Below are 72,089 nucleotides of genomic sequence, written 5' to 3'. Positions count from 1 at the left end.
TTGCAGCAACTACTGCCTCAATGTGGTGTGGCATAGAAGCTATCAGCCTGTGGCACTGCTGAGGTGTTATGGAAGACCAGGATGCTTCAATAGCGGCCTTCAGCTCTTCTGCATTGTTCGGTCTCATGTCTCTCATTTTTCTCTTGGCAATGTCCCATATTTTCTCTATGGGGTTCAGGTCAGGTGAGTTTGCTGGCCAATCAAGCACAGTAATCCCACAGACATTGAACCAGGTTTTGGTGCTGTTGGAAGTGTGGGCAGGTGCCAAGTCCTGCTGGAAAATGAAGTCAGTATCCCCATAAAGCTCATCTGCGGAAGGAAGCATGAAGTGCTCCAAAATCTCCTGGTAGATGGCTGTGTTGACCCTGGACTTAATGAAGCACCATGGACCAACACCAGCAGATGACATGGCTCCACAAATCAACACAGACTGTGGAAACTTCACACTGGACTTCAAGCTTCTTGCAGTGTGTGCCTCTTCATTCTTCCTCCAAACTCTGGGTCCTTGGTTTCCAAATGAGATACAAAAGTTGCTTTTATCAGAAAAGAGGACTTTGGATCACTGAGCAACAGACCAGGTCTGTTTTTCTTTAGCCTAGGTAAGACGCTTCTGACGTTGTTTGTTGTTCAGGAGCAGCTTGACAAGAGGAATACGACATTTGAAGCCCATGTCCAGGATCCGTCTGTGTGTGGTGGCTCTTGATGCACTGACTCCAGCCTCAGTCCACTCCTTGTGAAAGTCCCCAACACTTTTGAATAGCCTTTTCCTGACACTCCTCTCCTGGCTGCGGTCATCCCTGCTGCTTGTGCACCTTTGTCTTCCACACTTTTCCCTTCCACATAACTTTCTATTAATGTGCTTTGATACAGCACTTTGGGAACATCCAACTTCATTTGCAATTACCTTTTGAGGCTTTCCCACATTATGGAGGGTATCAGTGATGGTTTTCTGCACAACTGTCAGATCAGCAGTCTTTCCCATGATTGTGATTCCTACTGAACCAGACTGAGAGACCATTTAAAGGCCCAGGAACCCTTTGCAGGTGTTATGACTTAATTAGCTGATTAGAGTGGGACACTTTGAGCCTAGAATATTGAACCTTTTCGCAATATTCTAATTTTCTGAGATTGTGGATTTGGGGTTTTCATGAGCTGTAAGCCATCATCATCTCAATTATGACACATCACGGCTTGAACTATCTTGCTTTGCATGTAATGAGTCTATCTCATATATTAGTTTCACCTTTTAAGTTGCATTACTGAAATAAATGAACTCTTGCACAATATTCTAATTTTTCAAGTTTCACCTGTGGGACTTGTATAGCTCGAATCCAACCCCAGATTGATTTGTGTGTTATGTGGTTGAGGGTAAGAAATCAGGAGCAAATGAACCATCCCATCATGAAGTGAGCTCTTTAATTCTATTTGTCCACATCTATGGAGGTATAGTTTTGCCCTTTCATCTGACACTGAGATTTTAGCAACTAGCTGAAGTCATGCTGCTCTAGTTCCTCTTATTTTCTACAGAGTTTCCCTAAGGCAGGGTTGTCAAACTCAAGGCCCAGGGACCGGATCCGGCTTGCAGGGTGCTTAGATCTGGCCTGCAGGGCCACCATGGAAACAGCAAAAGACTGGCCCGCGGTGCCTCTGCCAGCAAAAATGGAGTTGTTGCATCAAAAAATGGGGCCTGGAGTGGCATGTGTGGCCCACCCGAGCTCCATTTTCACTGGCAGAGGGCTCCAGGGGTGCATCACAGCCAAAAATGGAGCTCAGGAGCCCATTTTTCCTGGCAGAGCACCTGGGTCACCACAGGCACCACTGATATAAGTGATGTCAAGCTGGCCATGCCCCAAGGTCAAACACAATTCTGATGTGGCCTTCATTGAAATTGAATTTGACACCCTGCCCTAAGGAGTTGTGGCAACTCCTTTTGCCTTTTCTCTAACTACTAAGAAATCAGATACAATCTAAAGGTGGTGGGGGAGAAATTATTCACATTTCTTAATGCAATCTTATAAAACAGGAGTAGCAAAACAGAGGGTTGGACAGGACCAAATGGTCCCACCATACCTTAAAACATTAAAACATAGATCATATAATGTCTCCTGCCTTGAACAAAGGGTTGGATTAGAAGACCTCAGAAGTCCCTTCCTAGCCCTATGATTCTAGGTTCTAGGTTCATTTTGGTGGTGTGTATTTTATTTCTGTCAATGATTCAGCCCAAATTTGTACTGAATAAATAGGGATAGGGATTCAATGCGCTTGCTGCAAGCGGGAGTTGCGTCACTGGTGGAGGAATCAACAGGAAGGTATTTTTGCATTTCCCTGCTCCTGTTTAACAAATATGCCTGCTCAAGTTTTTTTTTTCATTGAAAGTGATGTTTGCTTAGACTGAATGTGGCAATGTGATAGGAGCTATGATGAGATATGTTAGGCTTTCTTCCACTTTTATATATGACATGACGTAGGTGCTTGGGGCCTCTAGTACTCATTATTTTATTTATTTATTTGATGTATTTGACTTAACGCAGCTTCCGCCAGCCTGATTTTCTATTGACGTTTATTTTTCATTCGGTATATTACATTAAGGTTGCGATCTGCAGGCTGTTTTTTATTTCTGAGTTTCTGCTTCTCCTTTAGTTTCATTCTTCAGAAGTTTATTTTATGGATCAAAAATGGGATGAGAAACTCTCACCCCATGTCTACAGATCTACAACTATATTTTTTCACTTTCTGGGGTAGTCCAGGGAACATAAAGGATCCAAGTAATCTTGAATTTTAATATAATTGTCATTTCATGAAAATTTATGGAAAAATAAATGGCCAGGTACCAGGGGCCATTAATATCAGAGTCTATGGATGTGTATAGACTTTGATAAGAAAGCATGACAATTTGGGACAGAAACAGTATTGGCTACCCTGGAGATGACATTCTTTAGGATCTAGACAAGGGACAATGCACATCTTGATTTTTATTAGAACTCTAGATAGCAGTCAGTATAATCAGCTATAGTATAAGAACTTTGTACTTGTGATGAAGGGGAAGACATTTTGTTATATATTACTCAATTCTTATTTTTCTTTCTTTTCTGCACCTTCTATTTTTATTCTTTCATGTTTTAGTTTGTATTATGTTTTATTGTTGTAATTGTAATTATTAGTTAATTATATATGTTGGAAGTTCAAATCTATTTTAAACAGAGAGAGAGAGAGAGAGAGAGCTATAGATATACATATAGACAGACAGACAGACAGACACAGAGAGAGAAAATAGATTTAAACATCCAACAGAATGAACAAAATATAGACATAAAGAAAGGAGATGAAAGAAAGTAGTTAGAACAGAAAGAATTGTATTGGGAGTTTATGGAGTTATACTAATTGGAAATCTGAAAAACGATGCTTGCTATGGAATAATAAAGAAAATTTGGATGAGAAAATATATAAGAGTAGGTGCTGCAAAAACACAAAAAAATGCTATATAATATGTGTGACAAGAAAAATTATAAATGTAATTAAAGTGCAAGGAAAATTAAGATTGAAAGAGAGAATGCAGAGCTATTTTGATAGAAATAAATATGTTTTGGAAATGGATTAAATAAGAAACTTTTAATGATTGGAATTACAAATAAAAGTGATGACATGATTTGAGATAAAACTGAAGTGAGGAAATGCTAGAAGCTGTATTTTGGAGATGTGTATAAGAATGACAGTAATCCTTTGAAGGGTAAAAGATAAAGTCTTTTTAAACATTAAAGTCTCAGGGAAAAATGAGGGAAAAGAAGTCATGTATCCTGTGAGATTATTGAAGAAATGATGAGGCTGAAGCTATAGGTGGTATAACTATAGAGCAGGGGTGTCAAACTCGCATTGTCAGGGTGGAATCACATGGCATATCCCAACTTTTTTCCCCTTTACTAAACCAGGCATGGGCATGGCCAGCATGGGATGCATCTGGCCCGTGGGCCTCAAGTTTGACGCCCCTGCTGTAGAGGAATAGTATTTAATGGGATAAGCTCAGTTTTTCTCAACTGGCTAAGGAATTCTGGGAGTTAAAGTCCACACATTTTAGAACTGACAAGAAACACTAGTATAAAACATATGTGAAGTATGTAACTATCCTATTATTATTCCCATATATAGAAGAAAAGGTAACAAGGATGAATATAAGTCTACAGGAACATTAATTGAAGTTTGTCTCCGAAGCTGTTTGGCTTCACTGTGACTAAAGCATAGAAGAAATGACAATGAATAAAATTTGGGAAGTACAGTATAGTTTTTATGTTGGACCAGAGATATCTAGATCTGTTTTTGCTCTACTTTAGATCACTGTGAAATATACAGAGATACAAAAAGAGAATTTCTCTATGTTGGTTCATTTAGAGAAAACACATATTCATGTGAAAGGATTTGACTTATGCAACATTTTGTGTTAATACTAAATCAAAGGTTGGTTGCTGAATGTGATAAAAATATTGTACGGTGGCAATACAGCATGCATAAGAATAAACTGAATGCTTAGTGGATGATTCAACATTAAGCAGGGAATAAGAAGGAAAGTTCTTTTCTTTTAAAAAAGTTCTGTTTTAAAAGGTAACTTTAAAAAGGCTATGATTATCAATGTTGATGTTTCATTGTATTTTTAAAACCAGTGTATGCACATATACATTTTTATTACTTAGTTTAATATAGTAAAGTAATACCTTTTTTAAAAAAAGATCAAAGAAAAAATACTTTAGGATTTGAATATTCATGGACAAAAATATTCATAAATATTAATATTTAATATTCAGTCCTTCATTCACTATCTGTTCTCCCTCCCTCCCTTTTTCATGGTACTATTATTGATATGCTTTTTGTTTAGGTATAGTCATCCCTGAATTTCTATGACAGAAATTGGAGAATTTCCTTTATGCATACCTATTTCTTAATTTTCTTTGGAAATCAAAACTGGAGACACTTACATTGAAACAATTACGTTGAACACATGCTAGCACTTTACTTTTCAATAGGTGCTACAATATTATTTCATTGATCATTTTAGAAATAGATCTTTCATAAGTGACTATGTCTAATGATTGTTTTCTATGCATAGAAGAACACTATATTGAGCACATTGTAATTTTATATTGTGAGGCACAAATGGTTGCTTTTGCATCATTATTTTTGCTGCCTTCAAAACTTGCTCTAATTTCCTTACCAGAATATGTATTTAGCCATTTGGTCACTAACTTTTAAGAACATTTGCCTTTATTCAAGCTTCTTTGAAAATTCCATTAATTAAATACTATTTATTTTTTTATATTTGTTCGTACAATGAAATCATGGATTGTTCATTAAAAGAAAATTTCTCTAAATCTGTTCCAGATCAACATGAGATAACAGATGATTCAAATATCCATGTTTCAGAAAATCAGATGATGGGTCCTATGTTAGGTTATGCATTTGACCTGTTTGTAAACATATGGATCCAAACAAGCCACATGATGTTTATGGCCTCATAATCCAGATCCCTCCTATGTAAATTATTACAGATACAAAGAAGAGCATCTTCGATTGCACTACGGCCTGTCATCTTGCCTATTTTGATCAAGCCCCACCTCTGAGATGGCTTGGTATTCAGCCACATTATGATAAGGGATAGATGTCAATGAAGGCTAAAAAATATTAACCCTACCATTCTAAAAATATTAACCCTACCAGCTATTGTATCTAAAAATGGTTCCCACAGGTTTAAACAAATAAAATAAATATTCCATTATATAAAAATATAACATTTTAGGAACCAGGTTTATTAATAAAGGTATAATTAAGCCATTGCCAAGGGAGAATTAGCTAAGTAATCCAGAAATGTTCTGCTGAATCCCTACATCACAGCAGAGAGAAGTTCTGTTGCAAATAGGCTAAAATGAATATGGTATGTTATCTGCAAAAACAAAGGCAACATGCCACTGGACACCAGCTGTTGGGAAATAGGACTGTGATAGGGCTTATTTTTCTCAAATCTGACTGGTGAACTCCCAAAAAGGTATTTGCTTGGCCACCGAAGAAGACAAGTTGGTGCATTCTATGGTCCTTTAACCCTATCCCTGACCCAAAGATTCTTCTTAGGTTCTTAAACACTTGATATTGAAAAATTATACTATTATATCTTGGGTATGTTCCAAAACATATATTCAAACAATGTTATTATTTAATATATGATTACATAACTACATCTAGAGAACTAATGGAAGATCCTATCACATATCTTTGTTCAGAAAATCCAAATATAATCAGCACAGAGGTTTATCTCTTGAGTCACTCAGTTCTTTCTCAGGTTCTCTCTCTCTGTCTCTCTCTGTTTCTCCCTCTGTCCCTGTCTCTGTCTCTCTGTCTCTGTCTCTCTCTCTGTTTTTTCTTTTTTCCACTTTCAATTTATATTAATTTTAGTGATATTTAGGATCTGGCTAAAGTGACATTTGCCAAGTTTCTACAAAAAGTATGAAACAATAATATTCTACTAAACCTTTTGCTAGCCTCATCTAATCCTCATGCCTTGCTAGTTCTCTCAAGGATTAAAAAATTCATTTCATGTTTAAGGTAAGTCCGTTGTTCTTTTTATAAAAATGATAAAAGCCAACCCTACAGGCATTCAGTTCAGTTTCTCACCTAGACTAGATAAACATTTAAAGATATCACGAAACCCATTGCACCAAAGTAAGGACATATTTCCTCTATGGAGTTGTGGATATATTTGCTCTCTGATACCATTGCTTTTTTATTTTTCAACTCTAAGCAAAGAGTATTTTAGATTGTTTTTTCAAGATCTCTAAATTGTCAAAGATATTTTAGGATGCTTTTCATAAATTCAGAGAGCCATTTTGCTCCTGAAAAAGAGAGGAAATTATTTACAAAAAGGTAAAATCTATACAAAAAGCCTGGATACCTGATTCTGGAATTCCAGTGTTTGAAAAATAATACCATATTATAACATATAATAGCATTACAATAATGTAGAGTTGTAATTGCAGGAATGTTCCAATCTCGGATGGCAAACCTCAGATAAAGAATGTTTCCAAGCAAATACAACTCAGGCAAACAAAGTCACTAATCTATGGATAAAGGAGGATTAGAGAGGGGAAGTAGACATATGTTAGACTTTAACTAGAGATAATTAATTGTATGGATTACTGTACTCAACAGTAACGAAAGTTAAGCAGTAACCAAAGTTAACCAATGATGGAGGATAACTAAAAATGTATATAAATGCAAGACTATACTCCAATAAAGATCATCATGATTCAGTTGTTCATGATCAAACAACTCGACTGCCTTGTCATTACAACAAGTGACGCATGAACCCTCTTACTTCGTCTGGCAAGGATTTGGTGCACCTTCAACCCTTTGTGGTTTCTTCAACCTTTTGGTTTCTGTAAGTATGGGGTCTTCGCTTTCTGAGGAACAAAGGAAGCATGTAGATGAATTAGGCTATTTGTTGAAGAAAAATAATACTGAGGTACTACAGAGAAATCTCTTAAGGCTGGTCCAGGAGATTGCAGTTCAGTGCCTATGGTACCCAGAAAAGGGGTCTTTAAAATTAACTGATTGGGAACGTATTGGGAAAACATTGCATACTGAACCTTGAGCAAAAATAGTTTTGCATGTGTGGCATTTATGTAGGCATGCAATTGAAAAATTTGGTCACAATGAACTTTCTCTTTTAACACTTCCACCTTCACGTTATACTAATGCTGTCATTTGTCTCCCTTCTTCACCTGAATATATGTCTTCAATTCCCTCAGCTCCTGCAGATACAGGGCAAAAGCCTCCTGACTCTATTGTTCAGTCTTCTTTTCAGAAAATGGTAGAGACTTGTAAAAGGGATGCCTCTGTCTCAGGAACAGAACTTGCAGAATTACTGTCTGTTTGTCCAGTACAATATCATCCTGGCCAGGGGCCACAGCTTGGACTGCAAGTAGCAGAATGGGAGGGTCTGCCTTATCAGATCTTAAGAGAGTTAAAAAAGTCAGGTACAGACTATGGGATTAGTGGTAATTTTACAAGATGATTTGTAGAAGGAATAAAAAATGGTTATACAATGATCCCTGAAGATTGGAAGCAAATATTTCGCATGATTTTAACATCCATGCAATATGTGGTTTGGGAGAGTGAATATATGAGACATGCTCAAGCTGCTGCTTTAGGAGGAGGAGGAGCATATACAGTTGAGCAGCTATTTGGTTCTGGACCATTCGGTACAATTCCTACTCAAGTTGTTCTTCCTCCAGCTATGTTAACTATTGTTTCTGAATGTGCCTTTCATGCTTTTCTTAAGGTACCCCAAGCTGGAGAACCTAGAGCAAATTTTTCAAACATTTGACAGAATGCCTTATGTTGACTTTGTTGAGCGTCTGTCCATAGCAATTAGACAGCAGTTTGATCATCAGGAAGCTGCTGGTGAACTTCTTCACCAGTTAGCTATTGAAAATGCTAATGCAGATTGTAAAAGAGCTTTACAGCCGTTAAAGGCTACTGCTCATTACATTCTGGCAGATATGCTGTGAGTCTGCCAGGATATTGGATCACAAACTTATAAAATGCATATGTTAGCAGCTGCTATTCAGAAAGGACAGCAACCAATTGGTAACTTTTTTAAGTGTAAGAAGCCTGGCCACTTTCAGAAGGACTGTCGTTCTACACCTTCTATGCCTCAGAATTGTCCTTCTAAGAAGTGCCCTATTTGCAAAAAGGGATTTCATTGGGCCAATCAATGTCGGTTTTGGTTGGGTAACTTGCCAATGGGTGTGGCACCCAACCAGAATCCAAAGCGTGCCTTTCCCATCACTCTGACTCCTCCAGCAGTCTCTCTCACTCCTCCCCAGCCATAGCCGGTAGCGCTGGGATCGATTTAATCACGCAAGAGGAAATTGAGTTTAAATTTCCCATGGAATTTAAAATAGTTCCATCTCAATTTAAAGGTCCTCTTCCTTCAGGATTAGTTGGCTTAATTTTGCCTCATTCTTCTGCACACAAAAAGGGCTATTTTGTTGTGCCTGGGGTAATAGATTCAGATTACACTGGTATCCTCATGATTCAGATTTGGGTGAATCTTCCTCAATTTCTTCCTTGTAATTCTTCTGTTGCTCAATTGCTTCTTCTTCCACATGAAATTCCATCTCCTGGTATAGGTAATCGTGGGGATGCAGGATTTGGATCAACTTCTTTATCTGTAGGCTTACTTCATCAGCTGAACTCTCATCCTTTGTTAATGCTCTTCCTTAATAAACAACCATTTCAAGGGTTATTGGATACTGGAGCTGATGTTACTGTCATCTCCTCTTTACAGTGGCCAGTACAGTGGCCAAAAATGACAGTTTCTTCACTGTGGGGAATAGGAGGTTCTACAGCTGCTTGGCAGAGTGTTCAAGAAATTAATGTTACAACATCTGCTGGTAAGTCCTTTTTCCTACAACCATACATTCTAGAATTCATACTAATATTTGGGGCCATGATATCTTTCTCTTCTTAATGCCCATTTGATTCTTGATGATGGCTCTTCCTCTTAAATGGCTCTGTTCTATGCCGGTTTGGGTGGAACAATGGCCATTATCAAGGGAAAAACTCGCTGCTTTACAACAATTGGTTCAAGAACAATTGGCTGCTGGTCATATAGAACCTTCTACTAGTCCTTGGAATACTCCTGTTTTTGTTATAAAAAAGAAAAATGGGAAACATAGAATCTTGCACAATTCCTCCATTCCAATTCTTCCTGAATTACAAGTACAGAAATCATATACATTAGTACAATGGCAAAAATTACTTGGCATTATTAATTGGGCATGCCCATTCTTCTACATTAAAACTGGTGATATGTTGCCCTTATTTCAGTCTTTGAAGGGAGCACAATCACCAGGAGATCTAGTTGTATTAACTGATCCTCAATGAACATGCCTTCAAGAAATATTGAATAAGTTTAAGCATCAATATGTGGACAGGATAACATCCTTAACAATAGGTCTTTGCTTAGCTATTCTTCCCACTACACCCTTACCCATGGGATGTCTTTATTCTAATGCGTCCCCGCAAGCGGTCAACATTCATGAATGGATTAATTTGTCAGCTACTCCGCCTAGAAACATTTATCCTTATCAATCAGCATTAGAGGATTTGATTATTAAAGGTCGTAAATGAGCTTTACATCTTACAGGACAGGATCTCATTAGCATAGCTTTCACTTGTACAAAAGTTGAACATGAGCATTTGATGATGATTTCAGAATCATATCAGATAGCCTTTTCTCAATATGTGGGAAACTTGTTGTATTCTTTACCCAAGGATCCTAGAATAGTGGTTACTACTACTTTAAATCCGGCCTTTTCTTCCATTTTTGTGCGAAATCCTATTTCTAAAGCTCTTACAGTCTTTACTGATGGATCACCTACAAGGGGTGTGGTTGTCTGGCAGATTCAACAATAATGGTATTCTAAATTTACTGCCTGCAGACTTCAGCTCAATGTGCTGAGCTGGCTGCTGTGATTTTGGCTTTACGATTGTTCAATGACCAACCTATTAACTTGATCGTTGATACTCAATATGTGTATTTAGCTATGCAATCTCTTCCCTTTTCTTATTGTGCTCTCTCTTTGGATAAGAATTTGTTATCCTTGTTTTTATCTTTAAAGAATAGTTTGGAAACTCGCTTGTATTCTTTGTATGTAGAACACATTCGAAGTCATACTCCCATTACTAATGCCTTGACTGAAGGAAATCGGAAGGCAGATGAATCCTTAAAGGATATTGCGCCTTTGTTTGCTGATCCTGTTGCTAGTCATTCTTATTTTCATCAAAATGCCAAATCGCTTGCAAAGCAATTTAAAATTTCAATATCTCAAGGCCGGGATATTGTCCATGCTTATCCAGCTTGTCAGCAACTGGCAGTTCCCTTTCCATTGGGTGTCAACCCACGAGGAACTCAAGCTAATCAAATTTGGCAAATGGATGTAACTCAATTTTCAACCTTTAAGCCATACTGTTATCTTCATACGTCTATTGACACTCATTCACACTTCCTTTGGGTTACTGCTTCAAAACATGAACGTACTTCAGATGTTATTTCTCATTGCCTATCCTCTTTTGCTGTAATGGGTCGGCCTTCTCAGTTTAAAACTGACAATTGCCCTTCTTATATTAGTAAGGAACTTCAAACCTTTTGTCAGAAATAGAATATTACTTTAGTGCACGGAATTCCTTATAACTCTCAGGGTCAAGCTATAGTTGAGCAAGCTCATCGTACTTTTAAGGCATTGCTTCAGAAACAATTACAAACTGAGTCTGGCCCTTACCATCTGCGAAAGATTCAAAATCTCATTGCTGTAGCATTATATACTTGGAATTATTTAACTTTTTTAGATTCTCTTGCAGACTCACCTGTTAATTTGCATTTTCGAACTACTGAATCTTTAGCAAGGCCTTTGGTAAAGTATTGCCAAGCTCCAGATCCAACCTGGGAAGGCCCTACACAGCTGATTACCTGGGGTTGCAGTTACGCCGCCATGGAAGATCCTTCTACTCAACAAGCAGTGTGGGTTCCAGAGTGCTGTGTTCGTCGTATCATGGCATGGCATCAGGGCCTTCACAACCCAATTCCAGATTTCAATCTTCATCTGAACACGGAAGTCCGTCTTCCAAGGTCAACGCGCCCGCAACCCATCACTTGGGGCCAGGTTAAATCTACTACATATCAAGCTCAACAACAACTGCAACAGGCCTCATTACCTCAGACTCCTGAAAATCTTGTTGCTGCTGTTTTTGCTATTATTACTGCTAACTCTGTTACCATTTTACTTTGTGTTTTCTTGTTTATGGTTAATGGTGTTTCTGCTCAAAATGACACTTCGTGGTTCGTCTTAACCCTAATTTGTGGGTTCCAATACATGTTTATGACCCATGGCACAAATATTACTTTATACTATGAGCCCCCAATGGCATTTGGTCAAATTTCTTTTACCCCTAACTTGATCATGTCTTCTACATTTATTGTCTCACAACTACAATCTATTTCACACTCCTGGCTATTTTCTACACCCCCTATGCAATTGAATTCTGTCCGTTGGTGTTACTTGAAAGTTAGTCATTTACAAGGGGTCTGTGTTTCTTTTTTTTTAATAATTTTTTTTATTAATTTTCAATAAACAAACATACACAAACAAAACACAAAACATAAAAACATAAAACTTCTTTTTGAAAAGTGGCTTAGTCCCGGGTTACATCTTTTTGTACAGACATAAATCAAATTCATGCTCACTTTATATACCATTTCATATCTTATTTACCATTCTACATTTTCTATATAGCTTCTACCCTCTTTTCACTCTCTTAATTCTATTTTATTTATTTCATCTCAATTTAAATCATTATGCTTGTATCTTTTGTCTGTTCTATTTCAATTATCTATTATCTTTTCTCATTAACACAAAATTTCTCCTGTAATCACTGATTGAAGTATGACGCCTTTGTATCTTTCCCCTAAATTTAACACTTAAAATAATATATAATTTTCATTCTGATTCTGCTTAGTACATTCTAAAGCTACGTACTATATTTTAAGATAGGAAGATAATAAGTTTATAATGTAATTAGGACAATAATCCATAGCAAATTAAACTATCGTTAAATCTTAAGCATTTTACACATTCCTTTTAATATTTTATCCCATTTTATAATCATATAATGTTCCAGTTTTCTAACATTATTTCAAATACAAATACAATACAATCTTATGTACTTTTGCAGAGTCTCTTTTTTAATTATATTTTTACCCATTGTCTCTGAATAAATCCTGTTTCTTTACATCTTGTTTCAAACCTTTGTAACTTCTCTTCCCTTTTTTCCTTCCTTTCTTCTCCAATCTAGCCTTTTTACCCCCTTGTCTCTTGATCTCCACCCTCTTAATCTCCACCCTCTTCTGTATTCCTCTTTTCTGTTGCTATCTGACATTGTATCGATTTTTCACCTTATTTTCCCCTTTTTTGGTTGTTTTTTTAAGTCTTAAATTCTCCATTCTCTTTCCTCTCTTTCCCTTTTCTTCCCCAGCTAGAGTTGCTTGTTCATTAAAGATGGCTTCTTCTTCATCCCGATCTTCTTGTAGTTTCTGATAGGTAAAAATCGCCATTTCTAAGAAATGAAAAACAGATCCAGAAGAGCCCTTCCCTTCTTGTTCCTCTTCTTTTAGCTTTTTAAATTCCATTTTCAGTTCATCAACAAGTAATGCCATTGTGAAAGATTTTTTTTAAACAACCCAAATGTTTTTAGTCTTTTAAATAATAATTTCCAAAGGTCCCAAAGTCACCAAGCAATCCAAATACACGCAGTCTGTTTCATTTAGCACTTTCTTCTTTTTATACTTTCTCTTCCTGGGGTTACAGTTCAGTTGCAAAGTTCCAAAATATATCTTTTAGAAGTCTTGTTACAATTTAACTCTAGTCTTATAAGTTCCAAGCAGAAGGGGTCTGTGTTTCTGTTGTCACGCTAAACACACTTGGCTTCATAATTGGTCTGATTATGATGCTGCTCAGCACATATTAAAAAAGCTACAGAATTACAGTTATTGTTCTGACTACTATTGGTTGTCAGGTACCTTTAATAACTCTTTTCATGGAATTAATATAGCTCCTGATATGTATCCTGACAATTTTCCTATTTTTAATGCCTCTGATCAATCTAATACAGGATCGATATGCTCTGGTTGGCAGCTTAAGGATCCTAATATGTGGTTCTTTTTTGATAAATATGCTACTAATGTTCATCCACAGAATTATCAATGTGCAACTATAGGTTATTTTACTCTACCTGTTCAAATAGGTACGCTCCCATCAACTCGACAGCGGCATTCCTCTCTGGGGCCTACATGTAATGATGAAGTCATTATTGACTCACAATTGTCTTCTGGTTCTACATTTGGCCGTGCATTGGCAGGGGCCATTACAGGAGTCCTTACTCTAGGCTCTTATCCTGGCATAATTGCTCAAGAAAACAGACGATCTATTCTTGATCTCACCTGCAGACTTGAAAATCCATCAATGCTACCTCTGCTATTATTCGTGATTTGCAGCATGAAATAGAAGACTTAAATCAAAATGTCTTACAGCAGTGTTTTGCCATAGACTATCTTTTAGCCCGTCAGGGAGGGTTCTGTACGTTAGTTGGATGCCGTGGATGTGCTGTACATTTTCATTCTTTGAATAAAAGTATTGAGGATGAGCTTGCCAATTTACAATCATACATTCAAAATAATATCCATGCTCATTACTCACCTTTTGAGTGGCTAACCAATTGGCTCCCTGATTGGTCTTGGCTCAGACAGTTTTTTTTAATGCTATAATTATTATTATTGTACTAATTGCAACCTGTTGTTTTATTCAATCTATTCCAAATTTATTCGCATTGTTTCGTCCCGCTTCCCCCACTCTTAACCCTCTACAATTGCAATTCATTCATAAATCTTTTAATCCTCCCTTTAAAATAAAAAACGAGGATATGTAGAGTTGTAATTGCAGGAATGTTCCAATCTCGGATGGCAAACCTCAGATAAAGAATGTTTCCAAGCAAATACAACTCAGGCAAACAAAGTCACTAATCTATGGATAAAGGAGGATTAGAGAGGGGAAGTAAACATATGTTAGACTTTAAATAGAGATAATCAATTGTATGGATTACTGTACTAAACAGTAACGAAAGTTAAGCAGTAACCAAAGTTAACCAATGATGGAGGATAACTAAAGATGTATATAAATGCAAGACTATACTCCAATAAAGATCATCATGATTCAGTTGTTCATGATCAAACAACTCGACTGTCTCGTCATTACAACACAATAATATTTTTAAATTATGGTATGTTTTTTATTTTAAAAATAAACCTTATTAAAGATTATATATATATATATATATATATATATATATATATATATATATATATATATATATATATATATATATATATGTGGATCTTTGGTTATTCGGGTTTTCTCCGCGTAAGATTGGAAGTATCTAGGCAACGTTTCGATGAAGTCTCATTCATCATCTTCAGGCTTGTGTCTTCTCAGAGTGATGTGAGCTTGCAGCTGCTTCTTCCTTTTAACTGCTAGTGGGGTGTGACTTGATTGGGTGGGGGCTTGGCTGTGTTCTGATTGGGTGGGGTCTGTTCTCATTGGTTGGGGGTTGGCTGTGTTCTGATTGGTTGGGGGTTGGCTGTGTTCTGATTGGCTGGAGGTGTGTTCTGTTCAGGTGGGGGCTTGGTTGTGCTCAGGTTAGTCTTAGTTGCTGGGGGATTTGAGCTGGTGAGCTGTGATCTTGCTGTTTGGCTTCGAGTTCGTGGTCGTGCTGCATCTTCATGGTGGGGGGTCAGTTCGCTTCATGTATGGCTCGGAGGGGTTTGAAGTGGGTAGTGATGCAGCTGCAGTGCGGCTTCTGGTCCGTGGTCGTGTCTCATCTTCTGTGTGGGTGTGAGTCTGCTTTTTACGTGGAAGTGTGGTGGTGGCATCTTGTGTGGCTCTGGTGGGTATGGGTCTGGTGTCATTCTTCATGTTAGGTACTTGTCTGTTCATGAGGGCGGGTTTCCAAATGGCTGGTAGGCGGGAGGTGTCATCTCTTTTATTCATGCTGTGTGGGTGTTTTTCTATCTCTATGGCTTCTCTGATTATTCTGTTGTTGAAGTGTTCGGTTTTGGCAATAGTTCTGGTATTTTTAAAGTCAATCTCATGTCCTGTGGCTTTGAGGTGTTGGACCAGGGAAGAGGTCGGTTCTTCTTTTTTGATTGAGTTCTTATGTTCTTCAATGCGTGCACTTATTCTTCTGTTAGTTTGTCCAATGTATGTGGTGGGGCAGGCGGTGCAAGGGATTTCGTATACTCCTTGGTTTTCTAACTCGATTTTGTCTTTAGGGTTTCTTAGGATGGTGGATATTTTTCTGTTTGTGCAGAATGCTGTTTTAATGTTGTGTTTTTGGAGGATCTTGCTGATTTTGTCTGTAGTGCCTTTTATATATGGGAGGAGGGCTTTGCCGTTCTCTTGTTCTCTGTCTTGGATTTTGGTTGGGGTTTCTTTTTGGATTAGGTGGGTAATCTTCTTTCTTTGGAATCCATTGGCTGTGAGTACGTTGGTGAGAGTGTTTAGTTCGGTTTTTAGGTGTTGTTCATCAGCTAAGCATTTTGTTCTGGAGATGAGTGTCTCAGCTACGGAATTGATCTGTGCTGGGTGGTGGTGTGAGAGTGCATGTAGATAGCGGTTTGTATGTGTTTTCTTCTGGTAGATGGTGTGTCCTAGGGAGCCATTGGGTTTTTTGTATACCAAGACATCTAGGAAGGGAAGTTGAATGTTAGCTTCTGTTTCCATGGTGAATTGTATTTTGGGGTGTAGGCTGTTGAGGTGTGTGAGGAAGTTGTTCAGTTTTTCTTTCCTGTGTGGCCAGATTATGAAGGTGTCATCTACGTATCTGAGCCAGAGTTTGGGTTTGTGATCATATTTTTCTAGAGCTTGTGTTTCAAAGTGTTCCATGTAGAGGTTTGCGATGACAGGTGAGAGGGGTGATCCCATGGGTGCTCCTTCTATTTGTTTGTATTTTTTTCCGTTGTAGGTGAAGTATGTATTGGATAGACAGTGGTTGGTCAGATCTAGGATGTGCTGGGGAGGGTTGTATTTGTTTTGGATGGCTGTCAAGGCTTCTTTTATTGGCACTTGGGTGAAGAGGGATATGACATCGAAGCTCACTAGTAGGTCGCTGGGTTGTAAGTTTTGTTTCTTTATGATCTCGATGAACTGGAATGAGTTTCTTACATGTGAGTTGATGGATTCTGCATAGGGCTGTAGTTGTTTGGCGAGAAATTTGGCTAGGTTTTGTAGAGGTGAGCCTATGGAGCTGACTATTGGTCTAAGTGGAGTTCCTTCTTTGTGTATCTTGGGGAGACCATAAAGCTTAGGGCATCTGGATGATTTCTCTCTGGGTATGATTCTTTGCTGGATTTCTTCACTGATGGGGGAGGCTTTTATTTTGGATCTGGTGGTTTTTTCTAGGTAGGTGGTGGGGTCTGTCTTTAGGGGTTTGTATGTGGGGTCTAGGAGTAGGTTGGTTAACTTGGTTTGGTAGTCAGATGTGTTCATAACCAACCGCCCAACCAATCAGAACACAGCCAACCCCCCAACCAATGAGAACAGACCCCCACCCAATCAGAACACAGCCAAGCCCCCACCCAATCAAGTCACACCCCCACTAGCAGTTAAAAGGAAGAAGCAGCTGCAAGCTCACATCACTCTGAGAAGCACAGAGCGGAAGACACAAGCCTGAAGATGATGAATGAGACTTCATCGAAACGTTGCCTAGATACTTCCAATCTTACGCGGGAGAAAACCCGAATAACCAAAGATCCACATACAAATACCCACGAGAACCTCAGAAAACAAATATTGCACCTCTACGGGGAGGAAACCCACCATCTGACCAGGACTTATGAAAAACTTGAAGTCCAAAGAGCTTCCATTTTATGTGACCTCGCATTCCTATGCAACTGCCGAGATCAAAATTTAATTCCCACAAGCTTCCAATTGAAATTCCACACCAACACAGCAGCCACCAAACGCATCCTAAAAAGAACAGAATTGGCCCTAATTAGAAATGAACTTCACACAAAAAGATTTCTCCTAGACCAAATCAACAAAGATCTCCTCACACTTCACCTCAGACTCAGCAACAAGATTCACCCCTTACTTTGGGACAAATCCAAACAACTCGCTGTCTGGAGAGCCGAAACACAGACCACCCTCAAGACAGACACACACACCAACAATATATGGCATTCAGCTTTGTTCGGGTATTTTCCCACGTCATTATAGTTGTGCTTTTAAAGTTGTAGCAACGTTTCGGTAGAATCTCATCTGCCATCATCAGGCTTCTGTATTGTGTTCGTCTGTGAGTCAGATTTTCACAGCCGTTTCAGTTTTAAATTTGGGGCAGCCTACTGCTGTGCGAGAATGGTTTTTTCTTCATCCTGATTGGTTGGGAGTTTTGGTCTGTGTTTATTGGTCTTGGAGTTTGCTGTGTTCTGCTTGATTGGTGTTTCTAATATCTTCTGTCTGTTTTGTGGCTCTTTTTGTGTCTTGATTGGCTGGCAACATTATGTTCCTGTATTGGAGGCCTTTAGTGCAGCTTGGCTCTGAGTAAATGGACGGCTATCATTTATTAGGAAGCTAAGTTTCATCTGGATGCCTGGTTGGGGTGTGTTTGAGCTGGAGGTATCAGGGGGGATCTATTTGTGCCCAGGTGTTTGCCTGGCTAGTGGTGTGGAGATTTTTTTGTTGGTGAGTGCAGGCTTCCAAATAATTGACAGTCTGGTGGAAAAGAGCCACTTCTTTTGGCAGTCTGTTTCATCTGGCGTAATTTGTATATACGTGGTAGACTTCATCCATCTCATTAATTATCTCTCTTTTATCTCTTTGGAGAGCCTCTGCAATTATTTCTTCCATTATTACTGCCAGATCTTCTTCTTTTGTCTCCACCACATTCTGGAATCGCAGGTAAAACAAGGCTCTGTCCATCTCCAACTGGATCAAAGATTCTTCGACTTCCCTACTCGGTTCTTTCATTTTCTGGTCCACCAAATCTAATGTTTGTTCTGTTTTTTCTGTTCTTTCCTCAATCATTTGTAGTCTTTGATCATTTTTCTGTAGCACTTCCTGGGTCCGGCCCACCTTCTCATCTAACTTTTGAATATCATTTCTCACTTCTCTCTTCACTTCTTCTATTTCTGTTTTCATTTCTCCATGATTTTTAGTCATATTTTCCAGAAGCTTTGTCATCGTTTCTTGTATTGCTATTAAGGCAGCCTGCACAGTCTGTATGTTCATCGCGGGTTTGGTTTATCTGTTGCAAACATTCCTTCTATTGTTTTTTGTGTGGCTGGGGATGCTATCACTGCAGTTGTCGTTGAAGTCGGTTTCTTCCCAACTTTCACTGTGATGGTTGTAATACTTGTCATTTCTTGTAATATTCTATATTGTTCTCCTAATATTTTCTCTATCTTCTCCTACACCACCATTCACTGTTCCCCTAATTTCTGTGTCTATCTTTATTCTACAGTGTAATCTACAAACTTATATCTCGTACTATATTTGAATTATTCCAGACATTTCAAAACTTAGCTAAACCATGCAGTTTTACAGGTCGATCCCAATATCAGGAAACACACTTATATTGACAGTTAACAAATATCACACATATTAGTTTTTATATATTCTTAATTACTAAGTATATTAACTTATTGGATATTGATTACTTATTTATTTAACTTATACACTCAATTTCCGAGTTTATTCCCCTCTGACTGTCAATATAATTATATAAAGTTACAATTCTATATTCAACTAAACCTTAAATATCAATAATAATTTTCTAAAGTACAAAAGGAGTCTATATCATAAATAAATATCTATCTTTTTTATATTCAGTCAGTGAAGACAAATTTATCTTTAATTTATACTACACAATCACTAGTTCTATAAATCTATATCCTTCTATAAATCTTCTTTAAATCTTAATATATGAGTATATGAACTTAAATATTTGTATTACAAAAAGTAAACTACTAAAAAAAAAGAAAGAGAAGAGAAAAAAGAGAAAAAAAGAGAAAACCAGCCAATATAATTTTCAATATATAGATAAATATAAGTACAGATATTATAGTCAATCACAACAGTTAGTTTTCATTAAGGATATTTTAAGATATTTTAAAAGTTCCAACCAGGTACTTTGAGTCTTATTGTGATACTGAGAGCTGAGTGCTGAAAGAGTTAACTTCTACTTTCCACTTTCAAGATGTCTGACTCTCCGAATTATGCACTGTCACTTTCCTTTCCTTAGTCCTCTTTCTGATTTTTTGTTTCTTCTGCTGCTACAATGTTGCCCCTTTGCTGGCCCCAGGCAATTCAGTTGTTCCGTTCTAATCAGTCCACTCTCTCCTCTTCATGCAGCTCACTTTCAATCTCTTATTTTCACTTCTTCGTTGTTCTTTCCTTCTCTATTGCTGGCACCACCTTTCATCCTCTCCCTTCTCCGCTCTCCTCTCTATTCCACTGTTCGTGTGTCGCTCTGAGCTATCACTTATGCCGTCACTCTCTGGGCTCTCTGAGCTATCACTTACGCCGTCACTTCTTTAGCACTTTAACAGTTCCAATCTTCTTTGCTCCCACCACTTATTCCACATCGTTCTCCTTTTTGCTTCCTTTTCCTTTCTTGTGGGACGTCAGGTCTCTGGTTTGGCCATCAAGACCGAGCTCTTCAGCTCTGGATCAGAGGGCTCCTTTGCTCGCGCCACTGGGGATCGCACCTTCCCACTTCATTCCAAAGTTTCCCCTCTTCTTCACCAATCCCCCCAGGACCAATTTTTCACCTTGGATGACCACCGGACCACTGAAAATCATCTACAGGGGACAGAGCGCTATCTCCTGTGCCACCATGACCACACATCACCACCGGAAAATTATGGTATGTTTTAAAAATATCTTCTCAATTACTGTATTTACAATTGTTCCCAAATAATAATTCCATAATATCTGAGACACAGCATTAGCATCAGTTGTACTCCAAGCTAGGTCTTTCTCTAAGAATTACATGTTTTGATTATTGGAGGCTAACTTTCTAGAAGTGCAAGATTTTAGTGAGAAATCTCTCTTCAAATATGTATTTTAGAATGCAAGGTTGTTGTTATGAGAAAAATGGGAGGAGGAAAGTGTTAAATATGTTTGCTGCGTTGAGTTATTTGTAAAAAATAATAAAGGTGGATACAAACAAACAGATAAGTAAAATTTATATTTATTTAGCATGAATTCCAGGTAGGATATAAATTGGTGATCAAATTCTGTGTTTGATTGGAATTTGGAAGGTTAAGATTAGATGGCAGCCACTCATGTGATCTTCAGTAGTGTTAAATGCACTCATTTAGGCAAGCATCACCTGGCCATGTTGACTCGCTGCACCAAATGCTCTACAGCAGAGGTGGGAATTATGGCCCTTATATGGCTTGTGGATTTCAACTCCAAGAATTCCTGAGCCAGTTGTAAAAGGGCCATAGTTCCCCACCTCTGCTCTGCAGGAAGTCAACTGCTGGTGGCTTTATTGGAGCACTGTGAATAAGTCTTTGAGGTGGGATGGCTTTGGCCACTTGATGCTAAGTGATTGGAGATTAGTGATTTGGTAGGATCTGGTCAGATAAGTGTCCAAAATCAAAGGCAAGAGCATAGGAAAGTTTTAAAAGAACTTTCCCTTAGTATCCATTCTTAACTAAAGAAAAAGGATAACAAACAAGGTAATCCTTCTTTAAATATCAAAATCAGCAGCTGAGTCAGTGGGAGCCTGAGAAAGGAAATGTCACAGAGGAATTTAGATTTTCTGAGAGGTTGCGAGTCTACAATTATTTTTAAATCACTTGTGTGGACCCTTTTGGCCTCCTTTGCCCCAGAACATGGCGGGAGGTGGGAAGAAAGCAAGCAAAGGCAAGTGAAAAAAAAAAAATGGAATGGCTGGTGAAAGAAGTCCAATTGGGAGCTGTCCAAAATATGAAATGGCAATACCCTGCAGGCAAAGGAGAACTGCAACAGTTCCCTTAGGAAAATATGAAATTATCAAGGGGAATTGAAGAGGATAAGAATTCCAAGTATCACAGATGTCCAGGCCTGCAGGCTGAGGCTGATGGAAACTGGAATCAAACAAATCTGGATGGAATGATATTGGTGAGGCTGAAATAAGAATTATAATGATGCCATTTGCATATGGACTGGAAAATAAATCCCCGTATTTCAAGAATGAACAATGGATCAGGAATTATACTTCACAACATATAGTAGTTACATTTGTGCTAACTTTAAACTAAATCATTTTATCCATCTCATGTAGGGTCCCTAGATGTATCTCACCACCCTATGCTTGCAATGATAAGATGCAGGGGTGGGATTCTACCAGTTCGAACTGATTCACTAGAACTGGTTGTTAGCATTCTAAGCAGTTCAGAGAACCAGTTGTTAAAATAAATTATTGGCCTAATCCTGTAAGGAAGGAAGAAGGGAAACATTCTGGTGTTGCTTACAGAAACTGCCTCTCCGTTAACTCTTATTACGTTCTTGGCAGGACTAAACTTCCTGTCTCAGGAATGTCTCTGGAGTTTTTTCCCCATCCTTTTCTGGTACTTTGCTTGTGTGGAGTGACCATTTAAAGTTACAATGACATTGAAAAAAGTGACTTATGACCATTTTTCACACTTACGATTGTTGCAGCATCCCCACAGTCATGAGAGGCCAGGCAAGGAGATGCGTGCCTCGATGTGAGTGATATTGAGTTGGCCAGCCAATAACATGACCACCAAGCCATGTCCACTCAGTCACATGACCACCTAAGCTACGCCCACCACCTAAACCTTGCCCACAGAACCGGTTGTTAAAAAATTTGAATCCCACCCCGATAAGATGGAAGTGCCAATGGCAAAAGGCTAACAAAAGGATGGTTGAAGCAAGAACAGCTACACTAGGAAGACTTCTCCAATAACTTTCTCAAAGAAAGTAAAATCAGACTGCAGTGAGTTCAGTTCACCCTCTTTACTTATACAAAATCCTGAGTTCCTGAAATATTTGGGATTTCCTATTTCAAGCTTTCCGAATCTGGGTCCTTGCAGATATTTTTAAAGAGTTTCTTCTACGTAGTTGATAATTTTTCAGGGAGGTTTGGACCACATTAGGGTAGAAAATCTTGTGGCCTTCAGATGTTTGGTTGACTTCTGTATGTTTTCCAGGTGGCATCGATATTATTGAGGGCTTACAGGAACTGCAGTTCATCTACTCAAAATTATATTAGTATGTATTTTTTTTCTAGACTTCTTATCTAGCTACTAATTTATAGTTCTCATTTTTTTCTGAATTTTTTTTATTCCAAACCATAGCCTAAACAGCTGACAAAAATAAAACTGGCATCAATGACATCATACATCCTTATATATGGTAGCAGATATTACAGCCTGAACACTGAGTGTTCAACAGCTTTTTATATTCTTCTGAGTGAATCCTTATCCTCCATCTCGTAAGAGGCAAGGAAAATTATATTCTATTAACATTTAACATCTTTTTAAAGGGAAATCATGCCATATACACTGACATGAAGAATCTGTGTCTGCTTCTAATTTTATTTGTTTAAACTTGAATCTAGAATTAGGTCTGATTATTGCTGCATTCTATATACTGTATACATTTACTGAAGAAAGTTTTCCCAATCTTGGGGCTGTCCCCATATAACTGGACATTATGACCGAGAGTGAGAGGAGTTATAATCCTCTCTGGATTTCAGAGGAAGCTAAATTAGGGTAGTTGATTTATGACCTATCAATAGTTTTCCCTAATGTATTTCAAAATGGCAACTGTTCTCCATAATTTTATATAGTTTATAATTTAGCAGCCATGACATTGAAAACAAAAAGATACATTACCTGTTGAGAAGCCAACTTTAAAAATAAATTACATGCAAGTGGGGACTTCTGAGAAATTTCCCCTCCATATCCTTTCAGAGGTGAAGAAGCAGCTTCCCAGCATTACTGGAAGTATGGGGTGAGGATGAGAGATTTGGACCCATGGGTGTGTGCCCCATCCTACAACAAATCCCATCTTTCCCTTATGATATCCTGGGCAATAGAAATACATTCCTCTCTTCCTTGGGGAGTGGAGTGGTCTTGTGAGATGCATACAACATAAGAACCTTCATAATTCTGTTCTTTCCCTCTTGCAGTCATAAGAAATAGGTTATTGAAAAGCTCTACTGAAAACTGAAAAGTTTACAGAGTGGCATTAGGCCCCCTTATTACTGATTCTTGGGATATGATGGGCATTCTCCAGACTTATTTCAATTATTGAACCACTTGTTTCTGTATAGCAAATATCATTTGAACAGCTAGCAAGAAGGAAGCCTACTAAGTTCAGTAAGACCTTTAGGAAATGAAGTAATGAATATAGAAGATTAGGTAGATGTGTGCTTATTATATTATTAGAAACCAGATGATTACCTATACTGCTTAACACAGTTTTTGCTGCAGCCTGGATTGTTATTTAAAAGAAACCTGGAAACTATAACCTTAAAAAAAATGCAAGGATTTTTTTAGTCCAGTCTGCTCAGTCAAAAATTAGAAGGCAGCAAAAGCAGTTAAAAGAGGAAGTAGGATGGAATAAGAGAAAAGAGGGAATGAACATGCCAACTATAATCACCCATGCTTCCTTGTCACAATACAGCTGTTGATAGGCTTGCTTGATAAATTGGTCTCTAACAAACCTGGAACATTATTTATTGTCTGACACATTGGTGATTAGTTCAGAAGCGGTCATTTTGTGTCTATCGTGGAGCAGAGAAAATGAATTCTCTATAGAGTTTTGCCTAACTGAAAAATTATATAACTCCTCTGCAAAATAACTTTATCTACTTGAATCTTTGAAATATATGATTTCCAAAAGGTTACATCATCAGTACATCATAATATAAGCAATAGGTTATAAAATGTTGGTTGAAATTTGGCTGCTTGGCTTGGGGATGTAATTTTGAGTGTGCCAGGGCATTCATTGTAGAGGTTTGAGACTAGAGTTCATCAGTCAATAGAACTCCATGTAAGATCCATTCTCTAGTCCTTCTGGGGATCATATTAGCATCAGAATCCTGATTAGCCCCAGAACAAATAGGTTTGCTATGCTAATGAAGGAACCTTGAACTTCCTGGAGAACAAACAATATCCTTAGGAGATCATACCAAAGCCTTGAGAAGAAAGGAATAGACTTTAAAATAATTGGGTACAGCAGTACATGGTAGTCTTTTGATCTTGGCTTTCCGTATTAGACTACAAACTTCTAACTATTTTTCAGGGCAGTGTCGACACAATTTTTCTTTCTATCTCAGTTATAGAATTGCTGCCTTTAGTCTAGTCCTGGGTTCAAACTTTGGCAACAGAGGTCTGTTTTGGCTACTGCAGAAAGTTAATAATGGTGATAGAGCAGAGTGTACAACATGTTGAAGAAACACTGAATATAATGCTAAAAATTAGATGCTGCTCATTCAAAAGGATTTTATGACTTCCTAATCTGATTTGGGATTACAACACACAGGAAGAGATTTGATCTCTTCTTTCTCTTCTGTAGTCCTGAAAACAAGTCATGCTCATTTTGTGGAGCACATTTGTAAGAGAGAGAAAAAAATTATTGGTGCTCAAGTAAATTTGTTTGGATTGAAATTTTTTGTTGTACTTGACAAGGGACTGTCCTCAAGTGTTACAAAACCAAGGAAGGATTCTAGGATTACAAGCCCATTGCTCTTGAAAACTTCATCAAATGGATACAAGATTTGGGGATACAACAGTAGATTCACAGGACAAAAGCAGATAAATGATCCTGTGAGTTTCAGTGGAGAAAAGAAAAAACAACACCTTAAATAGTCAGTGAATTTTATTATAGAAAGTCTGAAGGGAAATGGGACAGGAGGAAGAGCTGCTACTATGAAAATAAGGTGAGAAAATGGCTGCACAAAATATTTTCCCTAGTTCACACAAAGACAAAAGTAAGGAAAGGGGAAGATTCTGTTATTGTAGATGTTACATTAAAAATAGTCCTGACTGTAAAATATTTTAGATTTCAGATTTCATATATTTATCTCTTGTGGGGTTTTTTAATGGAAATGTGATGTGAATGTGTCATACAATAAACAATAACAATAATGTGGACATCACATTTATTGGTTTCGTAGTTTGATCTACTGTACCTTGTTGGATTGACAAAATCCAAGAAAGTTCCGTTTGAACCCGAGGCATATAGAGCCTTGTAGCCACTGCTGAGTAAATGTGGATCATGGAAAGATAGCCACCACATCCCAATGAGCGGTCTGGGGCAGGTGGCTCAACTTTGGAATTGGTTAAGTTTATATAATGATTGATTATTCATTCATTTTGAAAATACATAGTGTTAGTTACAAATATAGCCAAGAATAGTTCTTCCATCATTTTTTTCCCTAACTGCTGTCCTGCTTTCTTGCTGTCAGTGTTTTAAATGTCTGTTTTATACTGAAAAGTTTCTATATTGATTGAAGACAACTTCTGTATTTAGCTCTGTTGTTGAGTCCTTAATATCCCTTTTTAAATGTTTTGTTTACTTCCTGCCCTTTTCTGGGCCTTGTCAATTTTAATTGTTACAACAGCATTTCCATGTGAAAAGTAAGATATGCTTTCTTATTTTGGGACTAAATAACAACAACAAAAAATACATCCCAATATTCTAACAGTGCCAAAACATTGTCTGCATTTTTTTAAAAAAAGAAATGTCATCCAGCACTTCCCATCAGTGGACATCACATTTTCAGGAAACTAAGAAAAGTTTGAGATAAAAAACTCTTAATAACATTTAATCATATAATATTATGGGAGGGTGGGGAACAGCAGTCAGTCCTTTTATCAGAATGTTTATATTTTTTCATACAATATTATTCATACTGCCTAAAGTATCATTATAATCAGTGGTGGGATTCAATTTTTTTTTACTACCGGTTCTGTGGGCGTGGCTTGGTGGGTGTGGCAGGGGAAGGATACTGTAAAATCTCCAGTCAGAGGTGGTATTTGCTGGTTCTCCAACTACTCAAAATTTCTGCTACCAGTTCTCCAGAACTGGTCAGAACCTGCTGAATACCATCTCTGATCATAATGTAATTACCTTTATAAAAGACAGTTGTGTTTGAGGCAGATTACCCTTAGTGGAGACATTCTCTAAGTCTGTGTAAAAGGTGGTGGCTCATTGTAGGTGAAATTATCAACAAAGGACCTTCAGAACAGAAAAAGGATCACTGTAGCTCCTTATAAGCAGTGGAAAACAGATTGAACAATAACATGGGTGGCTTGGTAGTTTTACCCAATGACGAAATGTGATGAAATGTGTTACATTTGTTTTCTAAGGAGTTCCCAATTTTCATCTATGCATAAAAATTAACTCTTGACATAACATGCTCTATAGGATTGTTGTAAGAATAAAAAAAGTGTCACATTGAACAATTTGGATTTTAATGAATAAATAAAATACAGAAATCCTAATGAAAAGTTGAAATTTACTATTAATTGCTGTTTTCTACATTTGTACTTGGATAAACATAGAAAAGTGATATCTTTTGTAAATTCAGTTTAAAAATTTATTCAAATCACTCTTCTGTTTTGATACTTGTATGTTTTTTTTTTATAATATCAAGACATCAACCAGTTTCATTTGTATATGCAATATATCCTCTCTTTCCACAACATTCTTGCAACTTGTAAGGTTTAAATCAACATTCTTGTCAATTTCAGTCTTATCCAGTTATGTTTTGTTCCTCTTCTGCCACAACAGTTGTATACCATCCTCTATGATGTTAAATACTTTTAAAATTAATTTCTGAGTCCATAATTCAGAAATGTTCATAAAAATCACTATTAAAGTGTTTGGCTCCATTTTGTAGTAACGTGTCAAATTAGAGTATTCTTCTCCTTTAATTGTAATCTTTGGTTTCTTTTGGTCCCCTTTATTGTTCACAATTCAAAGACCCGTCTTACCATGTTTTTCCCCCCAAAACAAAATAGATAGAGTTACTCATAGAAAGGACTCTTATAAATAATATCAAATTCTTATTTCAAATCCATCTAGACTTTTAGTTTGGTTTTAGCTTTCCAAAATCAATACTCTAAACACTCTTTTGCTGTTCATTCCAAACATGTAATATTTTTAATCCTTAAATACATATTTTAAACTTCTTTTATGAAGATTTACTTAGTGAATGCAATGAACTACAATACGAACTTCCAAAGTTCTAAAGACGCTTTAAAAGTTTTTTTTAAAAGCAGTAAAAGCTAATTTCAAGGTGATTAAAAAAAATGAGGCACCATTTTAGCTTTTTGTCCACAAAAGATGCATTATGACTGTAAATTTAGAGCTTAATCCCTCAATTTACAGCCACTCAACTCATAAATTGACCACAAAACCCTCAGTTCCTGTGATGAAACCACAAGGAATGGTTGCCTAGTGAGCACATGGGCAATCTTCTCCTTTTTTCCAGAGAAATTTTGCTGGCCAGACCTCCACATCCATCATCAATCTTGGCTGTAAGGCTGTCCTGTTTTGTCAGGATGTCTAGCTGGCCATGGTCTCACCAGAGGTCCCTAACATAATTTGTCCTGATTATTATTGAAGGTATGATTTACTTCCATAAGACACAGCCAGATCACTTTACCTTGAAGTGAATGAAACCTTTTGTCTGTCATTTTGTTGTTTTTTTAATACTAATACTAATACTAATACTACTACTAATAATAATAATAGAAACCTTCTTGGTTTCCCCCTATAGGAATTCTTGAATTGCTAATTATACAATGTGAGAAATATACAGTATATGGTTGCCCAGCTCAAGCAGTTGTGATTCTGGGTGGGCTTCAATCAACAAGCAAGAAAAAAATCAACAAGCAAGAAAAAAATAGCAATAGCACTTAGACTTATACGCTGCTTCACAGCCCTCTCTAAGCGGTTTATAGAGTCAGCATATTGCCCCCCCCACACACACAATCTAGGTCCTCATTTTACCTACCTCAGAAGGATGGAAGGCTGAGTCAACCTTGAGCCTGGTGAGATTTGAACTGCTAAATTGCAGGCAGCTGGCAGGCAGCAGAAGTAGCCTGCAGTACTGCACTCTAACCATTGCACCACCGTGCCTCATTCTATTAAAAACAACAAGGATTAATTAACAGGCAAACAGGTGGCAACTCCAGTCAACCTGGCCTCAACACTCAACACATGTTTTTAGAATGCCATAAAAGGCCAGCAGGATTGGGTCCAAATGTATATAGGAGACCCTTTGCAAAAGGCAAGTTCTTCTGTTCTACCATTGAATTCAGTTCCTGTGTTTGTAAGTCTGCTCTAACAAATGGAGGAAATACAACTCCAAGGAATGGCATGATAGGAGAGGTGTGAATAGAATCTTCTTGAAAGCGAAACAACTAAGAAGAATCTGATTACATCTCCATTCATTTCAGTCAGGGGCTCCTGAGTCTGCTTTTGGTTTTAAAGCATTTCTTTTTGTTTAACCAAAGCAGCCTATGTTTATTTGCAGGGGAAAACATAGACCCTGAAGGGGCCTGCTTTTAGAGCCCCTTGGTCTGGAGTGGGACCATTCATTTCATTGGGATGACACAAAGAATTTGCCATTTACAAACTGCAATCAGCAGCCGAGTTGCTTATATAATGAAAGGGTCTGAAGTTCATGTAACCATGCAGGATTTTAATTCTATTTTTCCTGTTGTCTCTCAAGTCCGAGAAAGGTTGCTGCTGGTGGTGCTAAGCCATGAAGAATCATTATGGGTTATTAAACTCTATTGCTTTTGCTTTTCTTGATTGGAGCTGTAAAGGGAGAATGGCAGAGTTTTCAGTGAATGCCAAACTGTGCTGTAATTGCCACAAGTGACAGACTGTAATTATTCAAGATTATAGGAGAGAGGGAGGGGGGAAGAGAAAGGACAAACTATATGGAGATTGGCCTTCTCAAATAGATCTGTATGAACTCTTCTGTTGGTTGTTTCCTCTTTCCATCATCTGTAAGTAATTGTACTCTACAAATTTTTTTGCAGATGATATATTAATGTACATACATGAACAAGATGGGACAATATTCATATTATACTCCCTGACACTCAAAATGGAGAGTACAATTCAGTCTCTCTACTCTGTGTCGAGCAGCTTTGGCCAGAAATATTTTGCTGATTGGACCAAAGCTGGCAATCGGTATTTTTTTTTTCTCCAAATGCTTTTGTCATCTGCAATAGGCAGTTTCCTCTATTGCATTCGATGGTGAAGGATATACCACCCAAAGTACAACATATTTTTCAATCCCTTGCTGAATCACCCAGCATCTAATACAGCTGTTTTATTCCATTAAATGTCAAGCTTTGTCCTTAGGCCAATGGATAAGACCAGTCCTGTCCAGATGTTGGTAGTGGAATGAAAAACAACTCCATGGGAAGTAGTCCATAAGGAATAGTCTCTCTTTTCTATGTAAGCTTCTAATAAGTTCAGAGCTAGCAGTGACTGATGGGGAAAGAGAATAATAGTAAACAGTTCATGAAGGTGTAAAAGCAGTATACATCAATTGTAAAAAAAAAAAAAAAGCCCAACAGTATGTTATGGATAATAAGAAATGGTATTGAAAATAGAGATAACAGCATTGTAATGCCTTTATATGTAAATCAATGGCATGACAGGATCTGCAATATTTAGGTCCACGGCACCTAGAAAGGGTATAGGAGATCTAGAGAAGATTCAGAGGAGAGCATTTAAGAGGATCACAGGGGAGGAGCAGCTTTGCTGAGAGGAAAGCTGTGGCATTTGGCGCTTTTTAGTCTCAAAAGGAGGCGAATGAGACAGGGCATAGACTGAAGTGTTCCAGTGTGGATAAAGTGGACGAGAAGAAACAATTTCTCCCTTTCCCTGATTCTGGAACTAGAGATTCCCCAATGAAACTGAATCATGGAAGAATCGGGATATTTTTTTAAAAAAAATGCAGGTTGACACAGGAAAAGCCATTTTATATAAGAATGCACAGTGAAAAATCAAGGAAATAATCTATGCCTCTTTGTCGTTACAACTGTCTTCCACAGTAGTCCAACACTTGTGGGACAATCAATCAATCAATCAATCAATCATCAACCAACCAACCAATCAGAATAAAGCAGGAAGGCAACTTGGAGATCTTCTCGTCCAATCCCCTGCTCAAGCAGAAGGCCCAATATCATGCTAGAACTCCTTAGAAAAACACTTGCAAAAAAATATGATGACAGTGCCTGAATTAGGCAGACAGCTCTTGCTACATTCTTGGAAAGTAATTAGTCACTTTCCAATAATGTATACAAAGCCCATAAGAAAGGATTTGAGTGATGGGCACATTTCATATGGCACTTTAAAGTCATAATGTTCATATGCCTGGAAGGTATATTTTCCCTTCTTTATATCTCCAAAACAATGCTCAAAAGTCAAAGCAAGTATCCCAAGGATTCACATTGTTGCCCTTGATCATGCCATTTCTTTCATCTCCTTTGGATTTGTGTTTAAGCTTAGCTTGAACTGTTTCTTTCCCATTTGATCAGTTCCACTAAGCCAACTCCCCAGGGCAGTTTTCATTTTTCTGCTTGTTACAGGAACCACATCACACAACTTCCTTGATGCACTGCACATCTTTTCAGATAAGATCTGTTGGGAGAACAAAGTGACATTCATAATTCTCTTCAGATTCTATTTATCAACTTTTCTGTCTCTCTCTCTTTCTCTCTCCCTCCCTCCTCTGTCTGTCTGTCTGTCTGTCTGTCTGTCTGTCTGTCTCTGTCTGTCTGTCTGTCTGTCTGTCTGTCTGTCTGTCTGTCTGTCTCTGTCTCTGTCTCTCTCTCTTATCACATTTGATCCCTTCAAAGTTCCATAAGATAGGCATAGATATCCATTAGTATTATGTGCAACAAAAGCAAAGAAATTAGTAGCTACATTGAGGGAATCTAAGGATTGCTAATATCAGCTGGATGTTACCCTATTATAGTAGAGCAAGTCTTCCTTCTTGGAACTTAGATGCTGAGGATTATCTAATAGGAAAGATGATGAGGTCAACTTGGTGGTTCATTTCAATTATTCATTAACGATATGCTTACTTCTAAGAAACTACTGCTATATATCCATTTCTGTTACCATTCCAAATAAGATATAGATCAGCCTCTCTAGCAATTTTGCCCAATCTGCTAGTTTTTTTCCACTTTTTGGAAACAAAATAATTAAGTTTCAATCTACAAAACATCTCCTACCCATGATGAGGCAATGGAAAAGAGGAAGAACAAAGGAAGAAAAGGAAAATTGACAAACCTGGTCAATAGATTCTTATTCAACCAATTGACAAATCAGTAAATCCAAAAACTTAGCTAAATCTTCTATCTCTGATTACTAAACTATCATCCTATTGCTGGGTAAAAACTAACTAGTAGGATCTTCTTGTCAGTCTTTCCTTCATAATAATTAGACTTTAAAGTATTTAGGTCAGTGTTTCTCAACCTTAGCAACTTTAGGATGTATGTGGATTTCAACTCCCAATGAGGCAGGATGGAAAATTACCAGAAAAGTATTTATATAATTAGCAGAAGTTCTTTGGCTTATATTGCAGATATTATAACAGTTGCTTAACTTGATGTTGTGAAAACCAGAAAACTTGCTGAATCTATGTCTAAGTATAATGACCTATGAACTACATATTTTCTGTAACAGCTATATGGCAAGAGTGGCAAGGGTGGGTATGGAAAATAACAGATGGTGTAAGATACGTACATGCTGAATTGTGCAAAATGACTAATTAGGACTACTTCTCCTTTCTGTAGTACATATGTTATGGTGTGATGACCTGTAGTCTCTCAAAATAACCAAAACATATATTAAAGTCCGGTAAAGCCTTCAAATTAACTTCACTGTTTTATTAGGCACAGTTTAAAGTCACAAAAGTAAATAATGAGGCAAACAAAAAACCAAAACAAACCGCATTGATGAGAGTTCCGAAGCATGCCAAGATAACTAATTATAAACTCCAGGAAAATAACTGAGAAAAGTCCATGGGAAGAACGCCAGCAAAGATAAGCCTCTTTCAAGGTAAACACTAATTGACTTCAGTAATTCTAACTGCGCAGTTGCAAACTTATATACATAGCTCCCACCTGCAAGCCACAAGGAGGATCATGGTAATCTCCTCTTGAGTAGACCTCGCTTTTCCCTGATCCTCTCCTTCCTGCGTGACTTAGGATGGATAGGGATGGGCCTGGACCCTCCTCTGACTGCTCAGCTAGCCTCTGCCCTTCCCCAGCCTCCTCCACCACCTCTGGAGCCACACTCCCACTCCCTGTTGGCTGTTCCTCTTCTTCCTCAGAGTCAGACTCCACCAGGGGCATGACACTATCCCCCCCCCTACAGGGCCCCCTCCCCCAGGACCAGGCAGATGAGGATGTTGAGGAAACCGAACATGAAAATCCTGGACCAAACGAGGAGCATGAACATTAGTGGCATCGACCCAGGTGAAGTCCTCTGGTCCATAATCTTTCCATGCCATCAAATACTGAAATCGGCTCCGCAACTGGTGTGCATCTCGAATGCTATCCACTTCGTACTCCTCCTCTCCCAGAGGGGCTACTGGGGCCAGCTGTGATGGAGCCGGTCTATGTGGACTGTCGGGTGAGGCAGGGACTAACAGGGAACGATGAAAAACAGGATGATATGCATGGTCCGTGGCAGGGAGAGACAATAAGCCACAGGATTGATCACCGCCTCAACCGGAAAAGGTCCCAAGTAATGGTGTTCGAGCTTTTTCGATGGTCGCGTCATTGGTAAATATCGAGTAGAGAGCCAAACCCAATCGCCGACTGCTAAAGGTGGAACATTGCGACGATGTCGGTCTGCAAACCGTTTATAGTCTTCCTTGTCTCTCTCTAGTTGATCGCGGACCATGTGGTGCACGGCTTTTAACTCCTGCAAAAACGTATCCACTGCCGGAACTGGGGAATCAGATGGGGCTAAAGGGAAAAGTCGTGGATGGAACCCATAGTTAGCAAAGAAAGGGGACACACGGGTGGATGCATGTTGAGCATTGTTATAAGCAAACTCCACCACTGGCAGCACTTCCACCCAATTATCTTGTTGAGTATTGCTGAAACAGCGGAGGCACTGCTCCAAAATATCATTCACTCTCTCTGTCCCCCCATCAGTTTCAGGGTGGTGAGCAGACGACAGACACGCCTGAACCTGCAGTTTCGCGAGTAGGGTCTGCCAGAAGTGTGCCATAAATTGTACCCTCTGATCTGATACCATGCGGTCTGGTAACCCATGCAACCAGAAAACATGGGAGATAAACAATTGAGCCGCTATCTTGGCCAATTGAAGACCCGCACATGGAATAAAGTGGGCCATTTTAGTCAACATATCCACCACCACCAAAATGGTTGTGGCACCATTCGATGGTGGTAACTCAACGATGAAATCCAATGAAACTGCCCCCCATGGTCGTTCTGGCATGGGCAAGGGCTGCAATAGACCAGGAGGCGCACCAGGAGCATACTTGGCTTGGCAACAAATCCCACAGGACGCCACATATCCCAACAAATCATGTTTAAGTCTCAGCCACCAAAATGTCCTAGAGATGAGGTGCAGTGTTTTGAACACCCCAAAGGGTCCTGCTGGTGGACTATCATGACATTGATGTAGGATAAAGCCACGAAGAGGACCTCCAGGCACATAAATGCGATCATGGAACTGCAACAGGTCCCCAATATACGCCCAAGGAGTCTCTTGTCTCCCATTCTCATCCAATTCTCGATGTCGAGCTGTCACAAATGGGTCCTGCTGCTGCACCTCCTGAATCCTCACTCGAAGATCCAAAGGTTCCTCGGTGGCTGCAAACCGCTCCAGCAGAATCACCGTCTGGGGCAAGATTTTATCCTCCCTTCGGGTATACTCGGGCTTCCAAGATAGGGCATCGGCATGTTGATTCCCTCCACTCGGAATATAGGTCACCCAGAAATCAAATCAAGCAAAGAATAAGGACCATCTCACCTGACGCTGGTTCAATGTCCGAGTTGTACATAGGTGTTCCAAATTGCGATGATCCGTCCGAAACTTGATTTGGTGACAAGCCCCCTCCAGGTGGTGCCGCCATATCTCAAAAGCGACCTTAACCGCCAATAGCTCCTTGTCCCAAATTGTATAGTTGCGCTCTGGAGCCGACAACTTCCGGGAATAATAAGCGCATGGGAACAAGGTGCCTGCGGGAGCATAGGCCTGGAGGAGCACTGCACCAACAGCCACATCGGAAGCATCTGTTTCCACCACAAATGGCTGGCCTGGATCAGGGTGTTTGAGGATAGGCTCAGAAGCAAAGGAAACTTTCAATGCCTCGAAAGCTGCCTGCTCCTCAGCACCCCAATGAAACTTCTCCCCCTTCTTGAGCAGATTAGAAAGGGGAGCAGCAAGGTGCGGTAGTAGTTCGCAAACCCCAACAGTCGTTGCACACCCTTAACCCTCTGTGGAGGTTCCCACTCCTGCAACGATTAAATTTTTCCAGGTCCATTTCCACCCCAGCAGGTGAAATACGATGTCCCAAGAAGTCAAATATGGTTTGTGCAAACTGACACTTCTCACATTTAGCAAACAGATGGTTATCACGCAAATGTTCCAACACTAGCTGCACATGCTGCCAATGTTCCTGCAGGAAGTCTAAGTAAATCAAAATGTCATCTAAATAAATGACCACGAATTGATCCAACAAATCATGGAAAACATCATGCATGAAATGCATGAACATAGCTGGGGCATTGGTTAATCCAAAAGGCATCACGGTATACTCAAAATGCCCGTACCTCATCCGGAAAGCTGTTTTCTACTTGTCCCCTGCACAAATGCAAACCAGATTGTAGGCCCCAACTTCGTAAAGATCTTAGCTTGACGAAGCCACTCAATCAGTTCAGGGATAAGGGGAAGCAGGTACCGATTCCTCACTGTGATTGCATTCAACTTGAGGTAATCACAACACAAACGTAGCTCCCCTGATTTCGTTTTCACAAAAAGCACCAGTGCAGCCAATGGGGAGGTATAAGGCTGGATAAACCCTTTCAGGAGGTTCTTGTCAATAAAATTCCGCAATGCAGCCAACTCCGGTTCTGACAGGGAATATATCCGACCCACTGGCAATTTTGCATTGGGCAACAAGTCAATCGGACAGTCATACGCCTGATGTAGAGGCAACTGATCTGCCTCCTTCTCCCCAAACACATCAGCAAAGTCCACCAACTCCGCAGGTAGATCCAGGTCCATGGGTGTAGCGACACTCCCTACACAGGAGCGCAAGCAATGGTTGGCACACTTCCTATCAAGGAACTGCACAGCTCCAGACGACCAGACAATCTGTGGATCATGGGCCTGTAGCCACTCCAAACCCAGCACCACCGGAAAATGAGGCACTGTGGCAACGTAAAACACGGTTTCCTCCACATGCTGCCCATTACGCATGTAAAGGGGTTTGATTGCAGCAACCACAGGTCCCGAATGAAGGGGCTGACCATCAATTGTCTCCACCATTACTGGTGGGTATACCTGTTGCTGAGGAATGAACCACTGCTTGACAAAATGAGCATCCATGAAATTGGCTGTGGCCCCTGAGTCAACCAAAGCTGGGATCTCCACCGCTCCCACACCAGGCACGAACACACTTGCTGGCAGCACAAGATGCTTCAGCAATAGCGACTGTGGTGGAGATGTCAAAGATGTCAAAGGTGGCAAGGGTGGCAAGGTTGGTGAAGATGGCGGGCCTATGGACTTTGCACCCTGACCTGCAGACCTCCATAGGCCAAGTGATGCTTGTTTCCCACCACTGCAGGTGTTGCTGCTGTGGACGTCTTAACAGGACACTTGGCTGCAAAATGGCCTCGATTGCCACAATAGAGGCATAAACCATCACAACGACGTCTATTCTTTTCTACTTGAGTCAGGCGAGGGCGGCCAGCCCCCAACTGCATGGTTCCTCCAAAGGCACTTCCACCAAGGGTGCCATCTTGCTGGAAACAGATACGGTCTCTGTCCGTCATAGCACCATTGCTGCTGAAGTCTAGCATCGATACGAAGACACAAATGCATGAGCTCCTGAAGGGTGCAAGGGAATTCAGTGTGCGCCAACTCATCCAGAAGCTCCGACGACAACCCCCCCTGGAACTGGTCTAATAGTGCTGCCTCATTCCATTGTACATCCTGAACAACCACCCAAAAACTAGCAATATAATCCATGAGTGAGCCACGCCCCTGCTTCAACTCTCTCAAATGTCTGTTTGCTCTTTGGCTTTGAACAGGGTCCTCAAACATGACCTGAAACTGATGGCAAAACTCGACATAATTGTCCAACACCTGGTTGGGCTGAGTCAGCAGAGGCATCGCCCAACATTCTGCAGAGCCTGACAACAAACTAATAAAAAAAACCACATTATCCTGGTCAGTGGGAAATTCCTCAGGCCGAAGGCTCATGTAAAGCTGGCACTGCCTAAAAAATGCTGGAAATTGGGCCAGTGAACCATCATATTTATCTGGCACTGCCACTGGGCATTTTCGGCATGGCCAGGCAGCTTGCATTTGTGCCACCTGTGCAGTCAAAAGAGCCACTTGCTGGGTTAACTGGGCAATCTCTGCTCTGAGCTGATCCATGGTCACCCCACAAAAAGCAAAAATAAGTTGAAGGGGCAGCTAAAGTCAAAATGTGATGACCTGTAGTCTCTCAAAATAACCCAAAACCCAAAACATATATTAAAGTCCGGTAAAGCCTTCAACTTAACTTCACTGTTTTATTAGGCACAGTTTAAAGTCACAAAAGTAAATAATGAGGCAAACAAAAAACCAAAACAAACCGCACTGATGAGAGTTCCGAAGCACGCCAAGATAACTAATTATAAACTCCAGGAAAATAACCAGGAGAAAAGTCCATGGGAAGAACGCCAGCAAAGATAAGCCTCTTTCAAGGTAAACACTAATTGACTTCAGCAATTCTAACTGTGCAGTTGCAAACTTATATACATAGCTCCCACCTGCAAGCCACGAGGAGGATCATGGTAATCTCCTCTTGAGTAGACCTCGCTTTTCCCTGATCCTCTCCTTCCTGCGTGACTTAGGATGGATAGGGGATGGGCCTGGATCCTCCTCTGACTGCTCAGCCGGCCTCTGCCCTTCCCCAGCCTCCTCCACCACCTCTGGAGCCATACTCCCACTCCCTGTTGGCTGTTCCTCCTCTTCCTCAGAGTCAGACTCCACCAGGGGCATGTCATATGAAATAGCTTGATAAGAGAAACTCCCTGGGTGAAGCTAGGACTGTAAGCTGCATAAAAGTAACACCTCGGGAATAGCCCGGGGTTCAGAATTTGTCATGTTAATGCTCTGAACCTTTTGCGCAAATAAACCTGTGTTCTCCAATTCTTCATGGTCTTGTGTCCTTAATTGGAAGCAGGATCTGCTGCAACACCAGAATTCCCCAGCCAGGAGTTGAAGGCCACATTTCTTCAAATTGCTAATGTTGGGGAAACACTGATCTAGGTTCACTGTCAATTCATCCACTCTTGACTTGGACTTGACAAAAGACTTCTTCCTACTCATTTGGCTATGCCTCTGGCCCTTCTTGTTCTCTGAACTGAGATGAGAGAAAAACCAGCACATCGGGCCATAATGACAGCCATCCATTTTATCTCTATTTTACTGCCTAGCAAAGGTAGAAACCATCTGGCTATTGCTGAGGGGGCTTTGTAGGATTTTTTCCCTCAGTCTCAAACATTGAATGGGACTGTTAACCTTCAGAGAAAATCCACTTAGTACACATTTTAATGTGAGCTTATTTAATTTTCACCTCTCAAAGCTTTGCACAAACTAGAACATAATTAAACAGTGATATCTGCAGCTTTTCAATTTTTTTGCAATATAACCTATCACTTAAGAATACCTAAGAAAATGTGTATATTGGAATAGAAATATACACAAAAATACATGAGGGAAAATAAAGCACATTAGAAACAGCTGCTTGTCATATTAGAAATGAATAAAACATTGGTTAGCAGTGCCTCCTAAAATGAGTTTTGGTCTTTATAGGAAGGTTTAGATTGGTCTTAAAAGAAAAAAAGCCAAGCTCACTCAAAAAGGTAACAATACCAACATAATAGTGGAAAAATGTGGAATCAGGTAGAATCATACCTGACAAATTTGGCTATCTATTATTGATGTGATTTTTTTGTGAAAAAGTATGGATAATAGTAACTTTATTCTTGAGCCAGTGAACTTGATGACAAAATAAAAATCCAACAATAACACCAAAGGGGTCCTCATATATTTATTTACTCTGTTTATGAAATTTATGTAGATTTGCCTTCTATAGGATTGAGCAACTGGTCATAGATCAATCAGAGAATGAACACAGCATTTCTAAACACAACTCAATATACTTATGACAATCTAATTCTGAATTCTAGAATTCTCTCCACCTTGCCTTTTAAAAGTGGAAATCTCCCTCCATTCTCCCTCTCTCTCTCTCTCCCTCTTTTTTGATTATTGCTAGTGGAGAAAGTCATTGAATCAACAAACAAGCAACATGTTTGTGTGTGGGGAGGAAAGGGGCTGGAAAGAAAGAAAAAAAACCTGCTTCCTGCTCATCAAGGTTTTTTTTAAGTATACAGTTAATTTCAGGGAATGGGAATTACTGCCAGTTGACCATGTTCATAGTAGTTGTTGGGAGCTATCTCCTATTCTTGATCAAAAGCACATAGAACATTTCGTACTAGGTTACATTCTAGGATTCATTAAAGAGTTCTGAGTTTCCAGCCTCACAGAAATATTTGAATACATCAATAATAATTAGCAGACTAAGCAGAGGTGAACCTCTTATTAATTTATTCTGGAGAATTTTAAGCCTGCTTTGAGATGGATGATCAGGCAAATAAATAAAAAAAACAGATAGGCTTTCTGAGATATAGAAAATCTACAAAAGAAAGTAAACACAGCCCCCCAGTCAACCCTACTGAGGATGTTGAAGTAGCTGTAATTTTTAACATGGAGACTAGTTTTATTAATGTTTGTCAACCTTGAAATTTATGACAAGCGTCTTTATTCTGATGGAACTCCAGCCTCTGTATTTAGATGAAACTTTGTATCATGTGGGTGGAAGAGCCGGAGAACAGTTACAGAATAAAGCCACTATTTTAGGGTTAGTAGATGTACTCAATGTAGGTAAGACCCAAGTGTGTATTCTTGAAAGTTTACCTTTTGTGGCTGTCCAGCATTTGCTCTGTTTAGCATTTGCTGTGGAAGATCAGAAACCTTTTATATTTTAAACAAATGTCCCATTCTTCTGAGCTGACAAAATTTCCCCAAAGTTCTCCACCAAACTCTTAAGAATGATTTCAAACTCAGGTCCCAAATCCTCTTTCTATCCCCTTTCCTTAAGCACATGACTCAACTCACACAACCAGCAAAATGTTGCTCTTCTTTATTTTCACCTCTTTACATATTGCTTGGCAGGGCTAATACAGTCATCTTTATCAAAGGCAGATTGCGGACAATTCACCGACAATGTTCAGCATGCATATGACTAGAGGAAGCTGTAGTAAAAACCCAGGGTAAATAACTGAGCAAATACTTTGGGTGCCAGGGAGTCAACTGTGAGTTTGCAGGAGCTGAGTGCCTGTCATCTTTGTGGCAATTACATTTAATGGGACACAAGTGTTTTCTTCCTCTGCATCTCTTCCCTCCTCCTCTTTTCTCTCCCTGAGGCTGAAGGGAGGGAGGTGGACAGAGGGGGATCAGAGAGGGTCTTTGACGTCAGACATGCCCTATAAAAACCCAGAATAAGAAGGGAAAACAGTGCTGGAAGCTAAGCCAGTCCTTCAGCAAGGATGCCAACCCCAAACACCTCCAGTTCTTCAGCCAAAGGCTTCCGGCGGGCAGTATCGGAGCTGGACTCTAAACAAGCCGAGGCCATCATGGTAAGCAAAGATGCTCTCAGCCATCCATGGGATGAGATGTTGATTTGCAGAGACAGACAAATGTAGGGAAGGAAGAGAAACCTAACTTTGTATCATGAGCAGCAATCTACTGTGGGAGAATCCCAAAGCTAGGCAGATCAGTCCTTAGAGATGTTGGCGCTAATTATTACTACCAGACAGAGAATAATTCAGTTGCCCAGAAGAAGCATGCCATTTATAGAAGAAAAAGTGACAAAATAAATAAAATAAAATAAAACAAAATGGGAAAAATGTGGAATCATATAAGAGCTAGTCTAAAACTAAAACAACGGCAAAAGGCTTTCTTTTATTATGGGATGCTTGAATTGCTTTGCATGTCTTATTATTGTCTAGCATTGGATTTTTACAATATTTTAGTTTAGTAGAAATTTGGTGTGGTTATATGCCTTGCTTTATTTGCTAGTTTTTGATAAGAGAATAATGATTTGTATCCAATGGCAAATTGCTAATACATTCTTATAACACTGAATCTCAGTTCAGCTCTGCATTTTTCCTTGCTGCAGCATCTGAGTTAAGTCTGTACTATTACAGAAGATATACACTGACACTTGATGTAACTATATCAGACTGTATTAAAGTTTTATAGATATTGCTAACTATTACTTTGTGTTATGTGTGACTGTTGCACTTCTAGCACTAAAGGTAATTTACTTATATTTTTGACTGCCTATTATCAAGTACATAAGAATCAAGTACTGCATATATGTATGCAAACCAACCTTCTGAATGTTCTGGTTTATTAACTTGGAATAATTATGAAGATGTCAGATAAACTACTCCACCCTAGCAGCTTGAGCATAAAACATTGATTACATTTCTCTTGCTTTCTTAGTTGCATTTCCACAGGGCATCAGCCTGTAGCAGAATATACTTTGTTCCTATATTGCAGACCCAATGAAAATTGCCCCATCTTCCAAGAAACTGCATTTTACCACAGGACGGAACCTGTGGTTGTTGCCCACAAAATCTTTCAGTGTGCAACAAATAAGAGTTTTATTGTGAGGATTATTTGTGTAGGAAGAAATGATTAAGGCTTCACTCTTCATGGTCCTGAACTAAAGTACTTATCATGGTTATTCTTTAAAAATAACCACAAAATATAATGTGGCAATTAATGTTACTGTCTGAAGGACAAACTGTTTATTGAAATAATTCTTATTCTCTTTGGGTTAACAGTTTCATATTTACTCTAGATGCACTCCACTGTTGTTTTATAGTAGTAAAGTCATTTCAGTGAAGAAAAGTCCAATGTGTTAAATTCTACAAGTTATTGTGTTTTATACAGCTTTCAGCAGAAATCATACATTCTCCTACAGTACATTTTTTGCAATTAATTAGTAAAAGACCTTAATCAAACTTGTCTATGAAACTAGAGTAATATGTTTAAGAAGGAGAGGTTTTTAATTTTTTCCCCATTAAAAACAACAATGGAATTACTGTAACAAACTTATTTTTAAATCCAAGAGAAGTTTTCATAACAACAACTATATTTTGGGGAAGCCGAAGGAGAGGCAGGGAGCCAACACTGCAAAACATCTAAAACTAGGTTAGATCTTAAAACAGTTCTTTAGATAACTTTTTAAATGATTTTTTTAACAAGAGAATGATAGGAAATAAATTATAAATAATATTTTAGTTACATTTAAGTAAAATATCATAGTTTCTCTACTTATTGCCACTTCCCTTAAAAAGCAGATTCCAGTTTTGATTTCATGCTACTTTTAAAAATATATAAAGAAAAATCATAATCAAATATTATTTTATATTTAGGGATGAGGAAGGCATTAATATCAAAGTGTTCAGGGAAGTTGCAATAAAATATTAGTTGTATTAAACCACAAGTTTAAACAGTTTGTGTGAAATTCCAGCAGATGCATTGTAGAACCTAGGTTAACCTAGGTCTTGTTTATATTTATTGTGGCATAACACGTTTTATGAATCTAGCCCGTTCAGTTAGTTTATGACTCAATCCAGGGGTGGGATTCTACTGGTTCACACCTATTCGCCAGAACCGGTTGTTAACATTCTAAGCAGTTCGGAGAACCGGTTGTTAGAAGAAATTACAGGCCTAATCCTGTAAGGAAGGCAGGAAGGAAACATTCTGGTGTTGCTTACAGAAACTGCCTCTCTGTTAACCCTTATTACATTCTTGGCATGACTAGACTTCCTGTCTCAGGAACGTCTCTGGAGTTTTTCCCCCCTCCTTTGCTGGTACTTTGCTCGTGTGGAGTGACCATTCAAAGTTACAATGTCACTGAAATAAGTGACTTATGACCATTTTTCACACTTACAACTTCTGCAACATCCCCACAGTCATGAGAGGCCAGGCGAGGAGATGCATGCCTCAATGTGAGTGATATTGAGTTGGCCATGCCCAGCCAATAACATGACCACCAAGCCATGCCCACCAACTAAGCCATGCCCACAGAACCAGTTGTTAAAAAATTTGAATCCCATCGGGGGAATAATATGTCTTTTCTTTTTTTAATTGACATTTTTAATGACTTTGTCTAGTTTTGTTTTGTCTCGGTATAAATTTCTCTGCACCCTGAACTGGACCCAATACTTGCTTGTGTGGAGTGACCATTCAAAGTTACAATGGCACTGAAAAAAGTGACTTATAACCATTTTTCACACTTACGACTATTGCAGCATCCCCACAGTCATGAGAGGCCAGGCGAGGAGATGCGTGCCTCGGTGTGAGAGATGTTGAGTTGGCCACGCCCAGCCAATCACATTACCACCAAGCCACACCCACCAACTAAGCCACACCCACAGAACTGGTTGTTAAAAAAATTGAATCCCACCCCTGACTCAATCCACAACATGGATTTAATTAATAGCCATCTGAACATATTTTATAATTGCAATCATTTAGTTACATATCTAATTTATTCAAGTTTCAGAAGTCAGAAATTCTTGATATTTTTGCAGCTTCTGATTTCTTTTTTATGTTATAGTTGAATGCTACTTATCTTTGAAATCTTTTTATTTATTATCACAAGCATAAAAAATAGAAAAGCAGTTAGCTGCCTCCAACAGAGAACCTGAAATAGAAACCAATAGATATTCCTTCAAAGAAATCAATTGATGAACAAGGGCTATCCCTATGCAAGCCTCACAACAATCTTGTGAAGCCAGTAAGGCAAGCAAATTTGATTTTTAAAATCTCTCCACTTTGTGAGCTGAAATTGTAGTAGACTATATCCACTGATGGATGCGATGGCTCAGTGGGTAAGACACTGAGCTTCTTGATCAGAAAGGTCAGCAGTTCGATGGTTTGAATCCCTAATGCCACATAAAGGAGTGAGCTCCCATTACTTGTCCCAGCTTCTGCCAACCTAGCAGTTCGAAAGCATGTAAAAATGCAAGTAGAAAAATAGGGACCACTTTGGTGGGAAGGTAACTGCGTTCATGCGCCTTTGGTGTACAGTCATGCTGGCCACATGACCACGGAGACGTCTTCAGACAGCGCTGGCTCTTCGGCTTTGTAATGGAGATGAGCACCGCCCCCTAGAGCTGGAAATGACTAGCACGTATGTGCGAGGGGAATCTTTATCCATTGAATTGATTCCACTAGCCAGTTTCATTCAGCTTAGATTCAAAGTGTCTCTCTTTTGGGGTGGGGAGACAGGGGTGTCTTTGAGTCAGTTTTGCCTGCTGGAGACTGCCTGAACAAATCTCTGCAGTTTTCCTGCTTGCCTGCTTCCTAGGGTTGAGAGAGAGGGAACAACCTCAGGTCACCCAACTGGCCTTGTGTCTAAAGTGGGACTAGAACTCATGGTCTCCCAGTTTCTAGCCTGATGAGGCTTAACCACTACACCAAACTGGCTTTCTAGCCCTGCAAAATGTTTGCTCATTCTAATTTTGCGTTTGGTTTTGGCTAAATGTGCAGTCCTTACAATTTTGTTTAGAGCAGGAGTAAGCAAGGTGGAACTGTCGGAGTGTTTTAGATCTCAGCTTCTATGAATGTTAGCCAGTCGGGTCAATCATAGACAACTGTAGAAACTGTGGTCTAAAACATCTGAAAGTTCCTAGGAGAGGGCATATTCCAGGGTTTATTTGTATGTAAAGCTAGCTAACTAACTCTTCAATATAAGTAATCAAGATTCACTGCTTTGTAGAACAGAGGGTCTTTTTTTAAAAAAAAAACTGAGCAGATCCAAGGGCATTGCTTGAACTCATACTTTAAAAAAGCGAAGCTTAAAGCTATCATATTTATCTTTAATTTCTTTCCAACCCCAATATAAATAGGGAAGTAATGCTACGCAATAAGGTGGAAAGGTCTTTTGGCCCCAGATGGCTATTGCATGACCTATAATGAAACACCGGCTTGAAATCATGGACTAAAAAAGTACTGTTAGGAATAAAACCCGCTGTTTTCAGCTTTCATTATCCTCTCTTCCTTATTTAACGTAGCAGGTTGCATTTCAAACAAGATTAACCAATATCTGACAGGCAGTGTAGTAGGCAATTGTGATTCCCTTCACCTTTTTTTCTGGAAATAAAAGCAAAAGTGATCACTAATCTTCCTCGATAGAGAAAACATTGTCCATTGAGTGCTGGTGGAAACAAATGAATAAATAATTAATAAATATTTTTAAAAAATAATTAAAAATTAATAAATGAAGTAACCTGTACAGGTTTCTGTCCAAAGGGAGGTAGATATGAGTGTATCTTATTCCTCAAAGATGAACAAAACGAGTTTTTCACAGAAACTTGGCCTACGGCTAGGACTTAAATAACACATCAAGTTAAGTAACTGAAGCACTGAAGCAGTGTCACCATAAAATCAACCAAAAGCCCACAGTCCCATATAGGATTTTTTTCTCAAACTAACTGGCTAGATAATTTAGGATTGTAATTCCTAGAATAACCAATCATTTGGAGCAAATAGGATTCTGGGAATTTGGAGGGTACTCGGTGGGGAATGGTAATCCCATTACAAGCTGGGATATTATACAAAAAAAAATCAACAGTGGTTTTTACTACATAGATATAATTTAGATTAAACACCACCACCACATTTAAGAGTATATGCTTATATATGTTCATTCAAAAGTAAATCCTATAAATAGCATGAATTCTAGGTAAATAGGTATATACTGGTTTCTAAAACTATGTTCACATTGTTTCCTTATCTGGTTTCCCCTGTTTCCTTGAACGCATTCTATGTCAGCTTCAGATATTCATGTGAGGGTAATGAGGAGCCTTCCCATTTTATGGGCTCTGTCACATTGACCTTTGGTAACTTCATGCTTTTTAATTGAGTTGTTCTATAGTTATCAATCACAGGTATCAACGATCAAGCCCAGGCTGCTTATCCACCAATAGCGAAGGTAGGTTGAGGATTTTAGGGGTTAAAATCCATCAAGTGTATATTGTGTGAAGTCGGGGAAGAAAATATTACATGACAAGAAAGAGGCAAATCAGCATGGGACTGAGTAATGAACCTCTAAATGACTATTTAATACTATCATTACATGTGGAAATTCTTTCAAATGCTTTATATCTGCCTTTTGATGTTTTTTTCTCCTTCCATTCCAATTGTGTCTGATTCTCAGACACAGTATGTCCCTGCAGATTTCTTAACAAACTCAAAAGTGGTTTGCCATTACTTGCTTTCTAAGGCTAAGAGAGAGCAACCAGCCAAAGGTCACTCAGCTGGCTTTGCCTAAGGCAGAATTCATAAGCTCTCCAGTTTCTAACCAGGTTGGAAACTGGCTCTCAGTGTTATCTGTATCTGTTTTTTTTTTAACACATCAGTTACTCAGTTGGCATGATTTCTAATTAATACCTCCAGTTTGCAAATAACATCATGTTAGTGGTAAGCTTGGCAAAAATATTTTGCTGGAAAACGGACAAGCATGCGTTGGATGCGCTTCTGAACAGAGAAAGCTGCTATTTATGCATTTATGTTCTCCTTTCACTATTATTATTGCTGCCAGATGTGCAAAAATTCTTTCTGGTGTTTTGAAAATAAAGAGAGATGGGGGTGGGAAACAAGCAACTGAGCATGCTTACAGGAGTTATCTCAAAATCCCACTCTGTCCCTTTTTCCATAATATCCCCCAGAGCAAAGAGATAAACAAAAAAAAAATCTCAACTTACCAAAGGGAGTTTTATAGGTCATTGTCCACCCTAAATGGACAATCCAAAGTTCCCGCTTTCAAAAGGCAGCCTTTGGAGTTGCATTGCCCTTTCTTCTAACATTCGTCTCTTTCTCTGCAAGCTGCTTGATGTCAGTGGTGGCTGATCATATGCAAGATTAAGGTTTTTGCTATTTATGCCTCCCTGAACCAGGGCAATGTAGAGATTATGGCTAGGAAAAAAACTGCTTCGTCAGAAGGGGATTGATGCCCTCCTCTCCATTTGAGGCAAACTATTCTAAAACTGCTGCCATAAATTTGTTAAAAGTTAGCAAAAAGATTGAATACATTTTAGAAAAGAACAGCTTGTTGCTTTCAACATCAATATCAGCATGCTAAAGAAATGGATTGCCACTGTAGATTTTACAACCTGAAATAATTCAGCATTCTGTATATTTCAGTAATGTTTTTAATGCATGGTGTATTATTTATTCATATGCTATAACATTTGTATTCTGCCAATTCAATATAGGCTTTTAACAGTTCGCATGAATTTACAACAATAATAACAAAATTTTAAAAAGTTTGATACAGATACATTAAAGCTGTGATAAAAATTATCCATCCTTCTTCCCCAGCGCCTAACTCAGCAATATTAAAAACTAAATGTTCTTTGAAACAATTGAGTCTTTACTACCTTCCTAAAAAGCATCATAGAGGATGCCATCCAAATAAAAAGTGGTCTTTTCTACAGTGATAGAGCATTTAGTGAAAACCTGGTTTTCTGCTTCCCATCCTTCATGGGGAGGTGCACACCAGGTGCGTTGGCATCACTCAAGGCAGAAAGTCCTATCACTTTCTGGAAGCCACTATATATTTACATATATATTGGATTTCTTAAGTGATTATATTGCATTTGAATGATACCTGGAATCCCATTGGCTACTGAGATAGTACCTGCAACATTAATGTTATGATTCAGTCAGAACATGGGTTTTTAGAGTCTGATGTCAGCTTTGGAAGCCATATTTTACATGGAAGCTTCGAGGCTGCCACATTTAGTGCCTGGGAATTTGAGAGGGGGGATTTCATAGAAAGGTGGAAGATTAGACTCAACAACATTCTTTCTCTGAAAGTCAAGGACATGTTACCCTGCACCTGGAGAGGAGTGTCTGGAGGAATGTCTCCAGTTGGGACGATGTTTGATTGGGTCATGTGATGGACTGGTGGGTGCAGGGGTTGGATCTTTGAATTTCTTTTGGGTGGGGAAAACCCAGAACTCTCAGATTCAGTTTTCCCAAATGTGTCAATATGGCAACTCTGATAAAATGAAAATGCCTATCTCGGAGTTTATTGATTTGGAGTTGGTTAGTTGGAATGCTGATATCTGAGTCAATTGCAGCTTCTTAGTAGTCACCAAAAGTAAACCTACATAAAATAGTAGGCTGGGATAAGTCTGAATGTTTGTTGTCAGGGCCTCTTTCTCCAGATAGGATGGCAACTAGCACACTAACCAAAGCTGGACCACCTTTCCAATAGTGACTTCCATTTGTCCATCTTGAGCAGATGTGAGTGACCCCTAAGATATCAAATTGCTCCTTCAGAGGGAATAGTATCCCATCTAGAGTGATAACTGTAGCCAATCAAGAATCTGATGGCTTCCTGATAAACAATATCAGAATTTAAGTTCAGCTTATTCCCCTCTCCTCAATCCCTTATTGTCTCCAGACCCTGAGTCAAGATATCAACAGCCTCCCTGGCCCAGTTTCAGGTAATGACCCATACTTGGATATCAGATGTTGTCATCTCTAGTTCCCTCATATAGATATCAAACAATAGGGATGGGAATATGACTGAGAAGGGTTCTTCTCCCCCATATCACTGATTGAAACATCATGTCTATAAGAATGAAATTGCTGAAACAAGTGTCCAATTCCTGACCTAGCATATTATCCAGGAGGATACCAGAAGGATAATTAAAGTTACATTTGAAGCAGAAGTAGGCTGATTATTCATACATTGCATAGAGATGAGAATAATTTTCCATGGTTGTGTTGCATTTTCTCTTCTTGTGTTCTTTTCCCAGTCTCCACAATTCATAGGTAGACGTCAGAGTCTTATTGAAGATGCCAGAAAGGAGAGAGAAGCTGCTGCAGCTGCTGCATCCGAAGCTGCTGAACTGACTGAGACCATTGTCTTTGATGAGAAGGATGGAATAGCCCTGTTGCATCTTCTGTTCACGCTTAAAGGAGGGAAGACTTCACTCCCATCTCGTGCACTTAAAATCTTTGAGGTGAGCCAGGAGGCACAATGGTCATATGAAACACTTTGAAGATACAGAAGTTGGCAAGGATAGGGCTATTACTCAATGGACATTTCCCTCACCAAATAGTTGCAGATAAAGCAACTATTGTGTGTGTGTGGGGGGGGGGGGGTGGGGAGAAAGGGAAGAGAGGAAAAGAAAAGAGAAAGAAAGGATACATTATTCCAGTTTAATATTCTTAGAATAACTTTTAAGATAAGAATTGAAATCAGAAAAATTCATGTATTGCACATCTTATTATAAGTAGTCAGACACAGCTCTGGTGGAATTTCTCAACATTTCTTAGGTTAGATGACTGGATTCTGACTGGATGCATTCAGGCATATCAATTCCTTAGTAGGGTTTATTGGATGCATTTTTCAGTATTTGCTTGCTTTCCTGTTCATCCAGAATTGGGTTTGCAAACAGATTCTTTCTAATATTGGTCAGATCAAAAGCCAACATAATAATAACAAATAACAATAATGCCAGGAATCCAGAAATTACCATCATCTGTCTTTTTTTAACAGGCTACTCCAAAAGCAAAAATAATTACAAAACCCAGGATTAAATGGGAAAATGTTGAAACAAACTCAAAAGAAAATTGAAGTACTAAAATGTGAGCTCAGTATCTTTAAGGCAAACAAAGCTAAACCAGAGATGGAGAGAATTTAGTTATTGTTGCCATAATTACTATGAAAGCTCAGAAATGTTGCAGAAAGTATATATGATAAGGCCCAAAGGTAATTTGTTATGTCTCTTAGTATCCATTATTTTTATAAATTAACTATTTGTGTGTGTATATGTATACACAAATGTGCATGAAAAGTATTTTACAGTCAGTTGAATAAGATTAATAATAACACTCCAAAAGAGTGTACAGATTTGTAAGACTAAAGGACATTTATCTGAAGAGCACTGAGACCTTCAAGAGAGATTTTCAGGACTGCAAAGCTCTTTTGGGCAATCATGAAGTGTAAGGAAAGTAAACACCAATGCACACCAGGCTTCCACAGTGAAAGATTCATTATTCCGATCCCTCCGGCACTGCAGGTAGAAGATATGAAAACAGATGGATGTAATGACATTTGCCTGTTGATGAAAAAGGCAGTGGGCAGCCTTGTTTCCCTCTGCTGTTTTACATTATATACAACTAAAGCAAGTGTAATGCAATCAGATCTGTCAAATTAATGCTGAGGTATTGATTGTTCTACATCCCACATTCAAACAATGTATCTACAAAACATGGAGCTAAATTGAATTTATTCGTGACATTGCTTTCTCTTCCCTTGGTCTATCTCTGATTAAGTAAAAATGGCAGCCTTTCCACTATTGTATCTCTGAGAAAGAGATAATTTAACTCTTGAAGAAGTAGAAACAAAAGCCTTGCTATTAGCATTAGATATGGAAGTATGAGCAGGAATTTTGCATGGATGAGAACATTTGGCATCAATGAAATGTAATATCTATGTCAGAAGCATGTGGATCTCAGATTTTGATACACCAGTTAGAGCTGAATTCATGGTGGAGGCTCATGCAGGAAGACATATTCTAAAAATTAAGGAATGTTGTGAGACATACTCAATCCAGGAATTTGCAATCAATGAACAGAAGCAAGTTCATAAATCTTTTCACATTTAGACTTCATCCTGAGTATCTGTTTTCAACAACCTGGTGGTTATTTGGGGGTTGTGGAGATTAGGTCAAAGGATGTTAGAAATCCTTGTCATTCTATACCAGATCTACCAATGCATCACACTCTGTCTGTAGGTGTTTCAGGAGTGAAAATTTGGAAAGGAGAAAGCTTGCCTGTTTCCTTATCCATTTCACCCAGAGATTTAGTCTTAATGAAGGTTTGTTTTTAAATGAGAAGATTCTAGAACTGGATGTGGGCCTGTTTAAGCCTTCCCCCTCCTTCCAATGTGCTTCTCCTGGGATATGACACTTACACGAGAATTGTGCCAATCAAGGGGTTCAGCCCAAAATTTCGAGAAGGAATTTGTCTTAGAAGTCAAAGCACTTCACTTAATATTTTACATTCAGCACCTTGGCCAGAGCATAGTGCTGGGGCTATTCAAAAACTATAAGTAAAATAAGACATTCAGTTTTCTTAAAAATTCCCAAGCTTCCATTTATCTTGACATACTTGTAATGATGTGATATAATTGAATTAATAGTGTATTAATAAAAATAGTGTCATTACACTATATGATGCAACACTAAGTACAGTATCATTCATCATCCTACAATAGCTTTAGGTATTAAGCTGTGTCACCAGTGTTACAAGAATCCTTTCTCTAGCAGATCTTTATTCTTATAGTGCAAGTAGGATAATGGTGGGCTAAAAGTATTGTGTTCATAATGGTGCACTTTGAACTGGACCTTTCTAGCCTATAGCTTCTAGTTCTTACGAAATAATAGCTTCCACAAATGATATATCTGTTGACTTGGAACATTCTTCAGGAGTGATCTGACTGAGTGTAAGTACAATATTTCAGACAGTTGACTGGCCAGTATTTATTTATATGTGGGTATAGGTAATCCTTGCTTACCAACTATGACTGACAATTCCATTGCCAAGTGATATAGTTGTAAAGTTAAATATGTGACTGTGCTTAACATATGTCATTAGTTCCAGCTATGGTTGTTAGTGAATCCATGTGGTCATTCAGTGCAATGATACCTGACCTCAACTTGCAACTTCCTGCTGGCTTCTCCATTGACTTTGTTTGTTGGAAGTCAGCTGTGAAGCTTGCAAATGGTAACCATATGATCTGCAATGCTGCAATTGTTGTAAATGTGTGCCGGCTGCCAAGAGCCCAAATTGTGATCATGTGACTGCAGGGAAGTTGCAGTGGCAACTTTGAGGATCAATTGTAAATCTCTTTTTTCAATGCTGTTGTAATTTTGAATGGTCACTTAATCATTGGTTGGTAAGCAAGGACTACCTGTAATGAAGGAACACTTTCCTACAATTGTCTATTCCACTGTACAGGAGCTTTATCATTTTGAAATTTCTCTAAATATTTAGTCAAAGTACACTTTTGTGATATTCCTACCCATTGGCTATAGCCCTGTTTTATAGATTAAGAAGTATATCTTCCTTATTTGTCCTAAATGGGACAAATTTAATAATAATATAGACTGAAGAAACAATGAACCACATAGTTAGCTACTGCAAGATCACACGGATTGGCACAAAAACAGCATGACAAACAATGGTGCATTGATATATCTGCAAGAAATACCACTTGCCTGCAAGCAAAAATTGGGAAGACCTGAAATAAGATAAATAATAAAAAATGAAATCAAAATTCTATTACCATTTCCCCCTATGTCTTTCCTTTCTTAATATTCCTTTTTTGTTTCATTTTTCTTTTATTGCCTTGAAAAATTCTAATAAAAATAGTTTTAGTTTTAAAAAATAAATAGCAGTTTACTTAAAGTTTTTGTTTTGTTTTTAATGTAATGTTTATTCCTTGTCTTATCTGGATGGAACCTCCGTATTTTTTCTCAGTTACTGTTTCCCTTCTCTCTGTCTCTAAAGACTTTTGAAGCCAAAATTCATCATTTGGAAACAAGGCCCTGTAAGAAAGTACGAGAAGGTTCTCCTGACCTGGAATACTTTGTGCGATGTGAACTCCATTGCTCTGCGCTGAACACATTCATCAGTTCCCTTAAAAGGGTGTCAGAAGATGTAAGGAGCACAAAAGAAGACAAGTGTAAGAAGGACTTTGTGGCTTATATAATATATGAGGAGCAGGAGATATTGATGAAATGGAATCACTGATAAAGAAGAGGGGGGCCTTGGGTGTGTGTGTAAAAAGACATTCCAGGTTAGAATTGTTTCAGAGTTGTTTCAAACTTCTAGGCCTATATTTGCCATTTCCCAAGGGAAAGCAGATTGTCTGACAAGATTCCTGTAATATAGGTGATCAGCAATAAAGCTTTTACTAGGGTCTATTCATGAAGTGGTTCTGGTTTGCTTATGCCTGACAATTTCATAAATCACTTTTCAGTGCCTTGCATTGCAATCTACTGATTATTCAGCAAAACATTAAGAAATATATACATCTATTTTCTTCAAAGGACTAACTTTCCACATATGTTTCTAGATCTGTGGATCTAATTAGTAAGTCTTGTTACTTTCACTGAGATTCAGAGGACTACATCTCTGATCTCAAAGAACTTCCTGACTGAAGGCAAGTTCATTAACTCCCCCCTTCCCAGGTACAAGGTTGGCCTCATCACTCTTGAGCTCCTGAAGTTCCCTCAAGACTTGTTATGCCAGCAAGGGACAGATGAACCTGTGCGATAGCTACTTACTATTAATGTCACTCCTTTTCTTATTTTCTTTCCCAAATTTAGCTTGTTTTTCTAATTTTTAATTCATTTTAATAATCATTATAGAAAGGTTTTAGTGAGTGATTTATTTACTGTTTTTACTGCATTGTTGTACACCACCTAGAGTCACTTTCTGTGAAATGAGTAGCCATATAAATCTGATAAATAGCTAACCTCAAAAACTGCATGGTCACAGCTATGCTGGCTGCGATGATGAGATTTGAAGTCAAATGAATATGGATAAGACTAAGTTGAGAAAGGCTATTTTAGATCATCCAGTAGTGACCAATGCTGATGAATTGGAATGGTCAAAGCCCACCGATCCCCAGTTTGCTTTTGGTGGGGCGATAACAAAGACCTAAATCAGAGTTTCTGTTTGATCAGTTTTCCCAGTGCTACTATGTCTAAGAATGCCTATGAGAATCTTAGATTCATTTTGTTGCAATTTCTCCATATTATTCAGTGATATGGATTATTTCACCTTTTTCCTAGGGATTTGTCTCTTATTTATATTCAAGTAAAAGAATGGTGGCCAAAAAAAAAAAAAAAAGAATTACATGGTTATTATGTTATGCTAAAGGAGATGCTGCCAGGTATTGGCAGATAAATACAGTTCATGGATTACTGATATTAATAGGAGCAACTATTTTATGTTTCTGCTTCTGATCTTCTTACATAAAACTCAACATTCCCACCATCACCAACTCCATCATATCACTTTGTGGGCTTTCACCTAACTTCCTCTTTCTTATTTTGGATTTCAGTTCATTGGTTTCCAAGGAAAATTTCGGAGTTAGATCTATGCCACCATTTAGTTACCAAATTTGACCCTGATTTGGATCTGGATCACCCAGTAAGTAAACATTTTTTCATTATTTCTTCAGGAGGATAACCTAACGTTTCATTTTATGAGATAAGAAATTGTCATTCTTATTGATCTGCGCAGTTCACGTGTGAAGTGATTTAAATTGAGAAAAATCCCAATTTCACATATGTACTGATGAAATCTGAACTGTTTGCCCTGAGGTCATAACATGCTTATGACAAATGTAAAAAGGCAAATTTTAGTGCTAGGGAACACTAGCAAAGAGATTTAAAATAAAACTGCCAGTGTTGGAATGTCTTTAGACAAGTGACTCCTTCGTATCAGCTCTTGCTTCTTCTTGAACCTTTAATAAGAATTTGGTATCTTCTTAAATAATACTGTTGAGTTCAAATCTGAGATGGTCTTTTTTTTCTCTCCAAGGGATTCTCTGACCAAGTATATCGTGAGCGAAGAAAAATGATTGCAGAAATTGCTTTTCACTATAAGCAGTAAGACTTGCCACCTTGCCCACTGTTATCTATGGATTCCTCTAAACATGTTTTATTTTTCTCCCTTCCCTGCTTCATCATTCTTCTCTTTCACACTCTTCCATCTTGCTTCCAGTGTCCCATGTTTGCCAGTTGTGTTGTGTGACACTATTGCCTTCAATCAATTCACACATTCAAACTTGAATCAAATTACTGCAACCTAATTCTAAATTAGAGTGTTGGTTACTCTCTTCTTAGAGCTGAAAGATATTCAGATTTGGGGACACCTTTAATTAAAATGTGTATTATTTTTTTTGAGATAATACTTTTACCAAGAAAGCCCTCCCCCCCAAAAAAGGTGCAGCTTCTTTAATGAACTGTTGACAGATAAAGCAAGCACACCCATGTTGGCTCTGATGTAGCTTTTTCATTTGGATCTAAATATTGAACACCTTCACTCGGGGCCATTTTTAGAAAAAATTATAATAATCTTTACTGCATCTCAGTGTTTTCTTTTCCTTCTGGTATTAAGTGACTTGGGTGCCATGATCTCAAACTTCCAAGTGGTCCCTTTGGCTCAAAACACTGAGGATCTAACTGATCACACTTGATCTACCCTATAAATGAGTGCTCTTACTTACAGTGACCATATTTTCTTAGAAAAAGTAAAGGATAAACCTGAAAAAGGGCATATCTGAAAGGTTCATAGGGATAAAAAAATGTTTATAATTTTGCTTTACAATGGAAAATTCAATGACAAAACCATGAAAATAAATACATAAATAAATCTAAAAGATAGTTTTCTGAAATAAAGGGCCATCCTTTAGAATAAAATACATATGCTCATAGTACCCATATAAGAATTAAGTGTTTTTATTGATTGGTTAATTTAGTGGTTCTAACTATCATATCTCTCTTTTGTTTCAATCAATTGATGTTATTTAGTTTATGGTATTCTATAATCTAGCATATGGTACTCTGTGACAGATTTCAGGCATGACTGGGTATGACTTAGTTAAATATTGCAGGGCTTGTCTATATTATTTGCTACACTATTATTTTTAAGTACCTGCTCCTTGTATTCTTCTAATAGTGGAGACCCAATTCCTCGAGTTGACTACACAGAAGAGGAGATTAACACTTGGTAAGTGTGAAGGAACCTTTTCTAGATCTTTTCTTAGATCCTTTCAGAATAGTCAAATTGCGTTTTCTAGTACAATAGCTGTACCACCATTTTCATCTGAATTCTTAAGGTATCATTTGACTCACAATAATTCTAGGTCAGAAAAATATTTTTACCCAGACATTTGTACTATATTTTTTCACGTTTTTATATATTATAAACATCTCATGGTCTTCCACTCTGATATAGTGGTTAAGGTACCAAACTAGAAACAAGATGCCTGTGAATTCTAGTTCCAACTTAGGTACAAAGTCAGATGAGTGACCTTGGGCCAGTCACTCTCTCAGAGCCCTAGGAAGGGGAAATGGGACAACTTGCCACAGCCAACTCACTGCAGCCAACTTGCGGTGGCCCACTTGCCATGGCCAATTCATTACAGCCAACTCACCATGGAAACTTGGTGCAGGAGAACTCACCATGGCCAACTCACCACAAGACAACTCATTGTGGGACGATTTAACAATTCTATTTAATTTTTTATAAATAAATAAAAATTATTTCATTTTTTCCCGTTTACATTTCATTCTGTCCTTCTTTTGCACCCTTTCCTTAATGATTCTATTGCACCATTTCTTTGATATTAGTGTAATTCTTATCCCACAGTGAGTTGTCCTGTGAAGAGATGGCAGTGGCGAGTTGTCCTGCAGTGAATTGGCCATGGCAAGTTGGCCATGGTGAATTGTCATAGGCCCTAGGAAGGAGGCAATAGCAAACCACTTCTGAAAACCACAGGGTCATTTCCAGGCAGTCTCTAAGTGCCGAGATGGAATCAAAGACAAAATGATAGCAATAGCACTTAGACTTATATACCACTTCACAATGCTTTACAGCCCTCTATAAGTGGTTTACAGAGTCAGCCTTTTGCCCCCAACAATCTGGGTCCTCATTTTACCAACCTCAGAAGGATGGAAGGCTGAGTCAATCTTGAGCCTGGTGAGAGTCAAACTTTCAAACTGCTGGCAGTCAATGATCAGCAGAAGTAGCCTGCAGTACTGCATTCTAACCACTGTGCCACCGTGGTTCTTAAAATAATAAAATAAAATAAAACTATAAAATAAAATAATGTTTCAATCAACAATCCTAAACAGATTGCCAGAATTCTAAGGTAATTATCTTTTCTATGCAAATACTCTGGAAAGATATAAATGTTACCTTTTTTTTTTTTTTTAAAGGAGGGAAGTCTACAGTACTTTGAAGAGTCTTTATCCCACTCATGCCTGCAAAGAGCACCTGGATGCCTTTCATTTACTGGAAAGGTACAGTGGCTATAGTGAAAACAACATTCCTCAGCTGGAGGATGTCTCTTGTTTCCTGAAAGGTAAGTATGTGGCCATGTTTAGAGAACTGTACATTTTTATGGTGTTAACCCTGCTTGAAGCTTTTCACCTCTGTGGTTTAATAGATTTGCTGCCCAATTTCAGCAATACTTCTGGGACCTCTAGATGGGACCTAACTGAAGAGACCTTGTGGGCAACAAAACAGAGTGACCAGCCCTGATCTAGATAATAAATAGCAAATAAAAATACCTATATAAAGTATATATATAGGTAAAGGTTCCATTCGCACATATGTGCTAGTTGTTTCTGACTAGGGGGTGGTGGTCATCTCTATTACAAAGCCAAAGAGCCAGTGCTGTCTGAAGATGTCTCTGTGGTCATGTGGCCAGCATGACTAAACACCGAAGGCGCATGGAACGCTATTACCTTCCCACCAAAGGTGGTCCCTATTTTTCTACTTGCATTTTTACATGCTTTTGAACTGCTAAGTTGGCAGAAGCTGGGACAAGTAACAGGAGCTCACTCTGTTATGCGGTGCTAGGGATTTGAACTGCCAAATTGCTGACCACACACACATATGTGTGTGTGTGTGTTTATATATATATGCATATAAAATACTACTCTTTATCCAGGACAAAATCTATGAAACAATATAAAACATTGTTCTCCAATCTCCAATTCTGTATATTCATTTATTATGAAATTCAATTCAATTCAGTTTTGCTCTCAGAAGAAAATGCTCTATAATATTTAGGTCACATCTCCTTGGCCAGGTAAAGAAAATAATCTGCCAAAGTAAGGCAAAAAAGTCACTGTTCATAAAACATCAAAAGATAATTATGGTTTCTGCAAGAGGGAGTTCAAGAAGAAATCTCCAAAATGCTCTGTAAAGATGCTCAGTAGAAGGGAACACCCATAAGGCTATTGTTCTTCAAAAAAACAAAAGGATGCTTCAGGAATCTATTCTCATTTTGAGAAGAACAAATCTGCTCTGCCTTTTCTGGACTAATGTGTAGATCCAAATAATTATCCATTGGGATATTGCATTTGTGAAGATTTTTGAAGTTTTTTTCTCAAGAAATCCTACCAAAATATGTAATAAAACTGCACTTTAGGAGGAAATATAGAAATCTTTTATTTAAAAGATAAACATTAAGATTTTTTTAAAAAGATAAACATTAAGACTATATCTTTAATATATTTGCAATAACCCAAATCACATTTGTCAATGCAATTGGTTTTCAAACAGACATTATGGGATTCCATCAATATAAATATATTTTCCAATAATAATGTAGATCTGGAATGAATAGACTTCCAAAAGAATATGTACAAAATTGAAAAAAATGCTAGAAAGAGACCAGTTGTATCCCTCCATAAAATTCAGCTGTACCTGAACAGCTACAGTATAACACAAACTTCAGTTCTAAACAGTAAGGTGTTCATGCTTTGAAAATGATTAAGGAAAAAAAATGTTTCCATTACCATTGGCCTGATTATTTTCAGGCTTCCTGGAAAGCCTGCATGTCCCTCCTCCCGAAAAAAGTTGTGGCTGCTTTAAAGAATCAAATCATTAAAGTTAATGGGACCTTTAAAACAGCTACAATTTCCTTTTGTGCAAGATCCAGAGCACTTCTCCCAAATCATGTTTGAAGCAAATACAACCTTACTTTGAAAAGACCCAGGTAAGCTCTTAAAGTTCATCTTTTCTTAAATGATACAAGGAAACATAAGAGATGGTTTGGATTGTTTCAGAGAGAACTGGGTTCCAACTCCGACCAGTAGCTGGCCTTCTCTCAGCTCGGGATTTCTTAGCCAGTTTAGCCTTCAGAGTGTTTCAGTGTACACAGTACATCCGCCATGCTTCTTCTCCCATGCACTCTCCAGAGCCGTGAGTACCACCTCATAGAATTGGCTTCTTTAGTGTTTGGCTTGCTGTTTCAGAATCAGAGAAGACTGAAAAACAGTAGCTGTTTTTCTTTCCAAAGGGACTGCTGTCATGAACTTCTGGGACACGTACCAATGTTGGCTGATAAGACATTTGCACAGTTCTCTCAGGTGAGCCACCTTGTGATGAAGGTACAATCTCTATTTTGCCACTGGAGCAATCATTGGCCATGCTGACTGGGATGGTGGCACTTGAAAAATAACCCAACAAGAAGGTGCTCCCAGATCAAAGAAGCACTCTTTTATAAAATGACATTTTATAAAATTGCCAAAATACATAAGGAACATGATGACGTTATCCATTCAGTCTAAGGATGGGCTGTTATGGGTTTGCCCGGATTCGGGTGGACTCATAGCTAATGTTATGGCTGGTTTGGTGAACCACCAAATCCCACCCCTGGCTGAAAGTGGAGATGGGTGTAGTTTCTATTTCCATTTCTACTAAATTCCTCCCTGCCTCCCTCCCTAAGAATGTTAATAGTCACTATTATTGTAGGTAATGTCACTATAGCACCTAATGGACTCATAGAATTTCTGGAAACTCAAAAAGCAGAATTGTGGCCCAACCGTTCAAATGTTGCCTAGATATCTTAACTAGGATGTCCTTCCCCTTCGTGTTTAATCACAATCTCATTTCTTATCATCTCTCCCCATTTGTTCTTGTTTAGCAATTAAAATGAACCTCTTGGATCTTCTGCAAAGTGTCCCTATCAATGGGTGGGCTCCAATTGGTTTTTTAAAAAGGATTAAAGCCATATGTATGTATCAGAGTACCCCAAACAGAATCGTAGTACTCCAAAGAGATTATTAAATGTCAAAATAGAGATAACAATTACAAGAATTGTAAAAAAATAAATACAGTTTGGTGTATACTGGAGTCTCTCCTTGAGGGAGGTGGGTGGCCTAGAAATATGAAATATAAATAAGTAAATAAATATGCAATAGAATATCTTGAAGTAATTATAAAAATAATTTCACGATTGCAAACAGGCCATAAACAATGCAATTCTATCTGCATTCAGTATACATCGATTTATGGACTTCCCATAATAATATCAATATTATATCAATTGATATAATTGATATTGATTATATTACCATTATCTATTAAAATCAATAGATAATGGGCTTTTACAAATATGGTTGAAATAAAAACTCATCAGGTTGTAGCCAGGATCATAATATCCTAGCCAGGAAGATTGCCACTTTATAATTAGAAGCATTTACCAATCTGGCTATGAATTATGGAACTTCCGCTAATTTTTGGAGGGGATGAAGTTGGAAAGTCATAATATTTTGAATTTTGACCCAATCTACCGAATCCTATTGTGTGAGTCATAAAAATCGAGCTGTGCCCACAAAACATATAATGGTCATGGGGAAAAACACATAATAATTACATGATGGTTTTCCTTTTGCTCCTAGGACATTGGTCTTGCATCTTTGGGTGCAACTGATGAGGAGATCGAAAAACTTTCAACAGTAAGTCCTTAATTCTAGGATATACAGATAGAGCTGTAATTGCTTCTGTGAAATTCTGCTCTGCATATATATTTTGATTGTAAATGTTGATACGAAATGCCAATTTTGGCTAGGCTAATCAGAATTTCTAGGAATTGTAGCCAATGTAGCTGGCCGGGCCCAAACTGGGATAGAATAATCAGATATAGGTTTTCAATATAAGGAGTAACAGGCACCAAGAAATAATATTATTAGTAGACACTCCAGCATAAACACAACAAAGAGAAAACAAACACTGATTTATAAGAACCAAAAAAATAATAATGCATTTTTTCCTCAGAAGATCTTCTAATTGTCTTCTCAAATGCAATGCAAAAAAGGAACAGATGCAATAAAAAACCCAAATTTATCTCTTTAATATGGAAAAGAAAAAGCTAACCATTGCTGCTTTTTTTTCCCCATCTCACTTTTCTCTGCAGCTTTATTGGTTCACAGTGGAATTTGGGCTCTGCAAGCAAAACGGAATCATTAAAGCCTATGGAGCTGGCCTCCTCTCTTCCTATGGAGAGCTCATAGTAAGTGCTGCCCCCATCTACCTCCATCCAGCTACTGGTAAACTAGAGGTGGTATTCAGCAGGTTCCGACCAGTTCTGGAGAACCGGTAGCGGAAATTTTGAGGAGTTTGGAGAACTGGCAAACACCACTTCTGACTGGAGATTTCACGTTTATGCTTCCCCTGCCACGCCCACCAAGCCACACCCACAGAACTGATAGTAAAATTTTTTGAAACCCCCCAATGTGGTAAACTGAAGAGTGCAGCAGCTGCTTCTGAGCTTGGTTGATCCTATTTGGTCGATTGCTGCAGTAGTTGACTTATGGGGTTCTCCTGCTTTCTTCTCCCTCCTTTCCTTCATTTAGCACTCTTTGTCTGATGAACCGGAACTAAGGGACTTTGACCCTGACATGACAGCCATGCAACCCTATCAAGATCAGACTTATCAGCCTGTTTATTTTGTATCAGAGAGTTTTAATGATGCCAAAGCTAAACTCAGGTAAGAATCATAACTGGTTGTATTATTGGAGAATGGGGATCTATATGTCTAGCAGTTACAGCAATATAGAGTTTCGATTGCTGCAGATTATGAATGGTTTCTTTCTTAACCAAATCATCAGAAGAAAGGTTTTCCTCCAAACAAAAATTAAAAAAATATTTTTTTTGCCTTTTTTTGCTTTTTAAATGAAATCTAAATTACAGCATTGGTAAATGTGGAATAAATTAAATTTATTCTGGTTGTATATGTATGTGCATTTACAACTGGTTTCTTGATTTTTTCTTTGTGAATTTATTTTTAGTATTGCTTATTTTTCTTCAACAGGATAATAAGGATAGCAAACATAATTGAATGAGAATATTAAAACATTAAAATATATACAAAAGTTAAAAAATATTTTTTATAATACATTACATGGTTTCCGCGGGGGGGGGGGGGGGGGTTTTTGTTTTTTTTTTTTTTTTTTTTTTTTTTCTTTTTTTTTTTTTTTTTTTTTTTTTTTTTTTTTTTTTTTTTTTTTTTTTTTTTTTTTTTTTTTTTTTTTTTTTTTTTTTTGCGAAGGTTTTTTTAATTTTTTTCCCTGTTTGTGCCTTTTGACTATTCCATTCAGTAGCACTTACAGATATGTGTGCATAAGACTGTAACTGATTGCTTCCAAAGGGAAATGCTCTTTCCAGAATAACTCCTGGGTCCACTTAGAGACATCTGATGAGAGTTGATAGTGAAATAGATACTTAAGAAATTATGAAAATCAGGTAACTGTATTATAAACCACTATAACAATATGATCTTCTAGATCAGAGGATCCCCAAACTTGGCAACTTTAAGACTTGTGGACTTCAATTCCCAGAATTCTCCAGCCAGGTATACTTGGCAACTTTAAGACTCGTGGACTTCAATTCCCAGAATTCTCCAGCCAGGTATACTGGCTCCAGCCAGGTATACTGGCTGAAGAATTCTGGGAGTTGAAGTCCACAAGTCTTAAAGTTGCCAAGTTTGGAGACTTCTGTTCCACATATTCAAATTTTGCAACATGGGTATCACATTTCATCAGGAATGATTGCTGGTTACATTATAATAGAATTATATGGAATAATGGGAATGACCACTGGATTACAGCAAATCCTTGGTTGTCATCTAGTTCAGGGATCCCCAACCCCCGGGCCATGACTCATTACTGGGCCATGGCCTGTTCAAAACTGGGCCACAGAAGAGAAGGGCATGCGTGTATGTGCGAAGCTTCACTCATGCAAGTGGTGGGCAAGCATACGTGTGTGAAGCTCCATTCGCACGAATGGAGCTTTGTGTGCTTATGCCCTCTGCTTGTGTGAGCGCAGCTTCATGCCCATGGGTGCGCGGTGCCCCTGCTTAAGCACAAGGGCCTGCCGCTCGCATGAGTGGAACTTCACGCACAAGTGCAAGCACCCTCCATTCCCACGAGTAAAGGGCATTACCGCATAAAGCTCCCACAAATGGAGCTGTGCACACAGGTGTGCGTCTGCCACTCACAAGCTAGAATGGTTGTGGACCACTGATCTAGTTAGCAACTGCTTTTTTTCTCCAAGCCCCATTCTGATACCTCCATTAACCAAGATTAGTAAAGGTAAAGGTTCCCTTCGCACATACGTGCTAGTCGTTTCCATCTCTACGGGGCGGTGCTCATCCCCGTTACAAAGCCAAAGAGCCAGCGCTGTCTGAAGACATCTCTATGGTCATGTAGCTGGCATGACTAAATGCTGAAGGAGCACGGAATGTTGTTACCTTCCCACCAAAGTGGTCCCTATTTTTCTACTTGCGTTTTTACATGCTTTCGAACTGCTAGGTTGGCAGAATCTGGGACAAATAACAGGAACTCACTCCGTTACACGGCGCTAGGGATTCAAACTGCTGAACTGCTGACCTTTCTGATCAACAAGTTCAGTGTCTTAGGCACTGAGCCACCATGTCCCTCGATTAACCAAGATTGCATCTCTCCAAATACTGCACTGTTCTCAAAAGATTCAGTGAAAATTGCTGTTCAGTAAGTTGTTGTTACAGATTGGTTTTCATTAAAGATTCAAGGAAGTTTACGTTAGGGAAGAAAGTAATATTCCATATGTTTCCATTTCCACCAATATTATTAAAGAGGAGGATAAGAAGTGTGCATGAGTGAAATATACTGTATGTACAGGAAAGAACTCCAACGGGCTGTAGTACCATAGCACATGCTACCACATAAAAAGTTGTATGGTTCTTCTAGCTTCTTTTTTAATTTTAAGTTGGGAAGGGACACTACCTGGAGCCAGATTTTTCAAAGACCATTCTCATAATTTATTCTGAAGAGAATATTGGCACACAGCATCCCAAAATAAATCTAAATATCAGTACGAACTAGTGATCAAAGGCAGTCACCCAGTAAAACAAGAGAAAAGGTTAATATTTGCCCTGCTGTTTTGGAGGAGGGGGGAACGGGACAAGTTAATATTATTTTCCAAAGCCACTAGATGGTGCCATAACATAAATAATCTGAAATTACTGTGTCCTATAGAGATTCATTCCTTACTACGCTAGGTTATGTGGGCTACATCTCCAACAGTTATAGATGAAGCTTCATCAGATGAAGAGGGAAAAGGGCATACATACAGGGGTGTCAAACTGGTGGCCTGTGGGTTGGATATGTCACACGCAGGTCATGCCACCCCAACTCAAATGCCATGAAACGTCATGTGATGGCAACGTGATGTCGCGAGTTTGACACCTGTGGCCTACAATATCATCTCAACTAAAAAATAATAATTTTTTTTTACAATAAGAATGATTCTAACTATATGTATGTGTGCAATTGAGCAGATAAATTTTCCAGTTCAGTCTGGTGACTTAATTTTTACCTTGTGTTGTGACATAAAACTCTCTATCTGCTGAGCCTCTAGTTTGCAGCCTTTTTGCTATTACAATTTGTTTCATATCCTTCATCAGTTCAGTGGCTTCCATCCTTGGTCACAAAGTAGCCAGCTATTTTCAATTGTAGCTTTTGGCTCCACTGAAATGCATTGCCAATATATCATTTATGAAATTGGCTGTCCTTCAGCGAGCAAAGAACCTGTTGCATGTTTAATTTACCTAAGCACAATATGGATTTTTTGTTTTTTAAAAAAACTCCTGTGATGTAATTAAAAGAGGTAGAAAGAAATAAAATCTTAGTGAAATTTATTGAACAAAAAGTGGAAAATGCATTTCTATTTTATATACAGCATGGCAGAGATACCAGCTTGCTTAGAATGAATTTATATTTAGGCAAAGGACAGGGATGAGTTTAGATAAACTTGTATATTTTTAGACTAAAAATATGTAAGATTCAACTAAATTTAATGTAGTTGAACCTTACAATGTGTATTTAATGATTCATAACAATATTAATCCTTTGCTCCCAGATTAATTCCCATAATCCCAGAGAACATCAAACAGAGCTGCCATAATCCTAGACCATGAGGGTCAAACTCGATCACGATGGCGTCACGTGACGTATCGGGACTTCCCCCCCTTCGCTAAACTGGGCGTGGGTGTGGCCAGCATGTGACGCATCCAGCTCGCTGGCTGGGAGTTTTACAGCTCTGTCCTAGACAATCAATGGCCATGTTGTTCTCCGAGGTCCAGGCTAGGAAAGCTGATTTATACACAATGTGCTTCTTTATCTCTTAACATTTTCAGTAGCCCACCTACATTACCACCTTTGATGTCTGTCCTATTCTTTTCAGGGTCTACGCCGCACATATCAAGCGACCTTTTTCTGTGAAATATGATCCTTACACCTACAGTATTGAGCTTTTGGACCACCCACAGAAGATCTGCCACTCCCTGACAAATGTGCGCGATGAGCTCCACTCATTAATTGATGCGCTCAATATTATCAGCTAACACAAGATTTGGACAAGCCTTTTTTCCCCCTCCAAGCCAATGTCTTTTTCTGTACCTGCAAACTTGGTTTTCTGCCATGGCTACTAATTCACTGCACTGTTTGGGCCAACAACATCACTACGATTTCTTTTAGGGTTTTGTGTTACTGTCTCTTGCCATAATAGTACCTATGGTGTGAATTGTGCCCCATATGCCGTGGTATGCAGGCATTTTAGTGACAAGCTTGGTTGAAGAAAGTAAAGTAAATGAAGTTTAGGAGCTTAATCCTGAATCCCTTGGGTATTTTTTAAATTTATTAATAGCTAGGGATCTGGATTGGACAGATGCTATAAAAAATAATTGCACAGCACACTATAAATTCCTCTTTAAAGAAAAAGAAAAGCAATGCATTCCCAAAACATTAATTGTTCCTCCAAATTATATTTTTAAAATTATTTAAAATATGAGAGATAAGCACAGAAGAGACCAAATAGTTTCTTACACTACCAGGTTCACTCCACTTTCTGAAACTCATTTCTGCTCAATTCTGCCCCCTTGGAAATGAGAAGAACAAAACATCCAAATCAAACAAGACAGAGAAGTTTTAATTTTTGCATCTCTGAGGAAGGCTTCCATTAAAAAACTTGGACAATTTACTAGTTTATTATATTCTTCATGTTCTCCCCCTTTTTAATTTTGCAACATCTTCTATGACTTTGTTTTTCCCAGAAAGACCAAACATTCCATTAGTAATTCTCTGTTATGACCAGAATTCTCTCAGCCCTTTTGCATAAACGGTTTCAGACAGGTACAAGCCTCAGGGGGGCTGCCCCACACTAAGATTGTACTGGTAACAGGAGCTCTGAAGAATTCCAAGGGATGACTCAGAACAAAGCCCAATAAACTTTTCTCATCTGACTGGAACATCTTTCTCATCATCTCTAATCTTTCCATCTGGGAAAAATTCTTCCAGGATTAGCAAAGTTTTGACTAATGCACATTGGCTACAGTTGTCAGTAGGCTTGTTTCGTGGCCCTGTGAAACTCAGCGGAATCTCTTGCCAAGCATGCGATAAAGAGAAGCACCGGCTTCTCAAATCAAAATGAGGTCCAACACCTATCAACAAACCGAGCTGACCCAGTTCAGAATCACATCTGCAATGCGGCTAATGCTACCATGTCACAGCAGCACTTTTAAGTCTGTAGCCCATCATACTGTGTTACCAGGTTGGTACTACTTGGCAAATAGGGAGCATGGATTAGAATCAGGTCCAGGTTCAAGTCTGTTCCTATTAGTGCCACTTACAGTAAGAAGGAGCCCCCCCTGGGAAGCCTATATGAAATAAGTGATTTCTGCTAAAGGCAGAAGAATCCACAGAATTGAGAATGAAGTCTTCTGAACTCTTAGACCCTTGGCAGCAACCGTCTGTCCACAAACCTAGAGTGCTGTGTTGGGTAGAATGAATAGCAGGAAATAGCTAATGGATGATAATTCTCCATATTAAAAGTGCTGATCTTGCTCTTTTGATTTCTTTTCCTCCTCTGAGGGTGAAGATAAGTGATGAAATGTGTGGCATGATATCTTGGCACAAGGTCTTTGACTTATGTACTTGCATCAGGGCTATGGATTGAGATGTCACGTTGCACGTTTTGTCATTGTGTGTGTGTGTGTGTATGTGTGTGAATATGGCTTGCATTAGACACTTCAGTCTAAAAACCAGAAGTTGACTGCTTGAATGGTTTAAAAAGTCCCAAATGGCTTCTGGTTCTGACCTCAGCAGGCCTACCTAAAGTGAGAAAAGAACCAAAGAGCACCACAGTGGTGTGATGACCAACATATTCAGTCTGTACTTTCCCTGTTCTATTTAATTCTTAGATTGTCGACATCAGGGCCACAATGCCTAGACTAATTTAAAGACATTTCTGCTTCTTTCCCTTGCTCCTTGTGCCCTTCACCTGAACAACAACATAACAAAAAGAATCTGAACAATTCAAAAACTTGACCACACTTTATTGAAACTATAACTTGATTGTGAATACTGCACTTACTATACACTTAGCTTAAAGAAATTCTCAGTGGCTAACTATTCAGGTCAGTTGAAACCCTCATTAACTGCAATGGACTTGGGTGTATTGTGGTACTTGCAAGATAGATCAGGTCTCATAAACACTCTATGGCATTTACAGCACCATATTGGTTGAATGCATGCTAGGATTTCACAAAATCTCAGAATGTTTTTTTTTTTTTTGCTTATGATAATAGATAGCTACATGAATGTGACAAAAGTCTTGCTACCTATTCTAGTCCCCCCCAACTTATTCAATCCAGATTTCTTGGATAATTCACAAAACCCTAAGCTAACAATTGCAATAGCTGCTGCTGTTGATAGCTGATGCAATCCACAAATCTGAAAACGAATATGTCTGAATATGGTCCCTATATTCTATGAAGCTATGTGGAACAAGGATGCTTTGAAATGTCCTGAAGAGATGGCAAAAGTAGTTAACATTCTTCCTGGTGAGGAAAGTCACTGGTTGATTTTTTTCCTGTTGAGAGGGAGACTCAAAAGGACAATGAAGAGATGCTTCCTTTGTTGTCATGGTTGGGAACATTACATGGTACTTTTGTATGTGTTCACCATACAGCTTGAAAGAACAGGTGCCAATATTATTGCTGCTATTGCTGCTGCTATGTGAAGTGGATCTGTTTCTCTTGTTCCATAAAGAATATATTTGTTTCTCATGCAGCTGCTGCTGAATAAAATCATATTTCTGGCCTTGCAGTTTTTATTTGTTTTTATTTGTCTTCCTGAACTCACCTGCCATGACTGACTTATTTTGAATGTGCTGATTTCAGAATGGCTGTTTCTGTCACAGTTTTATTCGTAGAGAAGCACCAAACTAACAAGATATCTCATGAAACTAAATGGTTTATTATTGCATACAGTTTCATAAATCCCAGTAGCTTTAATTCAATTTTTCTTGAACAGTAGCCATTCGTTAATTACTTCTTTCAACCATCCAGTGTTGGAAGGGGACTTCAGACCTAGACATTAAGATGGACTGTGCAGATTGCAGTAGACTGCATTCATCATATAAGTCACTAAACTCTATATCCAATATGATCCATAAAAAATTATTTGCTGTGCAAACTTTCAGAGAACTTAAATTCCATTCCATTCAAAGATGAAGCCTCTCTGGTTCCACTAGACTTTAGTTTCAGTATGTCCAAAATTGCCTTCTGATAGTCCCGCCAATGTTTCTATTCTGAATACCCAAGTTTCAAACACAACTGTGATATTGCACATTTATCTTCCAATGAAACATATGTTGATCAATGACCTATACACTTTACATGTTGCATAGAATAGTCTAGGATAGTCACAAACATTCCCCACATCACTATTATGAGACCAACAATTTTCTGTTTTCTGCATATTCGTAACAGCAACAACAGTAATTTTGGGGGGGATTGTTTTATTGGCCAGAGTCCATTTCCCCAATACACTCCTACAGTAACTCATAGTGGAATTACTTGTATCCCCACTATTATCACAATTGGATGAATCATCAGTTGTATTACTTCCTCAGCAGTAGGGTTAAACTGTAAAAGAGAATTCTACAAATGGTATTAATCTGTTGTTGCTGTTTCATGGGAAAGAGCAAAAGTTCTGAATGGTCTTGTTGCACTTTGATTCATGCTTCATTTTCCTTTTCTACAAGAGGTTCCAGTGCTTGTGGATTCAGAGAGAAGCAGAAGCTTGTTCTGCAAGCAAGGTCAAATTCATTCCCAGTGGTGGGTGGGGGAAAAAAAGCTGGTATAACCTGGGGAACTTCAAAACTGAACAACTAACCACACAACCCAAATTCCATCCATTAATATTAGCAGTGGTACAAGAGAGAGAGGGGGGGGGGAGAGGGGGAGAGAGAGAGAGAGAGAGAGAGAGAGAGAGAGAGAGAGAGAGAGATGTGCTGCAGCTGATTACTATTTATCCATATCAACCTGTAACAAGAAAATACCATAAAGTAGATAAGACAAGAGGTGAGGTGAGACAAAGTGGGGGAAAAAAAGATTAATATCTTTGTTTTGCTCTCTGCAAATTCCTATGGACGTTTCCATTTCCTTTGGCCTGTAAATAACCTCATCCTTCAGCAGTTGAAGGTCTTTCCTGACTCTTCCTCCAAGTGGTCCTCTGTGAAGCTGCCGAGTTTGTTTTTCCCAGATCTATTATGAAAAATAAAATCTGCTTCAGTTGCCCCACCAAGTGGAGGTTACATGATAGGCCTTGCTGCAAGTCACAGTCCAATCTTGCAAGTGCCTTCCTATTCTTCAATTTCTGTTTCTTCTCAACAGTGGCTTTCTTAATTATGTGAAGCTCCTTAATACAGCCCAAAGCTTATGCCACCAATCAAATTGTTCCACCTTGGAATTGAAGTGGTTTTGGGAGATGTGAGTCTTTTTTTTTACTTCTCAAGCATATCATTCGTGGATCCAACCTGACCAGAAGATTCAAACAACTTATCTTGCCCAAGGATGGGTTCCCACAGTTTCATGAATCACTAAGAAAAATTTAGAAACTGACTGATGAGACGTTCTCCTCCTGAACCACTGTCATCATCATCCTGCTTATAGCACCATAACTTTCTTGAAATGTGTGCATTTTCCCCCACACTAAAATCTAATACACATACTCTGAATCATGCTGTCAACACAACTCAGTTTCTTTAAAACTCTAAAAATTTCCTCAAAATTTAAAACCTCCAATATCTCTGAGTCCTAAAATTAATCTTAATTTCAAAAGAAAACATTCCCAAAGTATAATCTTTACTGTGTTCCTTGCTGGTGACTGTCTGGATTTTCCACTGTTCTTGGGAAAGAAAAAATATAAATATTCCCTCCCTCTCAGGACTGTGTTCAAGTGGGCACAATCTCTATAGGAGACAACAGTATACAGTACTATACAAAAATTGCACAGCGTAGTTTAACCAAATATTGGGCACAATTGTTGCTTCAATATATTTGCTAATGCTAGTGTGACTAATTAGAGATTCACAATGCTGATCAATATAATTTTCTCAACCAATGTAAATAGAAAGGTTATTTAAATTACTAAACAGTTACTGAAATTATATTGTACCACCCTGATTCTCTAACTCCATAAAGATTTTCTGGTATGAAAAAAATAGCAGAAAAAATAGTAGGTGAAAAGAAGAAAATAAAATGGCCACTATGGAATGGAGAAGCTTTTATACAGTACAAAAAGCCTTCAGAAATTTAGAGATTCTTTTTGTTTCCCATGAAAATCTGACCAACTTGTTTTCTTTAGGTTTGCCATGTAATATTTTTACAATGGAGAAGACAGGTCTAGTTCTTCAGCAGTTCTAAATCTTAGAAGTGCACTTCCTGACCCTTGGTAAGTCACATCATTTATATTTTGATTTGCTCCTAATCTTTGTCACATTTTACATGCTGTAGCATGGAACTTCCACGTACCTGTTTGCATGGAGTGGATGTACTTCATTAGCCTGAGTATTTAACTATATCATTTATCCAGATCACTAGAAAAAGTTATTTGCTGAGCACGCTTGCAAAAAGATCACGGTCTTTTCAAATGTGGTTTATTTTTTGGTTCAAGTAGCCTTCCATTATCTGGACGACCACCTTTTCCCAATTATTTCTGTCCACTCAGTACATTCAGGCAGAGTTGATGAGCTTCAGGTCTCTTCTATTAAATAGGATCATCTTATGGACCTGCCTTTCTGTCTAGGTTCTCATCTTCTGGAACAGCATTATTCCGGAGAGATGGATGGCACGCTTTCTCCTGGGGTTCTAAAAACAGTTAAAACCTACTTTGAGCCCAGATCTAATGTGTTTTGTGTGTGTGTGTGTGTGTGTGTGTGTGTGTGTGTGTGTGATAGTTTGTTTTAATGCTTTTGTTCCAGAATGTTTTGGTTGTGTGTGTGTGTGCTTATTATTTTAGCTGTTTTAATTTAGTATTACATTTTGTAAGCTGCCCAGAGTCCACTGAAGAGTGTGGCTACACTAAACCTAATATAATAAGAAAGCAATAACAATAACAACAGCAATAATAATAATAATAATAATAATAATAATAATAATAATAATAATAATAATAATAATAATAAGTGCCTTGGATGCAATCCCAAAACATCTGCAGCACCACTTCAACACCAACCCTATTGCTAAAATCACCACCAGTCAACTGCAAAACAGCTGATATCCTGCCATGATACCCGTAACACTATCAAACAACTTCTGGCTATCCCAGGTCCTTGGGAAGGACTTGATAGATGGATAAAAATGCTAAACCCAGTCTAAACATCTGGCTGACTGTGTGATCAACCATATATACGGATGTGTCTGTTGGCTCACTCCCCATCTCAACACAACAATTGCTGGTATAAAGGGCCCAAAGGCCTTAAGTCTCTAAGGAAAAAAGTCACAAACTTCTAAAAAAAATATGACTAAGAAGATCAGCTCTTAGAGATGGAGTTCAGTGATTTCCTGAGCAAAAGTTTATTTTCATGACTTCATTAACCACACAAGTGGTTAATTAGCCACACAAGCAACTCCTGTTGCATAATAAGAGCCAGGGATTCACTAAA

General features: G+C 38.5%; 1 protein-coding gene across 1 annotated transcript; it reads left to right on the top strand.

The window, feature by feature from the left end:
- Window positions 1-40,377: 40,377 nt before the first annotated feature.
- TH (tyrosine hydroxylase) lies at window positions 40,378-68,241 on the top strand. Its single transcript, XM_026668275.2, has 13 exons — window positions 40,378-40,603; window positions 48,818-49,024; window positions 52,581-52,755; window positions 54,142-54,230; window positions 54,624-54,691; window positions 55,764-55,814; window positions 57,026-57,171; window positions 58,886-59,021; window positions 59,119-59,188; window positions 60,503-60,559; window positions 61,018-61,113; window positions 61,457-61,590; window positions 65,325-68,241. The coding sequence occupies exons 1-13, from the start codon at window positions 40,514-40,516 to the stop codon at window positions 65,482-65,484; spliced, it is 1,479 nt and encodes a 492-aa protein (XP_026524060.1). The 5' UTR covers window positions 40,378-40,513; the 3' UTR covers window positions 65,485-68,241.
- The last annotated feature ends 3,848 nt before the right edge of the window (window positions 68,242-72,089 follow it).

This window comes from Notechis scutatus, chromosome 1 (assembly GCF_049901735.1).
Source record: "Notechis scutatus isolate UNSWTSFEM ecotype Mainland chromosome 1, rNotScu1.2, whole genome shotgun sequence".
NCBI classification, from domain to species: domain Eukaryota; kingdom Metazoa; phylum Chordata; class Lepidosauria; order Squamata; family Elapidae; genus Notechis; species Notechis scutatus.
Note: the sequence above shows the minus strand (reverse complement) of the source record. Positions and strands in the feature narration are given on the sequence as shown.

Excerpts from the sequence above, each read along its gene's own strand:
- TH (XM_026668275.2), top strand. The coding sequence starts at position 40,514 with ATGCCAACCCCAAACACCTCCAGTTCTTCAGCCAAAGGCTTCCGGCGG. Across the intron at positions 49,025-52,580 it reads GTGCACTTAAAATCTTTGAG|ACTTTTGAAGCCAAAATTCA; the intron begins GTGAGCCAGGAG and ends CTGTCTCTAAAG. Across the intron at positions 54,231-54,623 it reads ATTTGGATCTGGATCACCCA|GGATTCTCTGACCAAGTATA; the intron begins GTAAGTAAACAT and ends TTTCTCTCCAAG.